Here is a 72089-nt window from a genome sequence, read left to right on the forward strand (position 1 = left end):
CAATGTGTATTTAATGTTTTCTTTTTGATCTATACCTGTTAACGATTTGATATTTTTGATTTAGATAAATAAATATCAAAGCCGAAGGGTTACACTGGGCTACAAAATAACAACCACCCAATCTACCCCACCACCACAGACAACAAACAACCCAACATACCTCCTCCTGCCTTTAGCACCTTAACAACACTTGCGTCTTTGTCCCGGTGTTCACAATTACTGCCCTAAATGTTTACAGTCACTTTTTAAACTGTACTTCATTCATATGTTTACATTCAAATCTATCTATGTATATCTATCAGTATACAGTACATATTTCATATTTAAACATTTTTTGTATATATGTATGTATATTATTTATGTATTTTTGTATATATGTATTCTTTGTATATGTATGTATATATGTACATATATATATATATATATATATATATATATATATATATATATATATATATATATATATATATATATATATCTATATCAGTATACAGTACATATTTCATATTTTAACATTTTTTGTGGTATATAAGATGTTTTGATTTCTTTTTTGTGATGTACAGTAGCTCAATTTCATTGTTACCCCCCACCCGCTCCCCTACAATAATTCATAATTCATTTTATTGTGTAAAATATTTGTATACATGATTGTATATAACGACACATCATAACAAATCATAACATAACAATAAAAACAGCTATTAACAATTTTAAAATCTGGTGGCATTCATTATACTGTATTACAGATCATAATTTGCTTTAAAAATAGCTGTACTTGAGGATAAGACCACTTCAGGTGACAAACTATTCCAGATCTTTACTGCTCAGTTACTAAAGAATTTTTTTCTCACATTAAGTCTAGATCTATTAACTTCCAAGCACAATTCACGACCTCTAAGGCCAGTATACCTTCTCATTTCAAAAAATACAGTGGGGTCAACATTCTCAAAGCCATGCAAAATTTTATATATTTCAATCAAATCACATCGGGTTTGTCTGTCTTCAAGACTTGTGAGACCCAGTTGCAAGAGCCTGTCCTCATAAGGCAAGTTTTTAAATTCTGGAACCAACTTAGTGGCCCTTCTCTGTACTTTCTCTAAAATATTTTTGTCTTTCTGCAAATATGGTGACCATGCCTGCACACAATATTCAAGGTGAGGACGAACGAACGTTTTGTATAAAAGAAGAAAGGAGTCGTCGTCAAACAAAAAGGCCCTTTTTATCATCCCAAGAATTCTATTGGCCTTAGCCACCGAAAGAGCAATGTGGTGGGCAAGGTTGGGTAGGATTACTTTGAAAGAATACATGTGGATTACATGTATGTATGTACATACATTTTGATTACTTGTAATCTGATTACTTTTGGATTACATTTCAAAGTAATCCTACCCAACCTTGGTGGCTGGAAAAGGAACACTCCTAGGTCTCTTTCTTCTGAAACTGCTTCTAATTGTTTTTCATTCATAAAATAATCGTAACGTGGATTTTTTTCTACCAATATGGAGAACTTTGCATTTTCCTTCATTAAATCCAAGTAACCATTCTTCAGACCAAGCCATGAGACTATCTATGTCTGACTGGAGGTCTTATAATAAAGACTGTTCTATTTATAGGCTGAGAAATTGAAAGTTAAAACGCCTACGTAAAATACTTCATAAAGACAAACGTGTGTCTTGATTAAAACAAATAAAAAAGAAATAAGTCTGTCACTGACACCCCCCCCCAAAAAAGCCTCCCCTCCCTCTCCGCCCCCCACCTTTCTGTGGTCGCAGTGCATTGTGGGGAGGGAAGTCGCTGCCATTCGACCTCTGCGGGGCCTGCGCGGACGCAGCGAGAACCCTGAAATTCATTATGCGTTTAAAACCTTTATTTATTTCCGCATAACCAACATACTCTCATCGGGAGGGCCACGGCGGACACAAGAACCGACGACGCTCCATCGGTTTCGTAAAACATAACAGCTTAGAAACAGACTTTTTGTCGGCGGGGATACTGTTGGAAGTGAAGATTGTACATTAAGAGGAAGAAAAAAAATGTCCGGTGAGAGAAACCGCAGGTCGCTGGCTTTCCGAGGAGGTGGATTAGCTGCGTTAACGGGTTCCAGCGGCATCGGAGGGGGGAATTGTAACAGCTGGGAGGCCCCGGCCTGTCAAGACCGACATTTTAACGGGAATAGGCCGGATCAGGAGGAGGACCGGGATCTGGGAGCGAAAGGACCGTCGCAGAAGCGAGTGGAGGGCGCTGGATCTGTCAGCGACAGCACGGAACCCGACGCGGAGGAAGAAGAGGACCCGGAAGGGAGTAGATGGACAGCCGTGGACGGCGACGATCGCGTCGTCGGTTCGCTGGAAGTGGAGAACGGATCTAGGCAAGGGAGTAGCCGTATATCGGGGAACGGTCTTAACGGCGGAGACGGTCCAGAGTCTTCGGGAGGCGAAGCCAAGAAATTCGGTGTCGAGATGAGACCCCAGACGTTGCTCCAGAAAGACTTGGTATTCCACGCGTCTTGGCTGCAGGAGTTTCCGTGGCTCAAGTTTTGCCAAGAGACGGGACTCATGTCGTGTTCTTGGTGTCACAACATTACCGCTAAAAACAGCAACGAGCTGGTCAAAGGGAGTCGCAACTACAAGCGGGCCTTGCTGTTGAGACATCACCTGTCGTCTGAGCACGGCAGGAACGACCCCACCAAACAGGTAAGGCTAGCTCCGTTCCGTCTCGCACGCGTACACAAAAATACATTCACCACACACAAAATGGCTTTGAAAGCGTTTTTTTTCGCACTACTTCCAAATCATCACGAATGTGAAAATGTGTTATCACCCAGCTTAATCCCTTTCTCTTCGCTTATTAGCCTGCTAACCCACCTTAGCTAACAACTAGCTTAGCCAACTAGCTTGGACACTAATGGAAAGCCCCTAGCTACGCTAATATCTGCTAATGCTAGCTGAGTTGTTGCAGATTGCTCGGATGCAGTTTGTTTTTTTAATATACTTTACCCCGGCCCACTGATTAAATGAGAATCTTGAGTGCCGTCTTAACTAGATGCGCTGAGGTATTCTGATGACACCTGCTAGCTAACAGACCTCACTGTAATCATCGTGAATAACACGAGGATAATCAACAAGTATTTGACATTTTGTGTTGTTACACATAGTGAGCTCTTTCCTCATAGTGTCAGCTGTCTTAGAGGTCACACAGTAGCAAGAAGTCGACCCAAGTAGCCTTTGGGGAACCGCACCCCTAACCCCCTCCCCCGCCGCCTGTTGGCCTCTGTAGGATCGCAGTTCCCAGTGACCTTTGGCGCGTTTCTCCCCCTCCTTCTCCTCCCTTTGGGGAGCTAAATTAGAGGCATTGTGCAAGAATGACCCCCCAAAATCCATAGACTGTGTCCTTTGCAAGACTGGACAAGAACAGAAGACTGTTGCCTGGTGCTTTACAGCTTACCTGAGACATATGAAACTGAATGGGTTTGATTGAGTGAAATACAACCCCTGGCAATAATTATGGAATCACCGGCCTCAGAGGATGTTCATTCAGTTGTTTAATTTTGTAGAAAAAAGCAGATCACAGACATGACACAAAACTAAAGTCATTTGAAATGGCGACTTTGTGGCTTTAACAAACACTATAAGAAATCAGGAAAAATAATTGTGGCAGTCAGTAGCGGTTACTTTTTTAGACCAAGCAGAGGGAAAAAAATGGACTCACTCAATTCTGAGGAATACATTATGGAATCACCCTGTAAATTTTCATCCCCAAAACTAACACCTGCATCAAATCAGATCTGCTCGTTAGTCTGCATCTAAAAAGGAGTGAACACACCTTGGAGAGCTGTTGCACCAAGTGGACTGACATGAATCATGGCTCCAACACGAGAGATGTCAATTGAAACAAAGGAGAGGATTATCAAACTCTTAAAAGAGGGTAAATCATCACGCAATGTTGCAAAAGATGTTGGTTGTTCACAGTCAGCTGTGTCTAAACTCTGGACCAAATACAAACAACATGGGAAGGTTGTTAAAGGCAAACATACTGGTAGACCAAGGAAGACATCAAAGCGTCAAGACAGAAAACTTAAAGCAATATGTCTCAAAAATCGAAAATGCACAACAAAACAAATGAGGAACGAATGGGAGGAAACTGGAGTCAACGTCTGTGACCGAACTGTAAGAAACCTCCTAAAGGAAATGGGATTTACATACAGAAAAGCTAAACGAAAGCCATCATTAACACCTAAACAGAAAAAAACAAGGTTACAATGGGCTAAGGAAAAGCAGTCGTGGACTGTGGATGACTGGATGAAAGTCATATTCAGCGATGAATCTCGAATCTGCATTGGGCAAGGTGATGATGCTGGAACTTTTGTTTGGTGCCGTTCCAGTGAGATTTGTAAAAATGACTGCCTCAAGAGAACATGTAAATTTCCACAGTCATTGATGATATGGGGCTGCATGTCAGGTACAGGCACTGGGGAGATGGCTGTCATTACATCATCAATAAATGCACAAGTTTACGTTGATATTTTGGACACTTATCCCATCAATTGAAAGGATGTTTGGGGATGATGAAATCATTTTTCAAGATGATAATGCATCTTGCCATAGAGCAAAAACTGTGAAAACATTCCTTGCAAAAAGACACATAGGGTCAATGTCATGGCCTGCAAATAGTCCAGATCTTAATCCAATTGAAAATCATTGGTGGAAGTTGAAGAAAATGGTCCATGACAAGGCTCCAACCTGCAAAGCTGATCTGGCAACAGCAATCAGAGAAAGTTGGAGCCAGATTGATGAAGAGTACTGTTTGTCACTCATTAAGTCCATGCCTCAGAGACTGCAAGCTGTTATAAAAGCCAGAGGTGGTGCAACAAAATACTAGTGATGTGTTGGAGCGTTCTTTTGTTTTTCATGATTCCATAATTTTTTCCTCAGAATTGAGTGATTCCATATTTTTTTTTTACCTCTGCTTGGTCTAAAAAAGTAACTAGGGCTGCAGCTATCGATTATTTTCGTAATCGGTATTCGATCGATTATTCTGGCGATTAATCGAGTAATCGGATAAAAGGTACTTTTGCTTTTTAAAACATTAACAGTCCAGGGCTCTCCCTAAGTAATGGCACGTCACTGCGTCATCACGGAGATTGTCAAATTTAGTGTATCCCTTTCTGTTTTCTTGGGTTATTATTTATTTTTTCACATCAAGTTTTGGATCTTTCCTGGTGTCAGGAGCTCAGCCAAAGTCTTGACATTTTGCTCAAATGGTGATGGGTTGTGGCTTTCTGTTTTTTGTTTTCCCAACTTGTAAAATGCAACCATTTTTATTGATTGATTGATTGATTGATTTATTAAGGTGGTGGACTGGGTCCCTGCATGAATTTCTTTTTAACACTGCGATTCAGCCAATGCATTTCATTTTCAGATGGAGGTTGAACATGCAGCCTCGCAGTCACTGTTTTTTATTATTATTATTTTGAGTTCCCGTTTTTGTGAAGCATTGTGTGTTGCCCTAAGCAAAACACAGAAGAAAGCGTGGACTTCTTCCAGAGACTGACTGTGGCCAGGACGGAGCTGTGTGAGGGCAGTGCTGAGCCGCTCACACCGGGCAGAGAGAGGCAGCAGCCGGCTGCCACGCGTAGAGCGGCCAGTGGACGAAACTGTTGTTTAAAAAAAAAAACAACAAAAAAAAACACATTGCTTTGCTTTAAATGCACAGTAAACTATTTCAGATGATCAGCGTGGACTGTCTTTTTCATAAAAGGTTTTATTTCATTCTGTTTGTCGCGATGGAAAGCTGTAGCTCTTGTGCTAATTTGATTAGCGCTTGCTCTAGTCTTCCGTTTGATTTTCTGGGGACGTTACAGCGCCACACACAGGCCTGGCATATGTACTACAACGTTAAACGAAGCTTCGAGGCACAGAATTTGCCTCGAACATTTTTTGTAATCGAATTATTCGAATTACTCGACTAATTGTTTCAGCTCTAAAAGTAACCATTACTGACTGCCACAATTTTTTTTTCCCTGATTTCTTATAGTGTTTCTTAAAGCCAGAAAGTTGCCATTTGAAATGACTATAGTTTTTTGTCATGTCTGTCATCTGCTTTTTTTCTACAAAATTAAACAACTGAATGAACATCCTCCGAGGCCGGTGATTCCATAATTTTTGCCAGGGGTTGTAGATGTCAATAATGCAATCATCTCAACCTGCCATGCATGTTTCTGCATAAATGCCCTGTAGTGTTTACCTTTTATTTCACAGTGTCATGCTGGTTAGTTATCACTTTTTAATGAAACGTGTCAAAGTGATCACATTTTGTCTGTGACACATATTTGCATCTCCTTTCTGGTAGTGTTCTTCACCACCTCTGTTTAAATGCCCCCGGACCCTTCTGGCTGGCACCCACAAGCACATTTAGTCCCTCATTCTACTTGGTCATTCAACACCCATTTCTCTTTCTGTAGGTAACACCCTGATGCAGATCTGTGCATGAATGCAGATTTATTGGGAGGGAGGACAAAATACATTTTTACTGAATAAAATTGCCTTAAGATGGATTGTTTACAAACACCCCCTCTCCAGGGTGAAGCACTCCAGTAAGATTGTCGTTCATTGCATCATATTATTGAACACTTCGCACTTGCCTTTATTTGTTCATTAAAATTCTGTGGAGAACTCTGTCACACATCAAACATTTTACTTTTGGCCCATGGTGCTCCATCCAGAATAATTTATCACCCTTAAAAGGAACACTGGATACTGGGTATCCCATCCGGAGGGAGGTTTGGACTCTCTACACTTCACGCTTCAGAATCTGGACATAAGCACCTGCCCCAGTGGATGTCTGGGCCTATATAGGACTTACTACTTCTGTAAAGGAACTGAACTTGGGTATAAAAACAGATCCACAAGATATTACAAAGCAAAAACAACAAATGCCTTGTTATATTTACTGCAGTTTTCTTAGTAAATGTTCTAAAATACATCTGCATTTGACTTCATCTGTAATGACTTGCCAAAGCAGTACATTACCCTTTTGAAAGTACTTTTGTAGAAATTGTAAGCGAAAAAATATGCTGTGATGTGTGTGTGTGTGTGTGTGTGTGTGTGTGTGTGTGTATATATATATATATATATATATATATATATATATATATATATATATATATATATATATATATATATATATATATATATATCCTGGGTTAGCCAGTACATGGCCCTCAGTGAGGCAGTTGGAGTCCGTGGACATTTTTAAGTCAAGACTTAAAACCTATTTTTATTCTCTTTCTTATGAGTAGTTTTTTATTTTATGCTTTATTCTTTTACTTCTGTTTTTAATTAGGTATTTGAATTTTTTTTTATTTTTATTTATTTAATTTTTTATGTTGAACTGTTCTGTGTGAGGCATCTTGAGACAGGTTTTATTGTAATTTGGCGCTTTATAAGCTGATTAAATTGAAATTGAACAATATTTTATTGAGTCTTAAAGTAAATAAATATGAAATTGATTACTGGATCCTTAAACTCTGGACATAATAAACTCTAAATGGTGGATCCTTGATCTCTGGACATAAAAATAAATAAAATGTTAGTTTTTGTCAAAAGCATTTTCTTTCAGACATTATTATTGGCATGCAGCGAGAAGGTCGTGGGTTCAGTTCCTGTGGCCTTTCTGTGTGGAGTTTGCATGTTCTCCCCGTGTGTGCGTGGGTTTCCTCCGGGTGCTCCGGTTTCCTCCCACATCCAAAGACATGCGGGTTAGGTGGATTGGAGTCTTTAAATTGTCCGTAGGTGTGTGTGTGGCTGTGTCTGTGCTTGTTTGTCCAGCCCCCCGCGACCCTTAATTGGACTAAGCGGTAGAAGATGAATGAATGAATGAATGAATGCATGCATTTCCATACCTATGAGCTGGGCTCTTGCAGCTGCACTGCAGGTCAGGTTTATAAAGAATGCAGGACGTCTCATTTTGGGAGGAAAAAAACGTTTTAGTCGATTGTAGTTTGTCTGTATTGCGACGTTTGTAAGAGGTGTCATTTTATTTAAAGCGGCGATTCGTTTTGAAGTTATTAATTCCAAGCAGACTCTATCTCAGCACTGAGCTGCGCAGCGTTTGAAGATGTGACAATGGAACAGAGGACGATTCTCGTTTCTCGACTGCAACAAGACAAGAGTCCCAGTTAGTGACTTTAATCCACACAAAAGTGACTCATGATATTTTAATGGCTTTCAGAGGGGTTAAGAAGCGGACTTACCGCTTGTGAAGAGCAGCGAATCAAAGAACCACGAGCCATTGAATCAAAGCATTGCTTCGATTCACGCTTCAAACTGGAGTTGCGCTGCAGAAACGGTTGATTACAGATGCTGTATTGAAAAGCGTAACGGTCCAAAATTATAGTGTAACGGGCCGTAACGCAAGTTTGCACTAGCTTTAACCCTGTATCCGTACAGTGACTGATCTCAAACAGAAATACCCTTGATGCTCATTAATTCTCATTTACTTATGGCTGGTGGATAATAACCTCTCATGGAGGTTGTCACCTTCCATTTTCAGCACTTTAGCTGAGGTTGATCCTCAAGCTAGGTTGTATGCATGTGTCACGAATAGCTTTTTTTGTTTGTGTGTTTGTTTGTTTTTAACACTGTATCACATATTCAGCAGTTTAATAATCTGCATTATACTCTACAATATGGTTTGGGTGCTAGAGCATCTGATACCTTTTGTGGTCAGTAATATTTTCCCAAGCAGCATGTTGTTGTCTTTGAAATAACTATCATGTTTTTTTTTTTCTGCTCTCCCACCCCCATTCTTTGTGCAGATTAAGAGCATTTCTGTAATTGCATTCATTTTCTATACCTGCTCATTCCAATTAAGGGTCACAGGGAGCTGAAGGCTATCAATGGGGAAGAGGTGGGGTACACCCTGGACAGGCTGCCAGTCTATTGCAGGGCCACATGTAGACAAACACATCCACACCTACGGCCAATTTTTAACTTTCTAATTCACACATAACCTGCATGTCTTTGCAACTGGGAGGACGAAGGAACCCACACAAACACAGTAAGAACATGCAAAATCCACACAGAAAGGACCAGGTGGGAATCAGTCCCAGGATCTTCTTGTTGTGAGGCAGCAGTGCTAACCACTAATTGACTTGACTTACAAAGAAATACTTGGTGATATTGCTGGTTTGAGTCATGCTGAAGTGCATCTTTGAAAGGAGATAAAGTTACTGACAATACAATCAGGTGTTCAACTGAAAAGTGATATTCTAAATGTATATTTGTGCCACCTGTCTTTTTTTTTGTCAGCAAGATGAAGTTTTAATTAGTTTGTTTCTATTGCATTGTATTCATCTACTCTGTACAGTGGCTTTATAAAACAAGGACTAACCAGGTTGACTTGGTGATCCACTGATTTCTGCAGATCTGTAAAGGCGCTTTTCTACTTCACAAAAGTAGCACTACTCAGCTCGACTCTACTCGGGTTTTTTTTGCTTTTCCATTATGGTTAGTACCTGGTACCTGGTGGAGCCAATACTAAAATGTGATGTCAACAGGCTGCCGGCCACTGATTGGTCAGAGAAGGTTGTCACTGGATGAGTCATGAGCGCGCCGTCTGAGACGAGATCAAGCCCATCCATCCATCCATCCATCCATTTTCTTCTGCTTTATCAGGAGTCGGGTCACGGGCCAGCAGCTTAAGCAAAGCCGCCCAGACCTCCCGATCCACACACACCTCCCCCAGCTCCTCCGGGGGAACCCCAAGGCATTCCCAAGCCAGCCGAGAGATGTCGTCCCTCCAGCGTGTCCTGGGTCTTCCCCGGGGCCTCCTCCCAATGGGACATGCCCGGAACACCTCTCCAGCGAGACATCCAGGGGGCATCCAGAAAAGATGCCCGAGCCACCTCAACGGACTCCTTTCGACATGGAGGAGCAGTGGCTCGACTCCGAGCTCCTCCTGAGTGACCGAGCTCCTCACCCTATCTCTAAGGGAGCGCCCAGCCACCCTGCGGAGGAAACTCATCTCGGCTGCTTGTACTCGCGATCTCGTTCTTTCAGTCATGAGCCAAACCTCATGACCATAGGTGAGGATTGGAACGGAATAGGGAGGATCTCCATATGGTATGGTATAGGGATCAAACCCGCCATTTTTAAATAGTCACAGCGGCGTTACAGCGACCGTCCTTTTCTTTTGTTTCACGGCAAGGTTTTTTGCTTGCAGAAAACCACACGTTTCTGCGTTTGGTGGCGGAGGAGAGAATGCAGAGAGGTGGATGAAGCGATCTGAAATGAGAAAATCTCCCAGTTTTTGGCCATGCGCAGCTCACCGGACATTACAGCAACGCAGAGAACAGCTGAAAAAACTTAAGTGATTACAGGACCACAATGGCTGGAGTAGGTCGGACCGTAAGGGCTGGAAACGGTTTGATCGCAGGAATGCTGTTTACAGACACTGGCCAGTGAGCAATGGGATGCAGGATGACCGCAACTCGGCCACAGCTTTGTTGGAAGCGACGGATGGTAAGTGTTTTTGTGATTGTCTGTAGTCTGCTTGAAAGCACCGTTTAACGTTACTTATCCCATTGGTGGGAAGCACACATTAAGATTTTGAGTCTAAACTTGTGTTAAAGTAACATCGTTGTCTCATGTATGTGGACACAGTGAGCTAGCTGATTGCTAACTAGCGAGCTAGCTAATTCCGTGCTCCGCTTTAAAGTATTAACTTCTGACAGAAAAACACCTAAAGTCAGCAAGACAACAAATGTGTACATTTGACTCATTTAGTGCCATTAGTGTGATGTGTTTTTTTTTTTTTTTTTTTTGACATGTCGCCATTTTGTGTTTTTGTTGAAGAATCCAGTTCCATAAGCGAGGAGGGTTCGAACACCAGCTTCAACATCTGTATCAACGTCCAGCACCACACAGCAGCGTGTTATCACTGGTAATAACGTGTCTCATATCACGTAACTTTCCCAAATACGATATATATACCCCCCCCCCCCCCCAAAAAAAAACAAAAAACAAAAAAAAAAACAGAACCCATAAATGTTGAAATAAATCCCACAAAGGTCCAGCAAAATTTGCTGGACCATCCCAAAGTTTCAGTTATCTTGGTCGCTTTGCATAAAGGTCATGTTCTTTCAAAATTATGCTCCAAATGGTCTGATTTGTTGGAGGATAATTTTGAAAGAACATAGTTTTTATGCAAAGTGACCAAGATAACTGAAACTTTGAGGAATGATCATACAGAGACTGAAGGTTTTTTTTTTTTTTTTTTTTTTTTTTTTGTAGGATTTTATTACAATTCTTGTGGGGGGGTTTTGGGGGGGGGTGTCACTCTGTGTGTGTGTGTGTGTGTGTGTGTGTGTGTGTGTGTGTGTATGTATGTATATGTATGTATATGTATATGTATGTATATATATATATATATATTTTTTTTTTTTTAAGCTTGCTTTTGTTAAGCACTTCCCATTTCTACCTTCATTATTGTCCAGGCAAGAGAAAAAGGCGCCTGTTCCAGCAAGAGAACCTGTCCATCTTGAGTGATGTTGAGGTGCTGTTGTGATGTGAGTGATGTTGTTGATGCTGAAGCTGAACTGGGTGTGTGACACATCCAACTGATTCTTGAAGAAGAAACGGTGGAGGAAGCTGCATTTAATCAGGCATATCTTGGCATGCTGGGTGACCTTGTGCACGTGATGCGTGACCGGGGCGTGTGACCTGCGCCCCCACCCCAGACTACAGCCACATGGAACTTCTGTATATTTTGTGTTTTTTTTTTTTTTTGGTATTTGCTTTTTTTGTTGCAGTAAACAATTTGAGTTATGTGATTGTATCATAATTTGTCTTTTCAGGCTGAGTCAACAGTAAAAAACATTTTGTCATTGATGTTTTGGTGCAATGAAGGTTCATTTCTAAGAATTTTTAATTTGGGATTTGCCACTCCAGAATACACTATACACTACACCTGGCTAAATCTTTACAAAGATGCTAGAATAACCATGTCTAAACTGAGATTGTACCAAATGGTATTTAACATAAACAAAAGGTTGAGTCACTTCAGTGACAGCACCATTACATCAAGGAATTTTGAACAACCAGTTTTACTGTCTACTGGATTATGCTTAAACAGCTTTTCAAACTGTTAGCCTTTAAATCAGTAAACCTTGGTAACTTTTACAAATCAAATTGTTACACAAAAGTGGAGACATTTTAGCAAAAAGTAAAAAATTTATTCAAAATTCACAGTGAAACATAAACTGTGTATAACATGTAGGCAAATGATGACAAAGGTGTCCCATTCCATGGCATGAGCTTTTGCAGTGGGGACTCTTGAGAAAACCATCTGAAACACACAGCATACATACGAGGTCTGTCTGTAAAGTATAGGTCCTTTTTATTTTTTTCAAAAACTATATGGATTTCATTCATATGTTTTTACGTCAGACATGCTTGAACCCTCGTGCGCATGCGTGAGTTTTTCCACGCCTGTCGGTGACGTCATTCGCCTGTGAGCACTCCTTGTGGGAGGAGTCGTCCAGCCCCTCGTCGGAATTCCTTTGTCTGAGAAGTTGCTGAGAGACTGGCGCTTTGTTTGATCAAAATTTTTTCTAAACCTGTGAGACACATCGAAGTGGACATGGTTCGAAAAATTAAGCTGGTCTTCAGTGAAAATTTTAACAGCTGATGAGAGATTTTGAGGTGATTCTGTTGCTTTAAGGACTTTTCACGGTGCGAGACGTCGCGCAGCACTCTCAGGCGGCGTCATCAGCCTGTTTCAAGCTTAAAACCTCCACATTTCAGGCTCTGTTGATCCAGGCCGTCGTGAGAGAACAGAGAAGTTTCAGAAGAAGTCAGTTTCAGCATTTTATCCGGATATTCCACTGTTAAAGGAGATTTTTTTAATGAAAGACGTGCGGGCGGATTGCAGCGTCGGCTCGCAGCCGCCGCGACGCTCCGCCACAGGAAAAACACCTCTGTTGGAAGCCTTAAGGACAAGTTGGAACATGTCCTGCCTGTTAAACAATTTCTCATATACTCACTCCACTGAAAGCCATCAAAAGCCAACTGGATTTTAACAAATGGTTATCAACACGGAGGTGTTTTTCCTGTGTCGCTGCGCCGCGTCGGCTGCGTCCCGACGCACGGACCCGTCCGCACGTCTTTCATTAAAAAATCTCCTTTAACAGTGGTATATCCGGGTAAAATGCTGAAACCGACTTCTTCTGAAACTTCTCTGTTCTCTCACGACGTCCTGGATCAATAGAGCCTGAAATGTGGAGGTTTTAAGCTTGAAACAGGCTGATGACGCTGCCTGAGCGCGCTGCACGATGTCTCGCACCGTGAAAAGTCCTTAAAGCGACAGAATCACCTCAAAATCTCTCATCAGCTGTTAAAATTTTCACTGAAAACCAGCTTAATTTTTCGAACCATGTGCACTTCGATGTGTCTCACAGGTTTAGAAAAAATTTTGATCAAACAAAGCGCCAGTCTCTCAGCAACTTCTCAGACAAAGGAATTCCGACGAGGGGCTGGACGACTCCTCCCACATGGAGTGCTCACAGACGAATGACGTCACCGACAGGCATGGAAAAACTCACGCATGCGCACAAGGGTGCAAGCATGTCTGACGTAAAAACATATGAATGAAATCCATATAGTTTTGGAAAAAATAAAAAGGACCTATACTTAACGGACAGACCTCGTATTTTAATTTGTGCTGTCAGGTTATTTAAAAAAAATAATGTCATTGATTACAGGGTTTATGATTAGTTAATCTAAATGAATCATTTAATTGTAGGTATATTAAAAAAACTCAGATCTGTGTGTGTTTGGGGCATTTAATAATCAGGTAAAACTGTAACCCTCGACTGTAATTTGGATGGGTTAAATGCAGGCAAATTTCATTGTATGTTTGTGTACAATGACAATAAAATGCTATATTATAAAGAATGTCTAAAACAGAATTGTGGGAGTTTGGAGGCTGATTCTTTCTGCACAATATGACTCCTTTAATAATTATCTTATTAGATTTCATATTTTAAATTTGTCCATTGAACATAAAATCTGGATGAAAAACAAATCAAATGTTTTTAATGTATTTTAAGCCTGTTCGAGGTCAGTGACGATGTTAATTAACGGTCATTAAAACTGAATCAACATTTTGTGCAGGAAAGTTAGTAAATGCACAAACTAGAAGCACTCAGAGTGCAAACCTCCGCCAAGGCTATGGGGTCACTGACGCCATAACATCTACACGCCGTGGAATCATTGAACCTAAAAAAGTCTAACAATGATGTTTTCTCAGTAGTAAAAAAGTTTTGTCTGCTGTGACTGGATAGCATGTATCCTTAGCGCTTGGCATCACGATTTATTGTAACTTGCACCTTTCCCTGAAGCTACTGTCATCTGAGCACTGATATTGATATTGCATGTGCTTATAGACAAAAACAAATAAGAGACAAAATTCAATTTATTATTCAACTAAACTGCAAATATATTAATTTTTTTTAACATTTATGAAACACTTCTCTAAACAAGGCCATAGGGTCACTGACCCTAAAGAGATTCCCTCCTTGGCACAGTGATCTATTTCTTTTTGTCTCTTTCTCTAAAATTGTATGTAGTAATTATTAGATTATTAATATATGAACAAAAATAAATTTAAGAAATATTACAATTTGAAAACGAATGCACCCGAATGTGATGACAGCTGCAACTGCTTAAAGCTAACTTTTAACATTGAAAATGCCATAGACATGCTAACGCGTTAGCATCAGGATCCGGATTGTGATCCGGATCACCAATAAAATTTAATCACTTGTTCCTCTTGTCATTTCCAACCACTCCACAAAATTTCATCAAAATCCGTTCAAAACTTTTTGAGTTATCCTGCTGACAAACAAACAAACGCGACCGAAAACATAACCTCCTTGGCGGAGGTAATAAATTATCAGAGCAAGTTACTTTGGTATAGAAAGTATTGACATCTAACAGGTTTATTGCTCTCAGAAACGCATCTTTATTTACAGACCAAGTCACTGATGTCAAAACAAAACAGAGCAAAGTGTGACTGAAGGCGTGATAGATGCTGCAATTAATTAATCTAAATTAACGCTTTATTTTGACAGTCACAATTTTAATAATAGCGACAGCCTGCAGTTATTACTTATTTACGAGCTACTTAGGAAGCTAACAATTAGCTTTCCGTCATGCTTCGTCACTAGCAGCTTGTATCTTCTCGTCTTCGTCTTCATATTGTATGAATTCCCAAAGTCTTCTGTACTTTTCAAGCGTGTTTTGTCTCGCTGCCAGCAGCTTTCTCTTAAAAACTCAGAGTAGTAAACACACAGAGTCCACCATTGTTTATGTTTGTCGCGTATAAAACGTCACTGCAGTTTGCTTTGCTGACCCCGCCCATGTTGAGGAAGTACTATTTGTAGTAGAAAAAGACGTGCCTGGAACCAAACCAAGTAGAGTAGAGTCAAGCTGAGTAGTGCTGGTTCTGTGTAGTAGAAAAGTGCCTTAATTGGTAAGGAGAGCAGTACGAGTGGATTAGGGGCTTTGTGTGCTTTTCCCTAGCAACAGGAGCCCCAGTCACTGTACAGAATGGCACTCTGTGTTTTCAATCATGCACAATAGACCAGAAAATTAACGTCTCTTTGCTGCTTTACAGGAAAATACTATATTATTATTATTATTATTGCATGTTACATTGGACAAATTATTTCATGCTTCCACATATCGCATACATAATAAATCCATGTACAGTGCAATAAATATTTTTCTCAAATATACAGCACTATCAGCGGTAAAAGAGCAGCAGTTCGTGATCAGTTCCACTGCAGTGTGAAACAATATTTTAAAGAACTACACTGGCTGAGGCAGGGCCTTGTTGTAGTCACCCATTCCTGCCATTAGTCAGGCTTCTGCTGCATTTGTTAAAATTAACTTGATTAGTCTAGTACACCAGGGAGGTTGTGGTAACAGTGGGTCTCCACAAAGAAGGGGACATTGTTCTTAATGCTAGCCAGTGTCTTGTGCTCCGTTTCTTTATGCTTGTTTGTAGACCACTGGTTGTCTCTCAGTGTTTGAGCGTCAGATAAGTGTACTTCTCCAGCAACTGATGTGTTAACAGTCTGTTGTTGTTTAATGTATTTTTGGCCTGTAAATTCCTGTAAAATCAATCAAAGGTAGGGATTGCACGATTTCAGATTTTTTTTTTTTTTTTTTTTTTTTTTTTTTTTTTTTTTTTTTTAGTCAGCATGTACTATGTCATGAAAGTTGAGTCAAGGTTGACTTAATAACAGCTGATGCAGTTGTTAATGGTACCATGTGAAAAGAGAATGCTTTATGGTAATAATCTATATCCATAAAAATTAGCGCATATGGTGATGACACTTTTTATAGGAACAAGTGGAAACAACACCTGTACACTACATGTTACATTTAAATGTGACTTATGAAAAGATTGAGATGCCTGTATTAGGGGTGGATTAACACCTGGGCCTGGCTTCATAAAGCAGTCTAATCTTTGTCTACAACCCCAATTCCAGTGAAGTTGGGACGTTGTGTAAAATGTAAATAAAAACAGAATACAATGATTTGCAAATCCTCTTCAACCTATATTCAATTGAATACACCACAAAGATAAGATATTTAATGTTCAAACTGATAAACTTGATTGTTTTTGTGCAAATATTTACTCATTTTGAAATGGATGCCTGCAACACATTTCAAAAAAGCTGAGACAGTGGTATGTTTACCACTGTGTTACATCACCTTTCCTTCTAACTACACTCAATAAGTGTTTGGGTACTGAGGACACTAATTGTTGAAGCTTTGTAGGTGGAATTCTTTCCCATTCTTGCTTGATGTACGACTTCAGTTGTTCAACAGTCCGGGGTCTCCGGTGTCATCTTTTGAGCTTCATAATGCGCCACACATTTTTAATGGGGGACAGGTCTGGACTGCAGGCAGGCCAGTCTAGTACCCGCACTCTTTTACTACGAAGCTATGCTGTTGTAACACGTGCAGAATGTGGCTTGGCATTGTCTTGCTGAACTAAGCGGGGACGTCCCTGAAAAAGACGTTGCTTGGATGGCAATATATGTTGCTCCAAAACCTGGATGTACTTTTCAGCATTGATGGTGCCATCACAGATGTGTAAGTTGCCCATGCCATGAGCACTAACACACCCCCATACCATCACAGATGCTGGCTTTTGAACCTTGTGCTGGTAATAATCTGGATGGTCTTTTTCCTCTTTTGTCTGGAGGACACGACATCCATGATTTCCAAAAACAATTTGAAATGTGGACTCATCAGACCACAGAACACTTTTCCACTTTGCACCTGTCCATTTCAAATGAGCTCGGGCCCAGAGAAGGTGGCGGTATTTCTGGATGCTGTTGATGTATGACTTTCGCTTTGCATGGTAGAGTTTTAACTTGCACTTGTAGATGTAGCGACAAACTGTTAACTGACAATGGTTTTCTGAAGTGTTCCTGACCCCACGCGGTAAGATCGTTTACACATTGATGTCTGTTTTTAATGTAGTGCCGCCTAAGCAATGGAAGGTCACGGGCATTCAGTGTTGGTTTTCGGCATTGCCACTTGCGTGTAAAAACTTCTCCAGATTCTCTGAATCTTCTGATTATCTTATGGACTGTAGATGATGGAATCCCTAAATTCCTTGTAATTGAACATTGATAAAGATTGTTCTTAAACTGTTGGACTATTATTTCACACAATTGTTCACAAAGTGGTGATCCTTACCCCATCTTTGCTTGTGAATGACTGAGCCTTTTGGGGATGCTCCTTTTATACCCAATCATGACACTCACAATTGTTGTCCTCAGTTCCCATATGCTTATTGAGTGTTGTTAGAAGGAAAGGTGATGTGAACACAGTGGTAAACATACCACCCTGCTTTTTTGAAACATGTTGCAGGCATCTATTTCAAAACTAGCTAATATTTTAACAAAAACAATAAGTCTATCCATTTGAACATTAAATATCTTGTCTTTGTGGTGTATTCAATTGAATATAGGTTGAAGAGGATTTGTAAATCATTGTATTCTGTTTTTATTTACATTTCGCACAATGTCCCAACTTCATTGGAATTGGGTTTGTACTAAAGTTAGTCGCCCAACATTATCCGTTTAATCTCCGTTTCACATTGACGGTTAAAGTTGTTGATTAGCCATTTTACATTAATCAACAATTTTCACGGTTATAGTGGCTTTGTGAGTGCCGTTGCCAAGAAACACCTTGAACAATGCGCAACAGTTTTGTTTACTTCCGGGTTGGTCCGTCTGCTACAAACATGGCCGAGTACGCGCAACAGAGGAGAAGCACTCCCATTCTCGGTGTCCGTAAACATCTCTAATGGAGTATTCCGGTCCCGGAACACCCGCTCCTGCTGCAAGTCTCTCCTTCCTCCATCAAGTGGTGGTACATGATAGCCACATTTTTTGGGGTAAGACACTGAAGTTTTGTTGACTAAAATAAGATTAGCCTCCTCTGTACCAGGCTAAACATTTTATTTGGGTAACATAACTTTAGCTGACTAAGCTCTTTGTGCAATGGCTAATGTCAAAAGATGAGTGTTGTCCACTAAACAAGATTAGACTGCTTTATGAAACCAGGTCCTGGTCTGTGTGACCATTTCTTGTTCCCGTTGCCCCCCATCCATGTGCTGATGACTCAAAACACAGCCATGTGCCAATTAAACATATAAAACTGTAAAAATCTTTGATTCATTGTGTTTTTCACCCAGATCAGAGTTTTCCTTTACAGGATCAGATTTGAAAATGAAAATGGTTCAGGTTAAACTTTGCTTAGAAGAGTAGAAATAATTATTGAAGGTGTCATATAGTGTAAAACCTGTGATACTGTGACATAATACCATCACCATCCAAAAGTGAAAAATACCACAGTATTAATTTTTGGTCATATAGCCCACCCCTACTCTGTATAAGATTGTGTGAGACTGAGCACGTATGTTGTGCAGAACTCATTGCAACCACAAGTTGTTTGTAAATGTCCAACATGATCCGATTCTGTACGTCTGGAAATTCTTGATCAACACACACATTTTTGTTGGCGTTGCGGTTTGTTCTGGTGGATTGCAGGAGCTGTTGATTGTTTATGGAGCAGGCGACAGCCACTGCAGTAACACTGCAGTGGTGTCCATGTAGTCTGCTGTTTCAGACACTTAAAAACCAGGTCATCATCTGTATCCAGATTGCATATTCCTTGCATACAACTGAAGCATGTAACGCGGATGGACACATCCTGATCCTGATCCTGGTGTGCGGTGTGCCAGCATATTTAAGCCTTTTCTCTTTTGTTGTGGTCCTTCTGGTCGCAGTTTTTGCATTTTATGTTCATAGTGTTGAAATCCACAAGGGGACTGTATACATGTGCAGTGTCAGGAAGTGGTATTACAATCAAACTTTTGAAGAGTGGCTGAAAGAGGAAATGGACTGCATGCTCCACAATCTTATGAATCTAAAAATATATATAAATAAATGAATTAATTTGGTGTCTCACTCAGGGCCATCACAGTGAGTCCGATTATGGATCCACAGGCTGCTTTAGCACAAGTTTTACACCGGGTGCCCAAACGATGCAGTTCCACGTTACATGGGGTACAGGCATAGGTGGTCTTACCAGGACCCTTCTGTTTTGAAAGCAGATAGACTAGCCACTTGCACAAAAACTCTTGCAACTCTTTGTCAAATTCGAGGTAACATTATTTTGAAATTAACATCAGGAACTAGGTAGGCAGCTGCTGTATTGGTGAAATAAATTCTCTAGCATTGATAATGATTTGCAAAAACCATATAATTTGCAAGCTAACGTCAGTGAATTTGCCCTCGATCCATGTCTGTTGCCCACTGTGGTTAGAATTCTGTGCAAAATGACACAGATTCAACAAGCTATTTATACAATGCAGTGCAATTTTGAATCATGAAAGGCTCTTCTACCCTGCCCAGGGTTCCTGAAATACCCACAGCTGTGCATATATATGCACTAATAATTGTTTTTCACCCTCTAAAATTCTGCACTGCCTGTGAAAATACCCTATACAATCTCTGAGAGTGTCATAAACCCTCCAACATTCAATCTCGTGCATACACCATTTGCCACAGTCATTAAGCCCCTCATCTGCTACTGCATCTTCACTTTGCTAGCAGTCACCTGGCTTCTACAGAACTTAGAAGTACCTGACATCTATTCTGCACAGGTCGGACAAACATTCATAACGATGGGCCGTGTGACATGTCAGACATGTCGGGACCCATTTGGTTTGATTTCCAGTGGAGGCCTAATCCACACCACTGTTATATGATTGGGGCACTAATTAAGGCAATATTGAAATTATAACAGAGGCTGAATTCTGACAAATATTTTGGATCAACATAAATACTTTTCAGGTACTGATTTTAGTCAAAATAAAAGCAGATAGTTGTAGAAAGTGGATGTGTCACTCCTGACTGATGAGAGGCCCTGGGAGGACCCACCCAGGGCCTGTGGTGTCCACAGATAGATGGGATGTTTATTGGGGGCCACAGGTCAGTGGAATGGGGTGGGGTGAAGCCAGAGGGGAAATTCTTCTAGTTTAATCTGTCAGTGACTCAACCCTCTCCTCTGTCTGCACCCCCCCGTCTGTGTCTTCTGTCAGAGCATTGTTAAGAGTTGGGAGACACTCGGTGCAGCCCTCCCACACCTTGGGCCAAACACACTGCGGTATTGTTGTAGCATCTAGGGATAGACGGGTTGGGTGAAGGGGGAGGTTGAGAGAAAGATACTGTACAGTTGAGTTGGAGAAGCACGGTTGGAAATGGCCACAGGGCTGGGCTGGTCATGGGATTGGATTGATGGTGGGTGGGGGGAACAAATGAAGGGATGGGGTTGAACAGTGCAAGAAAGGTAAACAAGAACTGGCTCCGGTGTGGAATTGTGTCATGCAGGGACAATGTTATTTCACGTGTTATAGGTGTGTCTTTGTGTTTGTTATGGATCCTCTGGCCTTGGGGCCACTTGACTTGTTTGGGTTTTATTTGGGGTCTATTCTCTAAGCTTCATTATATCTTGTATGTAGTTAGAGACCGGGTTATTGTGTTCATAGGTTGATTCATCATTCAGGAAATTGGCTTTTATTGGTCATCCAATGTTTTTGTGAAGCATCTGTGCTTTATGTGGCTCAAACAGCCTCTGCTTGTCTTTTCCTTGCACTTATCTCTGTGTTGTTCTTTAACTCTGCAATCAGAACCATGTCATTCCTGCAGAGGTCGATTGTTCTTCTTTGGCTTTAGTATCCACAGCCTGAGCTTAGACTGGTTTGGCCTGCGGCATCTGCTGTGTAGTGTTGGTCTGCTGGTTCTCTAAGCCCTCAACTCACACGTGGCACATCTGGAGAAAGGATGATGCTGCTGAAGCCAGTATGTAGCAACTCATCCAGTACCAGTCAGTCCTAGCCTGACTCCAATAAGCACACACACACACACACACACACACACACACACACACACACACACACCTCGTATCAAGGTTGCCAGAAAAGCCTTACCTCTCTGGCTTATTGCATTGCTCTGTGTAATGATTAAAAGCTGTGGGCAGCCATAGAGTTGTGTGGGGGTGGTTAGCTGGTTGAAATGATAAAGCTGCAACACAAATTCTTAGGTATTAGGAGACCGAATGCTGCATCTGAAACATTTAAAACATTTTCTTTTGTTATGTTCAACTTTTGATGTTCTCATTGTGTGTATTTTAGAAGGTAGTTGTAACTAGCACAGTAATTGGTTAAGTAATGACAATCAAGCTAGATTTTTGACTGTTGGTTGAACAAAATAAGATGTTTGAAGATGAATTGTGATCAGCAAATAATTATTTCTTAAAACAAACAAACAAAAAACAATCTTTGACAGATTGCTGGAAAAATCATGAGTTGCATCTCTGCAAAACAGTGAGCAGCATGATTTGTCTCCGACCTGTTTAGCCCATATATTGAAACACGTGCCAAGTTAACCTTGAGGCATATCAAGCTACCTTCCCTCCACTACACCATTATATTCCCCTCACAGTGCTCATGATGTCCATTCCCCTTCAGAACCTTTGATGTGTATATCATGGAATAATTTTTCTCCCTCTCCTCATCCTCTTGAATGCACCCTGACTCCTTTCTCTGCTTGCGAGTGGGAGCTGGTGTGTAACAAGAGAGCGAGTGCAGAGACTTTTCACAAAGGCCCACAGTGAGTGGACAATGAGCCTCGGGGAGAACGCGGCCCATTGTGTAGGTTAAAATGGGGTGACCCAAGTCGTTTATTCATTCGTTCCTTCTCTCTTTCTGTCCCCCTTGCTCCACATTTTGTCTTATGCCTTTTTTCTTGCATCTCAAGGTCTCTGTGTTTGCTTCATGCCCTCTCTCTCGCTCTCGCTCTCGCTCTCTCTCTATCTCGCTCTCTCTCTCTCTCTCTCTCTCTCTCTCTCTCTCTCTGCTCCAGCCTTGCAGTTACAGCCTGTTACCAGCAGGGGTGGTGGTCAAGTGGTTGGTGTGCTTGGTTTCAGTGCAGAAGGTTCCCGGTTCAAACCCCACCCCTGCCACATTTCTCCATGTAATGCAGAGTTGCATCAGGAAGGGCATCCAATGTCAAACCTGTGTCAATTAAACATGCAGATCCACCTCAGATCTGCTGTGGCGACCCCAAGTGCAAACAAGGGAGCAGCCGAAAGGACTTGCTTTTTTCCTACCAGTTTCTCCATCACAACTCTTCTACCCTGTTGGCACCCACTTTTTTTGTGGTAGCCTGCAAAGCACAGCCACTCTCACTCTTTCTCTTTTTGCCCCTCCTTTCATCCCATCTCTCTCCATCTTTCTCCCTCCAATGGTGGCAGAGGATGATAAGCCCCCCGATACTGTCTTGTGTGTTCAGGCTGCCCTGTACAAGAGTGTGTGTGTGTGTGTGTGAGAGTTGGGGGAGACCTCAGAGAAATGGATTTAATCTGAATTAAAGCTGAAACCCCAGCTGTGTGTATGTGTAGGCACTAGGCAACTTGGTTTCTGTGTGTGCTTGCTTGTGTATGTGGAATAGATTGTGGGAGGGGAAAATGCAAAGCTCGAGCAATGTGAGTTATTCTGGATTAGGACATCTGTTGTGTAATTCTAAAATGAGCTAGCAATGTATGTTGCTCCCTGTGTTAAAGCTTGTAACACTGTACACTATGGGGTTGTACTTGTTTAGTTTTTCTTCTGAAGGGATGGGTCTTTGTTTATATGTAAACAAGCATGCAACTCTGTCCACTATATGCATGATATTTAAAATTGTACATGCACATTTGCATACTTCCTGCTTTTCCAGTCTGTAGCAGGCTGGCTCTTTGCCCTGTTAAGAGGGAGCAAAGCTGCTCTAGGGTAGTTCACTGTTTCAGCCAGTTCTCCTCCCATTCTGTAATCTGTTAATGTTCAGTCCTTTTAGAGGACTGATAGATCTTTTCATTATTGCATCAGATGAAACATGTAAAGTTTATAATATTGGGAAGCTTCATATGATGAGAACCCTAAAGTTTACAAAGTCAGTATCTTGAAATGCTGCCTACAGGTGACCGTCAAAGCCAAATTAAAAAGAAATCTTTGATAAAATGACAATCTATAACTGGAGCTGTGATCAAAGTGAGAAGATTTCTTGTATTTGGAAACTACATACTTTTTTAAGTTATTTATATTTGAACATAAAATTAGGGATGCACTGATACACAATTTTTCACTTCTGATCCGATCCAGATACCCGAATTTGGATATCTGCCGATACTGATACTATTCCGATACCAGAGCTCTGTTTGCTTTAATATTATTATTATCGTTATTGTTGATTTTATATTAGGATTTTCTTAAAAAGAAGACCTGAAAGTTCAGCTACAATGTGCCAGAAGGTGTATCTAAGATGCAAGCCTAGGTTTGATGTTTTGGTGAAAGAATTAAGTACTTTTATTTTTTTATAGACTTTTATAGTCTTGTTTTTATCAACTTAAAGAGAAAAGTGCGCGCTCTCTCTCTCTGTCTCTCCTTCTCAATTTTCAATTTCAATGGAGCTTTATTGACATGGGAGACATGTTTACATTGTCAAAGCAGGTGTTAAGAGTAAAAATTAAGTCCTCTCTCTCTCTCCTCAATTTTCAATTTCAATGGAGCTTTATTGACATGGGAAACATATGTTTACATTGTCAAAGCAAGTGCTAAGAGTGAATATTAAAAATTAGGTCCTTGCTCACTCTCTGACAAATACTTTGTTTTCCTGCTGACCAAAGTTAGAACTTTTTGGAAGCACGAAGCCTTTCAACTGTAAAATAAACCGTAAATTTGTAAATGTATCACCAGCGATGCTCACATGAGAAACTCTGGATTAATACTGAAGGATTTTGATGGAAATTTTTTTTTCCCTTTCAGTGAACAGAATTAATGTTCGGCTACGCTTTGAGCTGGCATTTCATAGCGTTTCACAGCCTCGGGACACTGAACTTTTCAGCACACATTTTCAGCAACAATTAAGTTCATTTTTCTGAAAATCCATGCTCGGCGGCACAGACAGTTTGAACCCAAGAGCCAGTCAGAAATTTGCCACTACCCATGGCTTTGAACGCTGTGGAAGAGAGCTCTCTCAAACAGCTCGACTTCAGAAACCTCCCTCCTCACACCTGGCAGCAAACAAAGCAGAGAGCATGCAGCAGCAGAGAGGTTTAACAGTGGCTCCCGTCCGGTCTCGGAAAACGTCGCAGGTTTTATCTGTATTTTCCGATACTTGTATTACGTCAGTATCGGAAGTCGATCTAGATACTTGATTGAATCGGTCGCATCCTTACATAAAATAAAGACATTGGTTTTGGGCATCTGACCTGTCATCCTCTTTTGAGTACTGGGCAGTTTTATCAAGTGAGTTCTCAAATGGTATATGTACTGTGTTTATATAGCGCTTTTCCATCTGCATCAGACACTCAAAGTGCTTTACAAATAATGCCTCATATTCACCCCAATGTGAGGGTGCTGCCATACAAGGTACTCACTACACACCGAGAGCAACTAGGGGATTAAGGACCTTGTCCAAGGGCCCTTAGTGATTTTTCTGGTCAGGCTGGGATTTGAACCGAGGATCCTTAAGTGAGGTGTGAGTGATTCCTCCATGAGACATAGATGAGTACGAATATAGTACAAATTGATTCAGTTTATCATTATAGTTGTGTTACCTGATCTTGGATTTACTGAATGCAAGGAGTTTGGTCATGTTCTCTGTGGGTTGCCAAGAAGCATTTTGGAAAATAAAAAATATGATTAAAATGTAGCCATGTTAAGAGAAGGTGTACAATAAGGTGTAGTAATTCATTCCATACTGACCATTACTCATTATTAATGCAACTGTCTGTAGTATATGTTTACATCATGTCAAACTGTCATTGTGTGTGTGTGTGTGTGTGTGAGAGAGAGAGAGAGAGAGAGAGAGAAAGTGTGTGTGTAGGGATGGGTATTGATAAGGTTTTATCTATCGATGCCATTATCGATTCTGATTATCGATTCCCTTATCGATACCTCGTGAATTTTGTACTAAAAGTAGGCTTTACAGGTTTTCTATGTATTTCCTTGAGTCTTAAAGTAAATAAATATGAAATTAGTCACTGTATCCTTGATCTTTGGACGTAAATAAAAATAAACAAAACTGTGTTTTGCTTTGAAGTTATTAATTCAGACTGGACTCTATCATTCTATCTTGACTTGTCAGAGAGCCGCGCAACGTTTGGAGCTGTGTGAACAGAACGGAGGATGATTCTCATTTCTTTCTCGCAACAAGACAGGAGTCCCAGTTAGTAACTTTAATCTGCACAAAAGTGAATCACAACTCATATTCAGGGATGAAAGTGGTGAAAAACAAAAAAAGCTGAAACCCAAAATTACCCCCCAACACCACCTGCAGTGAGTGCTGAATCCATTTAGGTGAGAAAAAAAAAAAAAATACAACTTTCCTTATTCAAATTCATTCCAGTAGTATTCTGCTCTTACTAGGATGCAGCAGTTTTCTAGTTTGGCAGATAGTTCTGGAGGAAATCACTAAAGAAATTAACAAACTGAAAATATGGTTTGACCGAAACAAACTGTCATTAAACTTAAATAAGACAGGGATGAAATGGAGGTGTGAGAGTCACTAGGTGTTCACAGGAAACATTTATTTCTGTATGTATTTATTTATTTATTTATGTTAGTTGCGATTATATATTTTCTGTTGTGTTTCTATTCGGGTTCTTTTTGTCTCTTTCTCTAAAATTGTATATAATAATCATTAGATTATTAATATATAAGCAAAAATAAATTTAAGGAATATTACAATTTGAAAACAAATGCACCCGAACGTGATGACGGCTGCAATTGCTAAATGCTAACTTTTAACATTAAAAATGCCATAGACATGCTTACGCGTTAGCATCACTCCCGTTTTTAAGTTATAAAATACATCTATCAACTGTTTCAGAAGACCATAACAGGTCGGTTTAACATAGAAAAGGTAAATAATACTCACAGACGTATGCTCTTTAGGGTATTAGCGGGGGAAAGTTAAGCGAAAGAAAGAAAGAAACGAAGCAATTGACCGAAGCATTGCTTCAATCTGCGAACCACGCTTCGATTAGTTCAAGGTTCAAAGCAAAGCCGCGCTGCAGAAAAGTTGATTAAGGACCCGCTGCAGGGTCTGTAATCAGTGTAGAAAAATGATCATTTTCCTGACAAACACCTGCCAAAACAACGGCCACTCTGAAGGATCGATAACAGAATCGTTAAGCACAAAGCTTATTGATGTCGGTGGATCGAATCATTTCTTAACGATACCCGAAAGGAACCGGTTCTCGATACCCATCCCTGTGTGTGTGTGTGTGTGTGTGTGTGTGTGTGTGTGTGTGTGTGTGTGTGTGTGTGTGTGTGTGTGTGTGTGTGTGTGTGTGTGTGTGTGTGTGTGTGTGTGTGTGTGTGAGAGAGAGAGAGAGAAAGCGCGCGTGTGTGTGTGAGAGAAAGCGTGTGTGTGTGTTGGGTACTATGGAGATGAAAATGTGGTAAGGGAGACAAATTAATTCTCATGATGTGCTACTTGAGCCAAAATCATTTGTTTTTATTGCTTGATTCTCTCCCACCTGTCCCATAACAGTAGCCTGCCAGACCTGTTTCATCCTTAGGGCAGGTGTGTCTGTGTTTCACTCTGCACCACCAGGGTGTGTGTATTTGTGATTTGCATAGATTGAGCTACAGGGCACATTTGCAAACTTCAACTGTGTGTACAGCTTCTGCAATAATTTTTTTTCTCTCTCTTGCATCTTAAAGGAGATGGTGCGACCCTCAGACAATGCCAGTCTCTCCACAAACTCCTCAGAGGAAGACTACCGCAGCAAGCCCAATGAGAACTCCTACTGTTACCAGCTTCTCCAGGAGCTGGACAAGCAACGCAAAAGTGGCATCCTCTGCGATGTCAACATTGTCGTCTCCGGCCAAGTGTTCCGTGCACACAAGAATATCCTGGTGGCAGGCAGCAGATATTTCAAGACCCTCTACTGTCTGACCAAGAGTGAAGCTCAGGACCAGACCACCGTCACTCACCTGGATGTGGCCGCTGTACAAGGCTTCTCAGTTATACTCGACTTTCTGTACTCTGGGAATCTGCTGCTGACTAGCCAAAATGCCATTGAAGTGATGTCTGTTGCAAGTTACCTCCAGATGACAGAGGTTGTGCAGTCATGTCGCGCTTTCATAAAGGATGCCCTGAATATCAGCATCAAGCAGGAGGCTCCTGATTCAGTGGTCGTGGACTACAACAAAAGGCAGATGGTGGCCAAAGAAGGACAGAGAGGGTTGGATCGGAAGCCAAGCCACTTCTGGGCCACAAGTATCCTATCAAAGCTGTCGATCAAAGCCAGTAACAACCAAGGAAAGGAAGCAGAGGAAGAAGAAGGTGGACAGATAAAAGAGGAGACGAGTGATGTGGAAGTGACAGTGGTTGGGGGTGAGGCATGTGCCCACATGACAGCAGCCTCTGGCAACTGGTCACACCACAACGACAACTCATCGGATTCAGCAGAGACCAATGAAGCCCGAGCGATGAGTGGAAAGGGGCCGGTATTTGTCTGGAATGAGTCAGCCGCAGGTGGTGCTGTTGCAGCACCAGCAGCAGTTAAGCGACAGGCAACAGATTCTGCAGCTGGAAGCGGGCGCAGGAAAAAACAGACCACCACACGACGTTTTGTCTACAACTTCCCACCAGAACCCGAAGAGGGATTTGATGAGGGAATGTTCATCCAGCCATCTGCCTCATACCCTAGAGAGGACTTTTCATCCCTCTCTGAAAATGCTGGTATTTCTCTCTCTCTCTCTCACACACACACACACACACGTATCTTTATTCACAACTCTCCACTCTGTCCTTTTTCATTAATCATGTTTATTAGTGACCTTTATAATGTGTTAATGAGAGGAGTACAGCATTTACTTTGGGGAACAAAAATGGACAGGGTTGCTTTTTTTTTTAGGTGATTTTTGTTAACATTTGGCATCAACACTGGAATATGCTTTGTGAAACATGGTATATAACTGACTAAAACTTGACTGCAATTATGTTGGCTTCTTTCACGTGTTAATATACCTAAAGGGGTGAACCCACCTACTACGATTGTCAGTACAAAGGTAATTAAGACACATATGTGTTGGCAGTGGGTTTAGGTGTCCTAACACTTGCTCGACTTTGATGCACGCACTCTGCCGTGCACGAGAGTAAACTCGCCTCAAACTCATTGTAAACTGTGTGCAAAGGAAATTTTGAAATGTTGAAACTCTCCATCGCACATTAATTACGTGAACATTACGCAAACAAGTCAAAAACACTGCGTGTGAGTGATTGCGTCAGCACACCGCATCAGAGCACAGCTCATCTGAATGATCATAAGATGTTAAATCTACCATAAACATACTTTTACAGCTGCTCACAAGAATGAATGAACATGTAACTGTTTTACCAAGCCATTACAATATAAACATGACAAATAATTACCTTTTTAGATGGTTCCAAATGCTTTTTCACTACATTAAGTGCACTCTTGCGAGAGAAAAGCTGCAGCTGGAACAGCCCTCTGTGATTGCGTATGCCATTAGAGGTGCTTTCAACAGCCAACTCAGAGAGAGAAAATGAGTAATCTGCTACAAAATAATTATTTAATATACGCAGCAGCCAGCATATAATGCGAGGCAGCCAGTGGAATAAAGCACGGCATCCAGGTGGGAACACAGCAGGTGGGATCGTCGCAATGAAGTGCGCGCAAGTGCGCGGATCAAAGTCGTGCAACTGTTAGGGCACCTTTTGTCTTCTAGACACATAGATGATATGATGGAGTCACAGGAGGCATGTCGGCAGGGTGTCCACAGCATTTGGACATGTTTGGGGGTTGGTTCTTGCTCTGTGGTACTGCAAATTGGCTCAGTGATTACCTGTTCTCTGAGCACCTCTCATACTTTAAAAAACAATAAAACCACACATTTGGAAATATTTCTTCTTTCTTTTTTCAACTATATAGATAGCCGTGGACTGTTTTGCACACAAGTCATTGACCAAAACTACAAAGAACTACAAAGGAAATGGATGAAATGTTGTTCTGCTGCAGAGAGACGATTTAAAGTTAATCAGGAATAAATTCAAATCGGCTGGTTTGACCGAACGAACTAAAACGCTGACCCAGCTTTTTTAAATCAGCATTTATACAGAAAAGCTAACACCCCCGGTAAGCCTTTGATTTTTATTATGTCATGTTTTTTGACAAAATTCTTTGTCAGCTGACGTTATTCAAGTTATTTCACACAAATCAAACTCTGTCTGTGGGATGAATTTATCTCAGACTGTCTCCATGCAAACTCTAGCCTGCTAAATCTGCATTTTATGTTTTTTTTTCTGTTGAGAGTGTGTGTGAAATATTATTGTGGAGGAAATATGATAAATGTTTAACATACTCGTAGAAGTCAGATATTGATGTGAAAAACATTTGTGCATTGTTTTGCACAACACTTAAGTTGTGGGTATCCCAGAAACGCTGACGTCAGCACTGGATGGAGAAATCAGTTTTATTGTGTTTCCACTTATAGAAGTGAATAAGAATCTAATTTAAACCCAAATCAGTGTTCCTGAGAGCTAAACCTGATATAGGTGACTTAATGAACAGTATATGCAGCTTTACTTGTATCAAATTTTATTTTAGTTTATTTTAAGACATTTTTGTTTATTTTAAGACACTTATCAAATTTTATTTTAGTTTATTTTAAGACATTTTTGTTTATTTTAAGACACTATCAGTTGTTATAAAAGCACAAATTAAATGAAGTCAAATGTTTAGATAAATGTAGAGAGAGAACAGTAATAGTCTAATGCAAATATGCAGTCTTATCACATAGTAGTAACACCGTATTGTAATCCATGTCACAGACTGTATTATAGTTTTGTCATCTTGCCATTTTCACACAGCTTGTATTGTCATGATACAAGTATAAATTACACTTGGAGAGACATGAATTATACAGCCTTATAAACAATAACTCTCTGTATTAAATCCTCAATAGAATGACCTAAACCTATGCATAATGTGTTTGTGTTGCCACAAAACATTTCTGATGCACTGTGCCCCGGCTTCCCCTACTGATTGCTGCAAACAGAAATACACTCATCTGAGGTATTTTCAATTTTACTCATCAATGGCAAGCATCTGCAATAAATTATTTATGCTTTCCTTGTAAAGTCAACAAGGCCTGAGTGTGTTACTGTGGGCATCCATATTGTTTTCTCAGTTGACCAAATGAAGGTATTTTTTTTTTGTTTTTTTTTTAGAACTCTGAAGCTCCTCACTTGGATTTTGAGTTCACAGTCATCTTGACACAGCACAAAATCCATAACTTTTATTGACATTTTCAGTCAATTTTAAATGGAGAATGACATTGTTTCCTTGGTGTAACAATATCACATTCAGTGCCCGCTTGTTTAATTTGGGTTTTTATACATCTTCTTCCTCAGTTTTATTTATTTATTTTCATTTATACTCGTATAGCGCCAAATCACAACAAAGTTGCCTCAAGGCGCTTCACACAAGTAAGATCGAACCTTACTAACCCCAAGAGCAAGCACGCAGGTGACAATGTTAAGGAAAAACTCCCTCTGATGATTTGAGGAAGAAACCTCAAGCAGACCAGACTCAAAGGGGCGACCCTCTGCTTGGGCCATGCTACTGACACAATTGACAGAACAATTTACAAAACGAATATACAGGAAATTTTGCCAGTGCACAGGACAGGAGGGTTGCAGAAGTAGACACCACATCCATCTCTGGATGGAGCTGCACCTCAAACAGAGAGAAAAACAGAATCAGGCATCAGAAAGACAGCATGTAGTATAATTTGCCAGGATTAAGCAGCAAGAAAAACAGAAAAAATACTAAGGTGATCGCCAGCCACTAGCCCTAAGCTTCACTAAAAGACCCAGACTTTAGATAAAGTTGAGGCCGCGGTCCACTCCGTTTCATAATAAAATGAATTTAAAAAATAAAAAGCATAGTAACATGCTTGCCATACGAAAGGGTAAATAAGTGCGTCTTAAGTCTGGACTTGAAAGTCTCTACAAAATCTGTTTTATTGATGCAAGGAGATCATTCCACACAACGGGCAGGATAAGAGACAGCTCTGTGACCTGAAGAGTTTTTATTCACCCTAGGGACACAAAGTAGCCCTGCACCCTGTTAACGCACAGCCCAGGCCGGTACGTAGGGTTTAGGTTAGCTAAGTAGGAAGATGCAAGTCCATGAAAAATTTGATAGGCTAATAGCAGAACCTTAAAATCTGATCTCACAGGGACAAGAAGCCAGTGAAGACATGCCAAAATGGGTGTAATGTGGTCAAACTTTCTGCCTCCTGTCAAAGGTCTGGCAGCACCATTTTGAACCAATTGGAGAGCCCTAATGCTGGACTGTGGTAAACCAGAAAATGGCACATTGCAGTAGTCCAGTCGAGAAGAAACAAATGCATGAATCAAGGTCTCAGCATCAGCCACAGACAGAATGGGACGAATCTTTGCTATATTTTACAGGTGGAAGAAAGCAGTCCTCGTAATGTCTCTAATGTGGAGGTCAAAGGACAATGTAGGATCAAAAATTACCCCAAGGTTCCTCACTGTGATGTATGACACATGAGCCTAGGCTAAGCGTTAACTGGTCAAATTGATGCCGATGTCTCACTGGACCAAGAACCATCATTTTAGTATTATCAGAGTTTAAAAGTAGGAAATTGCTAGACATCCAGCTTTTCACTGATGCAAGGCAATCTTCTAAGGATTTTATGTGGATGAGATTACCAGCAGTTATCGGCATGTATAACAGGGGCATCATCATCATAGCAATGAAAGGTAATTCCAAAATTCCACAATATGTGCCCAAGGGGTGCTATACAGAGGGAGAAAAGCAGGGGGCCTAAGATGGATTCCTGTGGAACCCCAAATTTCATGTCACTAAGGTTAGAGGTAGTGTTATTGTACAAAACACAGTGAGAACGACTTGTCAGGTATGATGTCAACCACGTGAGGGCACTCCCAGTAATCCCAAAATGATTCTCCAGCCTATCGAGTAGAATATGATGATCCACGTATCAAAAGCACCACTAAGATCTAACAGCACCAGAACCGTAGTGGTGTCCGAATCCATTGCAAGCAGAAGATCATTCACCACTTTAGTGAGAGCCGTCTCTGTGGAATGATATTTTCTAAAAGCAGACTGCAGTAGCTCAAAAAGATTATTCTCAATAAGATAGTCCACGAGCTGCTGTGAAACCACCTTTTCCAGAATTTTAGAGCAAAATGATAGATTTGATTTCGGCCGATAGTTTTTCAATACACTAGGGTCAAGATTAGGTTTCTTAAGTAATGGTTTAATCACTGCAGATTTGAAACCTTTAGGAACAGTTTCCAGAAGTTAAAGAGAGAATAATTTCCAGCACAGTCAGCTCCAGAGTGGGCCACAGGTCCTTAAACAGTTTTGTTGGTATAGAATCAAATAAACAGGTTGTGCTTTTTTGTAGAGGTTATGAGTCAGTTCATTTAATTATATCACCTATGGGAATTTATTAGATAGTAATAATTGAAACTAAATTCTGTGCATTTTGATCGATGACTCTTTCCATCTTGACAAACACAAGCAAGAACCTAATACTTGCATTTTGAGTTTTTAGTCATTGTTCTGCTTTTGGTTTGTCAGGTGTTTCCTTGTCTAAAGTGTTAGCTGTCCATCTATGCTTCAATGCAGTAGCTGTAGAAAGTACTTCACGTTATTTCATCATATGTGTTTCCACACAGCTGTTATGACATGCTTTAAAGAGAAATAGTTTTGTAATTTTTTTGTGTGTGTGCTTTATGGACAACTCGTTAGTTATTATGGCTTACATATGTTGTCATAGAAAATGGAAAATGGCAGCAGATTACAGTTTTTCATCTTTTAGCCCCTCCACCCACACCCACTAAAAAATAAGTAGGGCAAGTACTTTAGTTACATTTACATGTTAATTACATTAAAGGTGAACTCAGGAATTTTTCAGTGTGGACCCTATTTTTTAGATCTTTGGACAAAAATGATTTTAATCAGTTCAGTATTAAGTTCACGGGCTAAGTAACTATACCTGTGGTGGTCAAAGACATTCCAGAAAGGGTCAAGAGGGTGCAGGTTTTCTTTGCAGCCACTGACTCCACTGGGTGATTTCACTGATTAACATCACTTTGAGCAGATAGGATGAGTTCAGCAGTGAAACCACCTGGTGGAGTCAGCAGTTGCAAAGAGAGCCCGCACCCTCTTGGCCCTTTCTGGAATGTTTTTGGACACTAGTGAAGTATAATGCAGTGTAAGATTATAGTACAAGCTTAAAACCTCACATTGAACTGCTCCTTGTCACCAGTGAATAGGCAAAAATATCATTAGAAGTATCTGGTCGCATGGAGAGGTTCCTGAGGGACTTACCCATATTGTAAACAAAATAGCGAGTATTTTGTAATGACTTAGTACAGAGTGACTTCACAGACTGAAGATAAGAAGTTAACTTTTATGGGCGGTTATTTCAAAATGTTTGTATTTACAGACATAAACAGACACATGGGCAATTCTACAGTAACAGAATTGAAATCAGAATTAATGTTTAATGAGAAGTTGAAATACGGCCAGACTTTGATGGCATTGTAATTCCATTGCCATAGAATTGTCCGGTTTTACATCCGTTGTCATCCTATCCATGTGATCTGACACTTCTAATGATATTTTTGCCTATTCACTGGTGATGAGAAGCAGTTTACGAAGAGATTTTTAGCTTGCCCCATAGCTTTACATTGTATAGCTGTTTAGCCTGTGCCGGTGTTCACATTCTAACTTGATACAGGAACATTTAAAATCACTTCATGTCTGAAGTGAAAGGTTTAACCCAAAAAGATTTAAAAAATAGGGTCCAAGTTGAAAAGTCCCAGAGTTCCCTATTTAATACACAGAAATGTAAACGTATAGATTTTTTTTCTGTAATATTTGACTGTGTATTGATTTTTTTTTTTTTTTTTTTTTTTTTCTGTCCTTTCCATGCTGCTTGATGGATCTTAAGCTCTCTTTTCTGTTTTTTCCCCAATATATTCTTCTCCTCAGCTTCTTCTCAGGTCCATTAAAATGCAGCACTGCGTGCAACCATAATATCATCACATGTTAAGTGATGTGGTGTGTTGGGAGGAGGGGGGGGTGTTAGACACAAAGTATGTGTGGAAAGAAGGATAAGAATATTTTGTTTGTGTGATTATGTCAGAGAGAAACACTCCATAATGCAGGATAGTGAAGAAAGCAGGGGAAACCTTCTCACCACAGGGCCCTCCCTAAATGTGTTGAATGCTCTTAGTGCCTTCAACTCCTCTTAGGGCTCTTTTAATGTGCACACTGAGTGATCCAGGGTGCTGTAATAGCTTGGAAGGAAGGTCACATTAGACTGAGCTTGTGTGCCAACATCAAACAGTCTCCTCCACTTCAATCTTTACAGTTAATGTATAGTACCCTTACAAATAAACATATGGTCGGTTAACACATCAAGTAGTTTGTTAATCATAGTAAAAGGTTTCAAGGCAGCTGTTTGCACCATATTAAAGTTCTGTGTTCACCAGGAGTGTCAATATTTGTCCTTGGAGATTTATTTGCGGCATTTCACAAGTGTGTTAGACAGTCTAACAACCCAACCCCCTGTTTATATTACAAAAACAAAAAAGGTTAACTTACCGACCTCTTTGTGTGCATATGAAGGATATATATATCACATCCAGAGATCCTGAGGCAAGAATGTGCAACAAATGATCTCACTGCTGTTTGATGTGAGGTTCAGTAGAGGGCTTTTGGCACTTTTGTTGAAACTTGAAAGTGGTTAAATATTAACTTCTGCATTTTCAATTATTTCTGTGATTAGATTGTTACTGATGTCATAGACTGACTGTATCTTACACATAAACTAAATAGAGTTTGGTGTCTTGTGCCTTTGATTTGCGTGGTCATGCTCCAAGGACTCACACAGGGATTTTTATTTATTGTTGTTCCAAAAACACAAATACGAAATAACAAGTACAAGTGCTGAGACAGCTGGCGAGTCGTATGAAGGCTGGCGTTGTGGGAAAATAAAAACTGAGGAGAGGTTTTAAGGCTGTAAGTGCTTTGCCACTGCTGTCTATTCTTACCATGCTGAGCCCTCGGCCAGCACTCGTGGCCAGTAAATTCTTGGGTCTTCTCCAACCAGGACTGTTGGACTGTTTAAAGGGTGGCTGCTGCACAGACACGAAGCAGATGAAACACATTTGCATGCACACGCGTCTGTTAAAGCGTTCACTCTTGTGCACACACACACACACACACACACACACACAATACCCCCCAATCCCTGAGAGGTGCAAAGCCGCCAGGGGCAATGCCTTCCCTCCCTAATCCACTCTAATGCACTGGGGCTGTCCTCACCATTCCAAATATTGACCCAGGAAGAATGGAAACACACACACAGTTAGAGGCGTGTCTGTAATGGCCTATAAGCGCTTATGCCTGGGTCTGTAAATGTGTACGGACACACACACACACACACACACACACACACACACACACACACACAGGTGCTTACAAAAGCTGGACATAAGCCGAGACAGTGTGAGGGCTTCGCTCTGTCGTTCTGTGATTAACCCCGTCCCTGCTGGAGCCTCAGTCATGTTATCTTCAGACCTGACGGCTCTGGCCTGACACTGCTTTGCATACAGTGGAGGTTTGCGTTTGCCTTTGTCGTTAAGTGAGGCCTCCATTGTTGCATACAGGGGGGTGGGTAGCTGTGTACACAAGGTGTTGTTAGGTGTGCACCCCTTGGCTGTCAACCACCTCTCACCTCTTTCTCCCTGTTGTCCCCTCCCCCCTTTCCCAGTGCTGGCCAATCAGATCCACTATAGCATCATCCAAGACGTACAGCAAGGGGAATTCTGGAAGAATTGTAAGATGCCACTCTCGCTGAAGTACAAGTACAGATTCGGCGCAGGTCTCTTTTGTTACTAAGATCGTTTGAAGTGGGCGTGGCCTGTACCTCCCATTTACCACACGGCAGACGAGCGCCACCTTTTTCATCCCTGCCTCATATCAAACCTATGTTTCCCAAAATGTGGCTGAACCAGTTTACAGTTTACCAGTTTACAGTTTACAACAAAAAAGTGTGAGCAGGGAAGTTGTCAACAAGTCAAGTGTGCGTAGTATGTCAGGCTGTGAGAATTGTTCTGAGTTTTTTTTGTGTGTGTGAAGTGAGTCTTAAGTCTCGAATGACTGGTTGTCTTAATTTTTTTTCCTTTTCAAAACCAAGTTCATGTAACATAGTGTGTGTGTGTGTCTATATATATATATATATATATATATAGAGAGAGAGAGAGAGAGAGAGAGAGAGAGAGAGAGAGAGAGAGAGAGAGAGAGAGAGAGAGAGAGAGAGAGATCTGTTAGAAAAGTATCCGACCTTTTTATTTTTTTCAAAAACCATATGGATTTGAATCATGTGTGATTGCATCAGCCAAGCTTGAACCTTCGTGCGCATGCGTGAGTTTTTTCATGCCTGTCGGTTGTGTCATTCGCCTGTGAGCAGTGGTCCACCCCTCTCGTCGGATTTTTATTGCGAATAAATGTCTGAACGATTTGGAGCTTTGCTGCATCAATTTTTTTCCAGAAACTGAGAGACCTCCAAGTGGACACCATTCGGAAAATTCAGATGGCTTTCAGGGATGATTTTATGGGGATTACACAGATTGAGTGCTCCAGCCGGTTTAAAGACCGCCCACTGCTGCTGAGAATGCACCGTGCTTCGAGCGCCGATCGACAGGCTGAATCAACCAGATCATTTCCAACGTGAAGGCTTTGTTGATCCGGGATGTCGTCTGACTTACACAAAAATGGCAGGAAATGTGGACATCGGTACTTTTGCGACACATTCCACTGTTACAGGAGTTTTTTTTTTCATGGAAAGAGAAGCGGAGGGATGCGCCACTGAGCCGTTCATGGCGCGGCACAAAACCACCTCCGTGTTGGTCTAACCGGACGGCTTTCAGATGGCTTTCAGACGGCTTTCGGTGGTTTTTCAGTCGTGTGACTATCCGAGAAATTGTGGATGAGCCTGTACATGCCAGAACATGTCCTGTGAGGCTTCATCACGGCGTTGCTTTGCGCCATGCGGCATCGCCGCAACACGCGGGATTCCTCCGCTTCTCTTTCCTTGACAAAAACTCCTGTAACAGTGGAATGTGCCGTTCATTTCCAAACTGGACGCTGTGTTTTATCCGGGACATCGTCTGACTAGCACAGGAATTGCGGAAGACGTAGACATCAGCACTTTTTCGGCACATTGAGACAGACGTGCGGAGGAATCCCGCACGTCGCGGCGGTGCCGCATGGCGCAAAGCAACGCCGTGATGAAGCCTCACAGGACATGTTCTGGCATGTCCAGGCTCATCCACAATTTCTCGGTTAGTCACACGACTGAAAAACCACCGAAAGCCGTCTGAAAGCCACCTGAAAGCCGTCCTGTGAGACCAACATGGAGGTGGCTTTGTGCCGCGCCATGAACGGCTCTGTGGCGCATCCCTCCGCTTCTCTTTCCATGAAAAAAACTCCTGTAACAGTGGAATGTGCCGATCTCTTTGATCGAAGCTATACACACGCACGCACACGGAGGAAACTTGGCTTTTATAATATAGACTTGAACTGAACACATTTCTAAACAAAACTATACTTCAAACGAGAAGAGCAAAGTTGTGTATTAAAATGTGCTCTTTTCCCCCCAAAATCTATAGTTTTGCTTTCAGCAGCACTGCACAGGTGCAGATGTTTTCTGAGGCTGCTGAATTTCGCAGTCTGGTAACAAGAATTTAAAACAAAGCTTATCATGTAGTCAAAGTAATGGTCATTGTTTTCCCAAATATTTACTTTCAAAAAGTTTGCATTGGAAAACAGAGAACATTCACTTCCATTTATGTTTTGAAGAATTATTCAGGGCTCTTTATTGGAAAATGGCATATAAACATCATGCTATATAAAATAATCATTTCATAGCTGATGACTTATTTGCTCACAGAACTTGGCTGATGAAACCATTCTCTCATCGCTCCCAGAATACAGAGAAATTATCTACAGCTCCAGGTTGTCTCGTGTGCATGATGTGGTGGAGAATGCAGTTGGAATCTTATCTCAAAGGTAATTATTTATAATTGATGTAAATTGTAATAGATTGATAAAATGGTTGCATTGTCATTCCTTCCTATGAGTTAGATAATGTATCTGTAAAGTTATGTCATTACAGATGTAACACCTTGTAACTGTTCAGATGCTTTGCGCGCAATGACACGCAGTGTTTTTGAATAGGTTGTGCAATGTTAAGACTAGTTCACTTAAGTGTCACGAAATTTATGCGTGCCAGAAATTTTGAACATTTCAAATTTTTCTTTGCGCACTGGCATGAAGCTGCACATAGTTTACAACTGTTTACGATGTGTTTACTCATTGGCATACACGATTGCGTGCCTGTGCAGGGATCAAATTTGTGTTAGTGTCAAGATGCTTTTACTCTGCTGTGTCTGGCAATTTAGTTTCATGCTCGGATTTACGACAGTACATCAATCTAGGTTACTTACTCTATTGAGAAAAAAACCCCAAATAAGCACAAAGTATAATAAATACATACCCTGAGAGATGCATTTACTTGTTTGTTCACACACAGCTGTGTAGAATTTTGCAAAAAAAAAAAAATCCACATTATAGGAATACATGACTATCAGTGGAGATCCAGTCGTATTGTTTGTGTTGCTTTCATGTGCATCTCATTGGTGCAGTGTATCTGAATGAAATATTACATCTATAGTAAACATAATTTTACAGATACATTATCTAACTCGTAAGAAGGAATGACAATGCAACTGTTTTACCAATCCATTACAATACAAATATTACAAATAATTAATTACCTTTGAGATGATTCCAAACGCGTCCCCCACTGCATGATGCACACAAGAAAAGCTGCAGCTGCAGATAATTTCTCTTTCATTCTGAGAGTGATGAGAAATGGTTTCATCAGCCAAGTCCTGAGAGCAAATGCGTCATCAGCTACGAAATTAATATATCATATAATGTGGTGGAAAATGGGACAAAGCATGGCGTTCAGCGGGAGAAAGCGATTCGTGCAAGTGTCAAGGTGGCTTAACTTAGCTACACTGAACTCAGCTTGAAATCACACTCAAAACTGTGAAGATCAAATATTCTAATTAAACCTTTACTGCTCACTCAGATCTCACTGAGTTTAAAAGCTGAATGGCATCCAAAGAACAGTAAAGTTTGTAAAATGTCTGAAATGTACTACATCAGAGAAGTAAATCATTAGTTTCTGAGCATTCTCATGCTCAAATAACACAGTTACAATTACACACAAAGGCATGAATTTGCATGAATTTAGCCAAACCAATGGTCACTTTGTATGATTTGTTTAGAGATCTGTAATTGAGAAGGCTGTGATAAAAGCTGGATACTGTTGTGCTCATAAGTTTACATACCTTGGCAGAATTTGTATAATGTGTACCGCTCTTTTACGAGAACACGAGTGATCATCAGGCAAAACATGCTACTTTTATTTTAACGTGGTTCATATTAAACCATAAGGCATCACAGAATAGTGCAGTCATTAAATAAAACATGGCAATAAAGAAATAGATTATCCCCTACATACACTTAGTTCTTAATACTCTGTATTGCCCCTTTAGCATCAATGACTGCTTGTAATCTTCTGTGTTAGTTATGGATGAGTGCCTTTATTGTCTCAGATAGTAGAGATATCCATTCTTCTTGACAGAACACCTCTAGGTCCTGTAAATTCTTGGGTTGTCTTGCATGAACTGCACATTGATCTCCTCAGAGTGACTCAAATACTATTGAGGTCAGGTGAGTGTGATGGCAACTCCAGAACCTTCACTTTTTTCTTTTTTTTTTTTTTGCTGTTGCCACTTATGGGTCGACTTGGCCTTGTGCCCCATTGTCATGGTAGAAAGTCAAAGTGTGTCCCCATGTGCAGCTTTTGGGCTGATGACTGCAAATTGTCCTCCAGTATTTTCTGATAATATGTTGCATCCCTCTTGCAATCAATTTTGACTAAATTCCCTGTGCCTTTGTAGCTCACACACCCCAGAACATCAGAGACCCACCTTCACGCTTTACAGTAGGGATGGTGCACTTGTTGTCATCAGCCTTATTGACTTTCCAAACATAGCATTTATGGTTGTGACCATAATGTTCAATTTTGGTCTCTTCACACCAAATGACTTTGTTCCATAAGCTCTGAAACTTGTCTAGGTGATGTTTGGCATATTGTAGATCTGCTGTTTTGTGGTGCTGTTGCAGTAATGGCTTTTTCTGACAAATGGACTGTGTAGCCCATTTTTATTCAAGTGTCTCCTTATTGTGGATCTTGAAACAGTCACATCACTTTCTTGCAATGAACCCTGTATTTCAGCTAAAGTATTTTGAGGGTTTTACTTTTCATCCTGGCAATTTTTTTGGAAGTGGAAGTCTTTGTTCGTCTACAAGACTCGTGGCTTTGTGTCACCAGAATTGCAAATTCTCCACTTCTTTATCAGAGTGTGAACACTACTGACCAACTTTTTCAAATCTTTGGACATATTCTCATACCCTTTTCTTAATTTATACAGTTTAACTACCTTTCCCCGCAGGTCGTTTGACAGCTCTTTTGCTTTTCCCATTGCTCAGTACCCAGGAAAGTCTGTGCAGTCCCGGGTGAAATGTGCCGAGATCTCACAAGAGCTCATGACTCTCATTTGCTAATTATACACAGGCACCAATTATAATCAAACGTCACAGGTGTAGAAACCCTTAATAGCCAGATAAACCTGTTTGTGTCAGCTTTTTAGGTTACGCCAATTAAAGCTATAGGAACTTTCAAATTTCACAAAACTGAGAAATTTTAGTTTCTGATGAAATCCAAGTACTATAATGTAGGTTTATTTTTGTAACATGTTGCAAAATTCCAGGTCATTTTAATGAAGAGGACAAATTTATCTGTGTGAAAATTCCATTGTAAATGTTGTCTTTTCCTTCATCGCCATTATGCAGAATAACAACAGGAGGAGGCGCGTGTGCGCATGTGATGTTTTGTGATTAACTGTGAGCCATCTTATGTTAACATCCATAAGCTTTCTTGTAAATCACTTTCACATATACCAAATATTGGTCGTAGCGTCTGATCCCTTGAATTTCTCCCCCTCAGGGGTTGAAATTCTAAATTGTTTCCAGACATCATGAATTTTGATCATATTGGCAATACAGTGCATCCGTAAAGTATGCCCATTCACTTTTTCTACATTTTATGTGACAGTCTTATTCCAAAATGGATGAAATTCCTTTTTACCTCAAAATTCTACACACGGCACCACCATAAGACCTCATTAAAACAAAAAAAATTATCATCCCCACCCACATGCTAAAATATGCAGGCATCAATTTATTTATTTATTTATTTTTAATTTTGGTAAATTTCATTGATGGCGATACATCTGGTGCAAGAACTTGCATGTCCACTAGGTGACAAGTATGTTTTAGCTGAAGATGACTGAACTTTGCCAGCTGGGCCCGGAACGTGCCATTTGTTGTCATTGACAACCACACACATGAAGACAACTGCCTATAAAGCCAAGATGCTGAAGCCATGGTATGGTGTGAGGCCCCCCCCCCCCCCCCCCCCCCCCCGAGGCAACCATGAGCGATATTTACAGCCAGTATGCATGTGGTATGCTGCACAATAGAGGTAGGGTAGTTTGGACGCTAAGTACAACAGTTGCAAGGTGAGTTTTTCCTCAGGGAGTTGTAGCTCTGTGCTGGCACATTCTATTCCATGTGCCTTCTGGAAAACTGTGCCTGAAATGTCACGTCTTCTTTTGAAGAGAATCCTTCTCTCTTGGTGTATCAGACAATACTTAGATAAATAAGAAAAAATAAAAAGCTGCCCTCCCTTTCTGATGTCAAGGATGATAAACTAATGTTTTGGGTGTTTTTAAATGGGGCCAAGTATTCACAGCCTTTGCCATGAAGCTCAGAATTGAGCTCTGATTCATCCTGTTTCCACTGATCATCCTTGATGTTTCTACAGCTTAATTGGAGTCCATCTGGAGTAAATTCAGTTGATTGGACATGATTTGGAAAGGCACACACCTGTCTGCATATAAGGTCCCACAGTTGACCATCAGAGCACAAACCAAGCATGAAGTCAAAGGAACTGTTTGTAGACCTCCGAGACAAGATCGTCTTGAGGCACAAATCTGGGGAAGGGTACAGAAACATTTCTGCTGCATTGAAGGTCCCAGTGAGTACAGTGGCCTCCATCATCCAAGAAGTTCGGATCCACCAGGACTCTTCTTAGAGCTGGCCGCCCGTTTAAACTGAACGATCGAGGGAGAAGGGCCTTAGTCAGGGAGGTGACCAAGAGCCCGATGGTCACTCTGTCAGAGCTGCAGCATTCCTCTGTGGAGAGAGGAGAACGTTCCAGAAGGACAACCATCTCTGCAGCAATCCAACAATGAGGCCTGTACGGTTGATTGGACAGATGGAAGCTGCTCCTTAGTAAAAGACACATGGCAGCCCACCTGGAGTTTGCCAAAATGCACCTGAAGGACTCTCAGACCATGAAAAACAAAAATTCTCTGGTCTGATGAGACAAAGATTGAACACTTTGGTGTGAATGCCAGGTGTCATGTTTGGAGGAAACCAGGCACCATCCCTACAGTGAAGCTTGGTGGTGGCAGCATCATGCTGTGAGGATGTTTTTCAGTGGCAGGAACTGGGAGACAAGTCAGGATTGAGGGAAAGATGAATGCAGCAACGTACAGAGACATCCTGGATGAAAACCTGCTCCAGAGCTCTCTTGACCTCAGACTGGAGTGAAAAGTCTTCTTTCAGCAGGACAATGACCATAAACATACAGTCAGGATATCAAAGGAGTGGCTTCAGGACAACTTTGTGAATGTGCTTGAGTGTCCCAGCCAGAGCCCAGACCTGAATCTGATTGAACATCTCTGGAGATATCTGAAAATGGCTGTGCACCAACACTCCCCATCCAACCTGATGGAGCTTGAGAGATGCTGCAAAGAGGAATGGACAAAACTATCCAAAGATAAGTGCACCAAGCTTGTGGCATTTTACAAAAGCTCAGTGGAACCATACCTTTAAGGGTCACAAGGGGCCGGAGCCTATCCTCGCAGTCATACGGTGTGAGGCCGGTGCACCCTTAACAGGATGACAGTCTCTTGTTGTATCAGTCGCAGGGGCAGTTTCCTCATGATCAGTTATACGAGGTCTGTCAATAAAGTATAGGTCCTTTTTATTTTTTTCAAAAACTATATGGATTTCATTCATATGTTTTTACGTCAGACATGCTTGAACCCTCGTGCGCATGCGTGAGTTTTTCCACGCCTGTCGGTGACGTCATTCGCCTGTGAGCACTCCTTGTGGGAGGAGTCGTCCAGCCCCTCGTCGGAATTCCTTTGTCTGAGAAGTTGCTGAGAGACTGGCGCTTTGTTTGATCAAAATTTTTTCTAAACCGGTGAGACACATCGAAGTGGACACGGTTCGAAAAATTAAGCTGGTTTTCAGTGAACATTTTAATGGCTGATGAGAGATTTTGAAGTGATACTGTCGCTTTAAGGACTTCCCACGGTGCGAGATGTCGCGCAGCGCTCTCAGGCGCCGTCGTCAGCCTGTTTCAAGCTGAAAACATCCACATTTCAGGCTCTATTGATCCAGGACGTCGTGAGAGAACAGAGAAGTTTCAGAAGAAGTCGGTTTCAGCATTTTATCCGGATATTCCACTGTTAAAGGAAATTTTTTTTAATAAAAGATGTGCGGACGGATTGCAGCGTCGGCTCGCAGCCGCTGCGACGCTCCGCCACAGGAAAAACACCTCTGTTGGAAGTCTTAAGGACAAGTTGGAACATGTCCAGCTGTTAAACAATTTCTCAGATACTCACTCCACTGAAAGCCATCAAAAGTCGCCTGGATTTTACAAATGGTTATCAATACGGAGGTGTTTTTCCTGTGCCGCCGCACTGCGCCAGCTGCGTCCCGACGCGCGGACCCGTCCGCACGTCTTTCATTAAAAAAATCTCCTTTAACAGTGGAATATCCGGATAAAATGCTGAAACCGACTTCTTCTGAAACTTCTCTGTTCTCTCACGACGTCCTGGATCAATAGAGCCTGAAATGTGGAGGTTTTCAGCTTGAAACAGGCTGACGACGGCGCCTGAGAGCGCTGCACAACGTCTCGCACCGTGGAAATTCCTTAAAGCGACAGTATCACCTCAAAATCTCTCATCAGCCATTAAAATTTTCATTGAAAACCAGCTTAATTTTTCGAACCGTGTCCACTTCGATGTGTCTCACAGGTTTAGAAAAAATTTTGATCAAACAAAGCGCCAGTCTCTCAGCAACTTCTCAGACAAAGGAATTCCGATGAGGGGCTGGACGACTCCTCCCACAAGGAGTGCTCACAGGCGAATGACGTCACCGACAGGCGTGGAAAAACTCACGCATGCAAGCATGTCTGACGTAAAAACATATGAATAAAATCCATATAGTTTTTGAAAAAAATAAAAAGGACCTATACTTTATTGACAGCCCTCGTATTTTCCCAAAAACTGGCATTTTCACAAATTCTGCCAGAGTATGTAAACTTATGACAATTATATGTTGCCATTTTGTATGTTGCCTTGTCAGCCGTATACACCAGCAACTCTGAAGTTGTTTGGAAAATTTGAACATTTGTTTACTGTAATGATTTAGCTACAAATTGTCTTGTAATTATAGTGTTTTTCCAGCTACTCTGCATGAAGACAGAGTGAAAATTACATTTTCTAAACCTCCGCTTCAATTAACAGCTTATTGTGCCACAAGGTGCTGCTCTGCTGTTTACAACATACACCCACACAGGGAATACACAGGTGACCTGCTTCTCATCAACCTTCTCCCGCCACCCTCCTCCCCCTAGCAACCTGGCCTTGACAATGCCTCTGTTGTTTTCCTTGTCTCAAACAAAAGGCCAGGCCGTGTTACCCCACTTTGTCTGCAATGAAAATGAGCACTCTAATTTGGGGCCTTTGATGAAAAAATTTTTTTTCCCCCATAAAAAATCCATTAGCATAAATATTCAGTCAGGCTCAGGTGTAAAGACAAACCTAAACAAACTTAAATGTTTTTAATGTGCCCTGACACTTGCATGACTTTGATCTGCGCACTTGCACTCACATCGTTGTGACGATCTCACCCACTGTGTTCCCAGCTGGACACTGTGCTTTGTTCCACCGGCTGCCATGTGCTGTGTGCTGGACGCTGTGTATATAAAATAATTATTTCATAGCAGATTAATCATTTTCTCTTCAAGTTGGCTGTTGAAAACACCTCTATTCCCTTCCCGAATCACAGTGCACTGCTCCAGCTGGAGCTTTTCTCGCATGCACGCGCTGAACGAGGTGGAGAAAGCATTTGGAGTGGTCATGTTTACATTGTCATGGATTGGTAAAACAGTTGCATGTCCTTTCCTTCTTGTGGGCAGCTGTAAAAGTATGTTTTTGATAGATTTAACATCTCATTATAATCGTTCAGAAGAGCTGCGCTGTGATGCGGTGCACTGACGCAATCACTCACACTGTTCACTTCTTTACGCAACTTGACGAGTTGCACTTGCCATCTCGCGCACCATCAGGCATCAGCGTGCATCAACACGTAGTGTTGGCGAGTAGATCGTGCAACATTCACAGCCATTTCACACTTCACGTTCAGTCTATACCGGTTCATAGCAAGTTTACTCACCAGTACGACACACTGCGTACGGGTGCGTGAATCAAAGTCATGGAAGTGTCGGGGCCTTTAGACTATATAGTAGTTATCAGGTAGGGATAATGGCAAATACTACCTTTTTTAATGTAAATTTATGATTCATTGTGGCAGTTTACCATGAGATTTTTAGATTTTTTTTTAATTTTTTTTATGACAGTTGACGTTTAGCTTGGTTAAGTGTCGTCTTTATTAAGTGTTCAATAGTCTTGCCTGAAATGGTTTTAGCATGAGGATTTTATGTAATTGTTTCAGTGCTAGTGGACAGTAGTAGTAGTAGTAGTAGTAGTTGTTGTTATTGTTATGAATACCCCTGTAAACAAAAGTTGAGGGATTGGTGGAAATCACCCTGTCCATCTGGCCATGAACCTTGTAAATGCAAGTCGTCTCAGTTTGGTGGATTTTGGTGAAACATCTCACAGTGGTAGTGCACCACGTGAAGATATGAGTGGAGGTAAATTATTCCATTCCAGTGTCTTCAACTGGAGATGCAGAGGTTGAAAGGTTAGCTTTAGCATCCCAAAAGATTTACTACCTCCAATATGCAATAAAAGGAACTAGTATGATGATGTTATAATTTTGTGACCTTGATCACGTCTCCAGGTTTGTTTGTTTTTGTTTTTGTTTTTTGTTTTTTCTTATTGTCTGTTGTTTTGTGTTTTGACTGGCAGCTGCAGTCAAAAACAACACACTGTATCAGTGAGTTATGACATGAATAGTTGGGCCCATAAATATTTCACCATTGCTGACATTTATTTTTGTGGTTTGTTAGTGCATATTAGAGGTGAAAGCAGTAATGACTGGGATTGATCTCAAAGTGCAGACTTGAAACTTTCATTTGAGGGTAACTGCATCCACCGCTTTGATGGCCTTCCCACTTATTGAGGTGAAAAGGTTTGTGTGTTCCAATGATCCTGAAAGCAATGCCATTGGGAGTTCACTCTCTCAGGGCCATCCATGACAGAAAGGTCGAGGGTGAGTTTCCAAGCTAAGAGCGGTTCACCACCAAGTCATCAGTGGCGAGTCATGTGGGCGGAAGATGTGGATTGATATGGAATCATGTGGCACAACGGCTGTGAAGGCAGCAGCAGGTCTTCAGGCTAAGATCTTCTTAGACTGGACTAAGCTTTCAGCACTGTCAAGACTCATGTGTCTGCTGCTGGAAAAAAAAAAAAAATCATACATTAAACTAACTCCGACATCCAAGACATCTCAGGATAAGTCTTTTAAAACTGATCTAATTCAATTCAATTTATTTTTTTTTTTTTTCAATTTATTTCCTTTATATAGTGCCAAATCACAACAGAGTTGCCTCAAGGCGCTTCACACAGGTAAGGTCTAACCTTACCAACCCCCAGAGCAACAGTGGTAAGGAAAAACTCCCTCTGAGGAAGAAACCTCAAGCAGACCAGACTCAAAGGGGTGACCCTCTGCTTGGACCATGCTACAAACATAAATTACAGAAACAATTCACAGAACACTTCACAGACGAATATACAAGAATTGCTGTTGCACAGGACAGGAGGGTCGCCAACACAAATATAACTCCCATCTCTGGATGGAGCTGCACCTTAAACAGAGGAAAAAATAGAATCAGGCATCAGAAAGACAAAAAATACTGTATAATTTGCCAGCATTAAACAACAAGAAAAACAGAAATACTAAGGTGATCGCCCGCCACTAGCCCTAAACTTCACTTAAAGACCCAGAATTTAGGTAAAGTTCAGGCCGCAGCCTGCTTCAATTACTAATAAATGAATTTAAAAGAGTAAAAAGCATAAAACAAAACTGTACCAGTATGCTAGCCATATGAAAGGGAAAATAAGTGCGTCTTAAATCTGGACTTGAAAATCTCCACAGACTCTGACTGTTTTATTGACGCAGGGAGATCCTTCCACAGAACAGGGGCACGATAAGAGAAAGCTCTGTGACCTGCAGACTTCTTATTCACCTTAGGGACACAAAGTAGTCCTGCACCCTGAGAACGTAAAGCCTGGGCCGGTACGTAAGGTTTAATTAGGTCAGCTAGGTAGGGAGGTGCCAGTCCATGAATAATTTTATAGGTTAGTAGCAGAACCTTAAAATCTAATCTCCCTGGGACAGGAAGCCAGTGAAGGGATGCCAAAATGGATGTAATGTGGTTGTACTTTCTGCTTCGTGTCAAAAGTCTGGCTGCAGTATTTTGAACCAATTGGAGACCCCTAATGCTAGACTGCGGTAAACCAGAAAATAGAACATTGCAGTAGTCCAATCTAGAAGAGATGAACGGATCAGGGTCTCAGCATCAGCCATAGACAGGATGGGATGAATCTTTGCTATATTTCGCAGGTGGAAGAAAGCAGTCCTCGTAATATTTCTAATATGGAGGCCAAAGGACAACGAAGGATCAAAAATTACCCCAAGGTTCCTCACTTTGTCAGTGTGATGTATGACACACAAGCCTAGGCTGAGTGTTAACTGGTCAAATTGATGCCGATGTCTCACTGGACCAAGAACCATCATTTCAGTCTTATCAGAGTTTAAAAGTAGGAAGTTTCTAGACATCCAACTTCTCACTGCTGCAAGGCAATCTTCTAAGGATTTTATGTGAATGAGATTACTAGCAGTTATCTAAAGAACAAAGTCAAAATTAGCATGTACAAGACGGCTGTCCTGCCCCATCTTTAACACAGATCAGAAACATGGGTCGTATACAGGAAGTACCTTAGCCAGCGGGAAGTCTTTTCTCACTGGTGTTTTTGTAGCATTGTGACAATTAGGTGGGAAGACAACAGAGCCAATTTCAGTGTCCATGATTAAGCCAAGTTCATCAGCATTGAAGTAAGCACCAACAGGAATAATTGGGCAGGAACATCTTAGAATGAACGTCTGTCTACTTCCAAAACAAAGCTTTTACAGTTGGCTCGAAGAAGGAAAACAAGGGATCCTCAAAGCAGCACTTCAAGGCAGCAACATTGACATGAACATATGGGAAACACTCATCCAGGGAAGAATTCCTGGTGATCCCTAGTTCGAGAATCAGATCACTTTGAACAGCACAGGAGGAAATGAGTGGAAGAAAGGCGCGAGCGCTCCTGTCTGACGACTCATGCATGCTCCACTTACGTACGTCACTGCCCTCCTTCTTCCAGACTTCATCTGTGTTGATGCAGATGTTGAGCAAAACATCCACTAGAGGGCACTGCAGACCCCTTCTAAAATGTGTCTGGCATCATCACGTGGCATCGGTCGAAGAAGTGGTAATAATGTTTCTACTGCAAACAAACAAACAAACAAAAAACCCTAAAGTGTAGGCAGCAGTGTCAGCGGAGGTGCTTTGTGTGGCCATGGTCGTGTGTGTATGTCGACCAAATACTACTTTTCACCCACTTCCTTTGGACTCAACAGTTTTGGTGTTGTCCTTGAGTTGTGTTTTTTCAGCCATATCCATTTTCATATCTAGCATTTGCTGCAGATATGCTACACTCTGTAAAGTTGCCACAGTGAAGTTGCAGGCGTAGTCATGTTGTACTGCAGACGAGCATCAGTTCCTAAGCAACGGTCTCCGAGCCAGATTGTGAAGCTTGTGTAGCAGCCACAGTGTGCTGTTCGTTTTCTAAACTTGTACGACAGCCTTCGACTTAATGTGCTTTTTGTGATAAAGCATGGTGTGTGGTTTGTATGCTTCCTAATGTTTACCACATCCTTAATCAGGGATTTGATAAACAGGATATTGGTTCCTGACACACCCTCTTTTATCAGGCGATATTCGGATGCAAATCCGAATATCGGTCACTGTCACTTTAGAGTCACTTCAAGGAGAAAGTTGTTTTTGTTTTGTTTTTTGGAAACACTTTTGTCTTCGCTCCTGCTGTGCTTTAGAAAGGTAATTTCTGGTCTCTTTAGAGTGGAGAAGAAAAATATGTACCTGAAAAGGGGAAAAATTTAGACTTTTTAAGTTTCTGGGGTGTGTCATGTCTTTGCATATTATGTCTTTGCCTCTGTGCCACTTTTCTCTCACTGTCTCTGAGTTATAAAAATAGTCAGCACCCATTACAGCTTTCTGAATAAATGGTGTGGTGGTTTATCATTTTTACCCAACACAATGCTGTCGCGATGGTTTCTAAGTGCCAGTTATGATTTCAGATCTCTTCTGCCTGCTCAGCTGTTAAAGATAAACATATGACTGCTTCAGGTGTAACTGCATCGCTAAACAGTGTTTTCCTCTCTTTAAGTAATGACAAAGTGAAATTGCTGCCAAGATTTTGGTGGTTTAGACTGCATGTTTGATTTCAGTTATCTTTCAATGCAAAGGAATCACATTTCAGACTTTCTCAGGTGGAAAATACTACAGAATGTAAACAAGTCGTGAGTTTGCTTGTCCTTATGTGCATGCATTTGTTTTTTGTCTTTTACCAGATGAATCCTCACACCTAGCCCTCAATAAGCTCAAGTGCCCCCACTGTAACTATATAGCCAAGCACCGTCGCACACTAAAGAGGCACCTGATCATCCACTCAGGCGTGCGTTCCTTCAGCTGCGACATCTGCGGCAAGCTCTTCACCCGCCGCGAGCACGTAAAGAGACATTCCCTGGTGAGTACAAGCATACGCAGGACTCTTCCGTTTTAAAGTTGTTTTCAGTTGGTTTCAGCAGTGTGTTTAAAAAGGGATTAAAGCTCAAATCCTTATAATAGCTTTTATTTCCATATAAGCAAAAGCATTGGGAACACTGCACATTCTATTCCAAATCAAAGCATGAACAAAAATTTATCAAAATTGTTGGTATTTTACAGAAAGTGAGGAAAAAAGAATATTAGGCGTAGCAGTGTCTGTATTTTTCTTTCTGTAAAAAAAATAAATAAACGACCACGTGTCAAACAGGTGGCCCTTACTTAATATAAGGACGAAGACAGCAAATGTACGTGCTGGTTGTCGTACATTTCTCTCTGAAAATCTGAGTAAAATGGGTCGTTCCAGACATTGTTCAGAAGAACAGTGTACTTTGATTAAAAAAATTATTGGGGAGTGAAAAACAAAGAACTGCAGAAAATGACAGGCTGCCCAATAAAATGATCTGAAATGCTTTAAAATGGCAACCAAAACCAGAAAGACTTGGTAGAAAACAGAAAACCACCATTCAAATGGAAGGAAGAATAGTCAGAATGGCAAAGACTCAGCCAGTGATCAGCTCCAGGGTGATCAGAGAAGGTCTAAAGTTACCTGTGAGTGCTGTAGTAAGAGGGCACCCCAGTCTCGTTTGAACCCTGTGTGATATTGCGGGATTTGACCACCTGTGCTCCGTTGTGCAATATATACACAGCATAACTTCACACAGATAAATGGTGTACTGTTTTGTTTTCAGCTGCCGAAGCAGTCGCAAAAAGGGGGGGTTCCCAGTGGAGAAAAGGTGAGGCAGATGGGAAACGTTGTGTCAATAAGTGTTAGCCTACACAGCTAATCACAGTAGCTCCGTTCTCTCACCTGCAAAACCGCCTAGACACGTTTGTGCTCCGGGTCATGTCCACTTTCCCACCTTATCGTCATTTTGTTTTTTTGTTTTTTTTTGCATTTTCACTTTGTGTATAATTTACCCAAAAATCCATTGAAAATGCTGTGGTTGGTCCCCCAGAAGTAGAGAAATTAGGTCATATGCGCCATATTTTACCCTTTTATTGCCTGCCCTCAAACAAGACTGTGGTGCACAATTAGAAGACACCTATGTAAAGCCAAGTTATGGGCAAGAAGCCCCCACAAAGCCCCACTGTTGAAAAAAAAAAACGACATGCTGAAGTGGTTACAATTTGACAAACAACACAATGACTGGCCTAAAAAGAAATGATGCATCATTTTGTCAACTGTTGAAAGCAAGATGATTCAGTTTTGGGGTCTAGGGTCTGCAGACAGTTTGTCAGATGACCCAGATATTTATTGCATACCAGGTATCATGGATCAGTTTGAATAAATCAGAATACTTGAAGAGGTCATGTTGCCTTATACCGAAAAAGAAATGCCCTTGAAATGGGGGTTACAAGAAGACAATGACCCCAAACACACCAGCAAGCGAGCAGCATCTTGGTTCCAGACCAACAAGATTAAAGTTATGGAGTGGCCAGCCCAATCCCCAGGCCTTAGTCCAATGGAAAACTTGTGGGGTGACATCAGAAATGCTGTTTCTCAGGCAAAACCAAGAAATGCAGAGGAATTGTGGACTGTAGTCCAGTTATCCTGGGCGAAAATTCCTGTTCAGTTACCAGAAGTTGCTTGACTCCATGCAACACAGATGTGAAGCAGTTCTCAGAAACAGTAGTTAGAGTGCAACTAAATATTAGTTTGATTCACAGTAAAGCTAAATCTTCAAGCATTTTTCAGTTTATACAGTACATATTCCTTTTCCTTCACTTTCTGTAAAGTATGAACACATTTTGATGCATTTTTCTTCATGTTTTGATGTGGAATAGAATGTGCAGTGTTCCCAGTGCATTTGCTTATAAGGAAATAAAAGCTGTTGTAAGGATTTTAAACTTTACTCACTTTTTATAAGCACACTGCTGTTATTTTGAACACAACTGTATTGTCATGTCATGAGGCCATAGAGCATTTTTTTTCTGTCCTTTAATGAGTTTGGTTCACTTCAGGTTGTGTGTCTGGATATATTTTATAACAAGACACAAGGTAGAATTTCCTAATGTACGGTGAACGGGTGGTGTCATTGGTGTGAAGGTGCACGAAATCAGTGCAAATAGAACCTTCCACCAGGCCAGAATTTTTATTTATTTTATGAAACAATGAAAAATATCAGAAATCTGTGATCATTTTGGACCATCTGCAGCTCACATCAGCACTACCGCACTGAGGCTGTGATGATCAAAGCTCAGGTTTTTTCTCATGTTTTTGAGATTTTTTCCCACCTTTTCTGCTGAACTCCACACATGAATCCTGAAGCACCTGTTAGGTACTTTTCTTGTAGCTGTAACTGGCTATAAATTTATTTTCACATAAAGGCATAACAACAGTCAGGGAAATGATTAAACTGTGATTCTGTTGAGTGAACCAGTGGACAGCTGCTCTGCACATGCTCATTTAAGCCTTTATGATCTTTAATTAAACACAGTTACAGATTTGTGGAATGTAAAACTCTTTTGTTTATGTAACGTTTCTTCCAGAGTTTAACTCTTTAAAGAGCAGGTTTGCAAAAAGAAAATAGTTCAGGTTAAACTGTAGCTGAAATAAGATCATTATTGAAGGAGTCATATCATGCAAAACCAGCAATACTGTGATGTAATTCAAAAGTTGAAAAATGCCGTGATATTAATTTCAGCTCATACTGTCCTCCCCTAGTAGCAGTGACCTTGGTGTCATTTTTGTTTCTTTGTTGTTTGTTTTTTGTGACATGTTTTCTTTTTTGTAAAAGAAAACATGGTTTTTGGAAACTGCCCCACTGTTTGTTAAAAAAAGCTTCTGAATACCTCCTGAAATTATTTTTATATTTTTAGTTCTCCATACTATTTTGAGTAATGTTTATGAAGCCTTACAAGCTTGCAAATTTGATTGCGTGTATGTGGACATTGAGTGAATTCAAACTTGCGACTCTCCTTTTCATTGCTCTACATGCTGACAGGTGCACAAGAAGGACAAAAAGTACAAGTGCATGGTGTGCAAGAAGATCTTTATGCTTGCCGCCAGCGTCGGCATAAGGCACGGCTCGCGGCGCTACGGCGTGTGTGCAGACTGCGCCGACTCACACCAGGCCACTCAGGGGAGCCTGGAGGGCATGGAATTCGCTCGCGAGGATGACTTTGAAGGCGAAGAAGTGGAGGACCTAGAGGGGGAGGAGCCTACTGACAACGACCAATCAAATTGGGGTGAGGGCAACCCTGGTGTTGCCTTAGATGAGGACTAAAATACATAAATTAAACAAGCTTGAGAAACAAATAAGTTGATGTTTAATATATATGTGCATACAAAACAACTAGCTGGTAAACAATCAACTCCAAAGTGCTATCAAACCTTGAGCTTACTTAATTGTGCAAATATATGACAAAGCGATGAGAAGAGGCTTGGATGGAGTGAAAACTCCAAGATGTACAGAATTTATTATTGTGAAAATGTGTCCAACGTGGGCCACAGCGCCCACTAGAGAAAGATTCTAACAATGAATATTATGGTAAATCAGGTTGTTTAGTGATGTATTTTTGTTTTGGGGGGGATAAGTCAGGCACGGTGATGATGTAGGGTTTTTTTTTTTGTTGTTTGTTCTTAATTTGGTTAGTCCAATCATCTAAAAAGAAATGTTAATTATTTAATTTATAAAGAGGTTATTATGGTCTTATCAAATGGTCTAATTTTATTTTTGTTTTTGTCTGCAAGCAGAAGCTCGGCAACGGCTGCTGCATCTGCTCTTAAAGTGTATCGCTTGGTGCTTGTAGAAGTACATGAAAGAAGAGCATTATTGCAGGCAGGAAGATTTAATTTTCTCTGTAGATCATCTTTAGTTGTGCAAAATATATAATATTCTGTTCTTGTTTTTTTTTGGTTTGTTTTTTAACCCTTTCCCTGCACAAATCTTGGAACCAAAAACTCTGTTTTGTGACTCTAATGTATCACAGCCATATTTATAATTAATTTATGAGGGCTGTGATATTGTGCCAAGCAGACCGCACACCAAGATTTTGCAGGAAACAGAAACTACTGAATATGCTTTAAAAGAAAAAAGAATAATAAAAAAAAAATTCACAGTGTGAGGCTTTTGTTTTTGTTTTTTTAAACAATGAAAAAAGACAAAAAAAGCAAAGGTGGAAACCGTTATTGCTAGCTTTATACAAATCACGGCATCACAGAAACACTTTATTATTATATTATTAAACAAAAGCATTTGACTTTCACTTAAAGCTTGAATTTTGCCAAATGACAGAAACGTTTGGTGCTGTAATGCTTGTCGCAGAATACTGGACCTACAGGCTATGTATGATGTTTATAATCATAAAGCTTAAACTGACTCAGTTATAAATGTAATCAGCTTAATCTACGTATAGAACACTGTTGTGCTACGGCGACTATCAGGTATGCTTTGCCATTGTTTATAAGCTTTTATTTAATGCGCACACACACCTTTTTTCTTTTTTTTTCTTCTTTTTGTTTTAAAGAGAACTACTACAGGCAGTACTTATAATTGACTTTATGAGGACCTAAGTGGACATGAATACCTGAACACATTTGTTTATATTTGGTACTGACTTATGTAGTAAGTGTGTGTGTGTATTTTGAATCACTTGAATGGTTGCAAAAGGGGGGAAGTGTGCTTAAAGATCTGCGTGATTACATCTGAAAACAACTCCTTTTTTATTTTATTTTTTTTTGTTCAGTAGAAGGTATGAAGAAAAAGTCATTGGTTTTATTTGATGTTAAGGTCTGCCAGGTAGGAAAACACTTTGTTCCACAAAAAGTGAAGCTCTATGGCGACTCATAGACATGCACTTATGTTTAAATTTTTTTTTCACTTCCCCATAAGGGAGTCTGAATGAAACTAGAAAGCTTTTTTTTTTTTTCCTTCCAATGCGCAACCTCTATTTTTTTTGACATTTTATTTAATATTATATTCGTATATATATATATATATATATATATATATATGGACTCCAAATGCAATCAAGACTGTTGATTTCTGTTTTGTCCAAGCAAAATTGTTTTAATTAATGTTGAAATATAATGTGTGAGAAGCCAGGTGAAAACTTGCTTAGTGTAGAGGGGAAAAAGTCCTTGCTCATGTCTAATTGTTGAGATTTCTTTTATGTTCTTTATGCTACAGTCGTTCACTTTACCTTGGATACATGTTTTAATTTGTCCTTTTCCACAGATGTTTCCTTTCTTTGTTGCTTTTTCATCGAGCACGTTTTCTAAAGAGATATGGAGTGTTTGCGGGTCAAAACCTTGGAACAGCAGTATCTGTTCATTTGCAGTGGAATACACAGTATGTAGTCAAGTGCTAATGATATATCATACAGACGATGTGTAATTTCCCTTTAGTCTCAGTGGAAGAAGATATATTTTAAGTCATAGGTCATCCTCTTCATGTCACTTTTACCTTCAAATCATTGTGGGAGGGGCGATATATATGTTAAGAATACGAGATAAAATATATATATATAAAAGTTCTATTATTTAATTAGTGGATTTAGTTAGCCACATTGACCTGTCAGCGCTACAAACCTCCAGATGTGGTGGTTTATTTCCGTGAAATTTAAACTTTCCGCTTTGTGTTCACACTGTGTGCTTGTCCATCACGCCATCCTGTTGTTTGTTCTTTTGATACTATTTTACCATCCTACTGATTTTACTGTAATGAATGAAACGCAAAACTATGATGTATCATTTTAGATTTTATGCTGTATTTGTTATATGGACATAAAAAAAAGAAGAGGAAAAAAAAAAGGCAAAAACACTACAGATGTAAAGCAGAGGTTTTTTCGTTCCCCGGCTGTATTTTTTTATGCTGTTGCAAAAGGTTGTATTTTTCAATTTCTCTCGAACTTTAACAGTGATGCAAAACTCGGGGCCACACCTCTGTGCCCTCCGAACACAAAGCAGATTCAGGTTAATCTTTTTACGTTTTTATCAAAGGTTTTCAAAGATGGAAATACATTCTCCTTTTTTCTGTCTGAATTGTACTACTGTTCCTCTCTATACTACATTTTACGAATAAAACTTTGATATTGCTTTAATATGTTTGTTGGTTTGTTTTCCTGCAGTAACAAATTAAACTCATTCCTGTTTTCTAAAATGACTGGAGGCTTTTTGTGCAGCTTTTTGGTGATGATTTTCAATGCAACAATATTTTTGGACCAGGGGAAAGAAAAGTCTGCAGTGCCTTTTTTTTTTTTTTTAAATAATCAATAAATTCACTTATGCAGACACAAGCTACTGACATCAGCATATTCCTTTTGCCTAAACCGACACTAGGTGGCAGCACCTGCCTTTGCATTTGTCACAATTATGTTTTGACACGTAAATACTGACAAAATAGTGACGTACAGTGTATAAACCTCAACCTACATTTGTAAGAAAACATTAAATATTGTCACGCTGTTTATACTTACTATAGTTCCGAAATTTAAAACAAGTTTTAAAACATGTTAAAACGAGTATTTGAGCTGTAGCACATTTTTCACTTTTCACACTTTTGTGCCACAGCTCTCAAACTGCAGTAAATTACATTTATGTCAACACATTGTAAATTAAATAATTGATGCCAAATATAAGGAGCTTAACTGGCAAACATTAAAAAAAAAATCAGCAAAATTAAAGCATACATCCTTAAAATTTATTATAAACGAGTTTATGATAAAAGTAATGTTGCAACTGAAACTAGTGACTGGTTTCAAAAGCAAGTCATTACATTTTTTAAGATTAACAATCCGATGGTTTACTGTAGAAAATGTAAAAATTGGATTAGATTTGCTATAATGATCTTGTGTGGGGAGTAAAAGGTTGTAGTGAAACCAGAGTACAGAAACTTTTATGAAGGCCCACAAAATTCCCTTCAAAAATTCTCCAAAAAAAAAAACAAAAAACTTCAACTTATATTAATGTAGTTGTAAAAATCTGCACGGCTGTGAAACATGCATGATCTCAAGACTGGGCACCTAAGTGGCTCTACTCTACTCTTATAATCAATAAATTCACTTCTGCAGACACAAGCTACTGACATCAGCATATTCCTTTTGCCTAAACCGACACTAGGTGGCAGCACCTGCCTTTGCATTTGTCACAAATTATGTTTTGACACGTAAATACTGACAAAATAGTGACGTACAGTGTATAAACCTCAACCTACATTTGTAAGAAAACATTAAATATTGTCACGCTGTTTATATTTACTATAGTTCCAAAATTTAAAACAAGTTTTAAAACATGTTAAAACGAGTATTCGAGCTGTAGCACATTTTTCACTTTTCACGCTTTTGTGCCACAGCTCTCAAACTGCAGTAAATTACATTTATGTCAACACATTGTAAATTAAATAACTGATGCCAAATATAAGGAGCTTAACTGGCAAACATTAAAAAAAAAATCAGCAAAATTAAAGCATACATCCTTAAAATTTATTATAAACGAGTTTATGATAAAAGTAATGTTGCAACTGAAACTAGTGACTGGTTTCAAAAGCAAGTCATTACATTTTTTAAGATTAACAATCCGATGGTTTACTGTAGAAAATGTAGAAATTGGATTAGATTTGCTATAATGATCTTGTGTGGAGAGTAAAAGGTTGTAGTGAAACCAGAGTACAGAAACTTTTATGAAGGCCCACAAAATTCCCTTCAAAAATTCTCCAAAAAAAAAACAAAAAACTTCAACTTATATTAATGTAGTTGTAAAAATCTGCACGGCTGTGAAACATGCATGATCTCAAGACCATGTTCTCAAGACTGGGCACCTAAGTGGCTCTACTTTTTTTTTTTTTAGATATTTAGATATACCTTAGTATATACTAGTATAGTTCTACCTTAGAACCGGAATATATTATAGAAGACATACCTTACTGAATTTTCATGAATCTCCTGATGAGGGGATGCATGCCTTTTACGCTCCCCTGTGAACTGTGTGACTTACATGCGGCCACATACGCTATCAGTCATCATCTGATGGTTATTTTAGATCCATATTCCCTCACAGTTTTGACACTTGGGCTGCAACAATCCCAAAGAATGCATTAAAACTGCAATTACCCTGGTGTGTGTTTTTGGTGTGCTGTAAACAGTGTGAGTGTATTTAGTTTATTATGGTGTGTTTGTTTCCTTGTGGGCATGAGCACTGTTGTATGAATTTTGTGCACGCCCACAGAGGCAGTCATCAAACATGGGTCTCACGGGTTACACTGGTCTATTCTTTTCTGTACATGGCTGTGTGTGTTGGCTGTACACGTGCATGAGTGTGCATGAGTCTCCTTCCCATTCACAGGGGCTTTTGTGTGGGTGTCTGTCAGCACTGTTGTCCACAAGCAGGCCCTCATTGTGTGGAACCACTGTTCCTTATTGACACAGGGCCTCTGGCACGTCGTGTTCCCATGGCCTCCCAGCCACAGCGGACGGAAGGCTGAAACCGGAGCTCCGAACCTGGGGAGAGTTTGTTTGCACTCCCCTTTCTCTCCAGTGGTGCTTCTGGAGCTCTTGTGCACAGGGACGGGGATAAAGGGGCGGCAGCTTCATCCAGCCGTGTGCATGCATGCTGGATGTTTAGGAAGGTGGAAGCAGGTAATAATTATGTGGTTTCAACTGGTAACGGAACAGATTTAATCCTCATCTCATGTTGGTCCCTAATGGCTCCATAGCAAGACATGCAAAGGTCAAAGTGAGTGCATACAATAATGGAGATTATTTGCTCATCGTTATTCTGTATGACCTCCCGTGACCCGACACTGGTGTTGGTCCAAATCTGTTTTTGTAATTCCCCCAGCAGAACGTCTTAAAACCTATGCAGGCAGACTACACTGTCAGTGCATCTTTTAACTAAATTTTTTAGTAATCGAGTCTGAGTGATTGATTCACTCTTTAAAATTAATTTGGACGGCGCTAAGCCTCAATATGCTAAAAATAGCAACAAAATAATGTGGGCAGTACTGTTTACTTCGTTGGTATGTTAATGGTACAAGAAAATCTGATGATAATAGGGTGATTCTTTAACTACGGGCACTATTGGCCTTGTAAATGTAATTTCCTACCACACCATTGCCTTACAATATAAAGCGCCTTGGGGCAACTATTTGTTGTGATTTGGCACTATATACATGTGCGCTGATGTCACTGTTTATCTCCATAGAAACTACCCAAACAATCTTTCACACAAACTGTTTAAAGGGACATTACAGTGTTGTGGTGGAAATTACGGCAATAGTGTGGGACAACTATATTTTGTTTAAAAAAATCACAACAGTTGTATGACACTGAATACCACAATTATGTTTTGATTATTTTACTGATATTTTATTCAGAGATATTTTAAAACATTAGAAAAAACGTTTCTTTACCATTCATTTTTATCAATGAAGATCAAAAGTCTGGGTGTGGGACAAGCACAAAACGGCAATATTTGCATATAATGATGCTGAAAAAAGGTGAAAAAGTCATCATAGACTACTAGAACACATTTCTTAACACACTTTCATTGTAAAGATAACTATAAAAGTGTGAAATTTCCCCTTTTTTCTGTTTTTCATACAATATGATCAAAGGACATAAGTGCCCGTAGTCTAAGAATCACCCAATAATATAACCAGCTTTGTAAAATTGTGGAAGTGGAATTTGTGATACCCACAGACATGATTAGGCTAGGCTACCTAATTTGGTAATTAGCTTGATTGCTATCAAGATAATATGCTCAGAATTACTTTTACTTATGGCTTACAACACACTACAAGCTACACTGAAACAATTTTGTACTTTGCTGTAACAAAGCATTGTAAAATTGGATTATGTGATACCCACAACCATGATTAGGCTAGGCTACCTAGTTTGCTAATTAGCTTGATTGCTACCAAGCTAATGTGTTCAGAATGACTTAAAGTGAATGCCTTTTTATGATTATTTATGTCTTCTTACAGCTGGTTACAATCTACACCAATCTACTGCAACAGTTTTGTATTTTAAATCGGGCACTGCAAAATTGGATTATGTGATACATGGCTAGCTCATATGCTAGCCACCTCAGGCGGATAAAAGAAAATGGTTGTTTTCAACTTGTGCTCTATTTTTAGATGTTTCATTTTAATCAGTGCAGGATTGATTTCGAACATTGTCAAGGGCTGAACAGGTAGGAATATAAATAAGCCCCTCATCAGCAAAACGGACACCCAGCGGACTGGAGACGAAGGTAAGTGGCTAACTGCATAACCAGTTGTTTTAAAGTTTGAGGTAAATATGCACATTTACCTTTTTAGGAACCCTCTCCATGCTAACAAACACTTCTAATGACCATTTCACTTCTTCAGTGGTGACAGAAGTGGTTTACTCTGACTGATTTTAGCTTGTCCAATACCATTATGTAGCTGTTTAGCCTGTAACGATGTTTGCGTACAAACTAATTAGCACACCGATTACCTTTTTAATGTAATGTAAAACATTTGCACAGATTATTCACAAAAGTATTTCACTTTGCATCGTACACTGAGTTTGATGTATTTTTTTTTAAATCATTATTTTCCCTGAGAATTTGTTGTTAATAAATGTTAGCGGCTAACATACTGAAGCTTCTCTCTCTGTGAGGTCTATTTCCGCACTGTCATGCTAACAGATGAGTGGATGGTTGGGATTTATTTGTGGATTTCCAGTTTCTTTTTTTGTCACTGTTGTTGATACCATGTTCACTTGCATCCATTCATGACTGCATGTTTGTTTATGAGCATCTGCCAGTGCATGTGTTTGAGAATGTGCACACATACTGTGTCATCTCAGCGTGTGTCCCCAAGTGTCTATAGGTGTCGACAAGGGACAACACGTGTGCGTGTGCGTGTGTCTAAGGGAAGGTGCTGGTTCCCACAGCTCAGATCTTATTCAGCTGTAACTCTATCTCCGTGTGAGTGCCGCTCCTCCGGTGCTCTCCTCTCCCTGTGGAGTGTGTTTGTGTGCGTGTCTGTGTGTGTGTTCGGGTGGGGGGGGTGCATTTCACCCCACGGATCAGTTTACTGTGTCAACGCCAAGCACTTGCGCACGCACACATGCATACAAGTTGGACATCCTATACCTGCTGCTCAGACATCTGGGCGGCCACTGTGGGGATGTGTGTGTTTGCATATGCATGTGTGTGGTTTTGAGAAGCACTGAGATGTGACGAAAAGTGAGAGCTGAGCAGAATTGAGAGAAAAAAAAAGGTGTTAAACTGACATTTTGACTCAAGAAAACGCTTTCAGACAGAACCCATATACGTATCCTTACATCAGCTGTGTTGTTGGCATTGAAAGTCAAGTCCAGTCCAGTCTGAGACCACGCGCTGTTACTGCATCCACCACAGTCCTGAACCGCTTTGGGTCCTGGATGGCAACCTCCCAGGCAGATAATTATTGCACCTCTCAAAAGTTACCATCTATATGTCACAGTCAGGTGAAACATGAATGTTCCCTTGGCCTCCTTCGCCTTGCAGCCAACTGCCTCAGCAGGTGGTTTCACTGATGAGCTCCTCCCTGTGACTTAAAGTCTTGATCATCTGTGAAGTCTGCTGAGGTGTTTAGTAGTGAAGAAAACCTGCTTGGCCCTTCATGGCACAGAGTTGCACACCCCTGGTCTTACATTTTTCATGGTATGGAGTCTATGGACAAGGTTTCAGACAGTGACCTTCCAGGATGCATATCTGTGTAAGTGAGACTGTTGCCGTATTTTGTGTTCCTCAAGTTGAGACAGTACTTTATGAAACAGGCTGCTTGTGGACTTTAGATCATCCTATTGAATCGTTTGATGTCAAGTCTGGGAGCATGCTCTGATATCTCACGTTTCTGGATCCATCACACCATGAAGTCCTGTCATCACACCATGAAAACTTCCTGGGGCCTGAAGACACCCAGAAGACAACTAATCCATCCCAACCTCTCAAAACTAACCATTATATCTACCATGGTCATTTTCTATCCCTTCTTATGCTATTTAAGGATCACAGCAGTCAAAGGGCATGAGGTGGGGTAGTCTGACCGCTAGTCTGTCGCAGGGCCACATATACCTATCACACCGAACTTGCACGTCTTTGGATGTGAAGCCAGAGCACCCGGAGGGAACCCATGCAAAAATGGGGAGAACATGCAATCTCCACACAGAAAGGTGGGAAACGACCCCATGACCTTCTTGTTGTTAGGTAACAGTGCTTACCACTAATCCACCGTGCTGCCCACATCAGATCTCAGTGGGAAAAAAATCGTGGTGGATATCTTTCCTGATATGGACTGGGTGATGTGTTTGGAATGAAAGGATGCCACATCATCAATGTACAGAGAGTTGAATTCAAAGCCACCTCGAAAATCAAAGTGAAAAAAAAAAAGTTGTTTGTCCATTTTGCCTGAATTTGATTGCAATAACTCAGAATGTTACTCAGTAGTTGGCATGACTCCGTGTTTTTATGCATGCCTGACATCGGGCCATGCTCCTAATGAGACAATGGCTGGTGTCCTGGGGGATCTCCTCCTAGATCTGGACCATGACATCACTTAGCTCCTGGACAGTCTGAGGTGCAGCCCAGCGGCATCAGATGGACCAAAACATAATGTCCCAGAGGTGTTCTACTGGATTTAGGTCGGGTGAGCATGGCCTAAATCAAGGATGGTATCAATTCCTTCATCCTCTAGGAACTGTCTGCATACTCTCGCCACATGAAAGAGGAACTGCACCAGTGTAGGGTCTGACAGTGTGTCCAAGGATTTCATCCCAATACCTGATAGCACTCAGGGAACTGTTGTCTTGTCTGTAGAGGTCTGTGTGTTCTTCCAGGAACATACCTTCCATCACTGACCCACCACCAAACCGGTCATGGTAAATGATGTTGCAGCAGGCAGCATAACATTCTCCACAGCATCTCCAGACCCTTTCACATTGAACCTGCTGTCAACTGAGAAAAGCACAAGGTGCCAGTGGCGCACTTACCAATTCTGGTGTTCTATGGCAAATGCCACTTGAGCTCCACGGTGCCGACCACCACTACTAGGGCTCACTACAGGATGTCAGGCCCTCAAGCCCCCCCTCATGAAATCTCTTTCTGACAGTTTGCTCAGAGACATTAACACCAGTGGCCTGCTGGAGGTCATTTTGTTGGGCTCTGGCAGTGCTCATCCTGTTCCTTCTTGCATAAATGAGTAGATACTGGTCCTCCTGATAGGATAAGGACCTTCTACGGTCCTGTCCAGCTCTCCTAGAGTAACTGCATGTCTCCTGGTATCTCCTTCATGCTCTTGAGACTGTGCTGGGAGTCACAGCAAAACCTTCTGGCAATGGCACATAGTAATGTGCCATCCTGGAGGTGTTGGACTACCTGTGCAGTGGTGGGCACACTTCCGATAACAGATAATTATCGAAGATAATGTTTTCATTATCAGGTTATCTTTGTAGATAACTTTAAAAACCATTATCGGACCAATTATCTTCCGATTAATTTTTGTCCGATAACGTTTAGACCGATAAAGTAAACAGCGACCAGCATTTTTAAAATTTAAAATCAGTTCAGCACCTACCTGTTAAAAGTTTTGTAACAGATGGACAGTTATACCCTCTGCTAACAGAAGAGAGCTGCTTCTATGAAAAGCATCTCTATCCTCTGTAGACAAAGGAGAAATGGCAAAAAAAAAAAAAAAAATCCTTTAACACCATACCGATATGCTGGCAATATCGCCTAAGTCATCCAATTTTGGACAAGTTATTTAACATTACTGTCATGTCTGAAGTTTTATAAAGTGAAAATATCAGATATATGTTTTAGTTTTAAAGTAATGTGCTAATTTTTAAGGTTTTGTGAGCACATGCTGTGCCCAGCAGTGCATTATGGGTAGGATGATGTAATCTCAGTACGTTCACGACAGGACAATTGCATTTCAGACACTCTGTTCAGGCTCCACGGACAACAACATTAAACTCTAGTGCCTAAAATTCTCGTGAATATATTCTCTGGGTTTATAGATGTTGTTATTGTATTTGCGTTTGTTAAATTCCACGCATTTTAAATGTAGCAGACAGGGATTATCTGTAATTTTGTTTTCAAGGCCTCTACTGCCATCTACTGGCCAGTAGTGTTCATGGCAGTATTCGCCCTAAGTACTAAGCGTCTGGGCACCAGTAGATGGCAGTGTTCTATTTATTTTGACCCCGGTTATATCAGATGATTGTCAAATCAACTTTTGGCTTTGCAAATGGCTTTTTCTTTTTTTTCTTTTTCTTTTTTTTTTACAAATGAAGTTTTAAAACAAAACAGCAAAAATAAATAAATAAATAAAAAACATTACAAGACAGCTCTGCGGTGTTTGCACAGGCACAGTGCGAGCAGTTAGATGCTTGTAGCTTTTCAGCAGCAGGATACCCTCATGACGGCTGACCAAGAATAATATCAAACAGGTTTGATTTTCATTGGACCATACGATCAGCGATCAGGAGGTGGTCCTGAGATGTTAAACGCAGCTTGTTACTCCATGTACACTACACGATGCAGGACGCGTGATTAACCTGAAACTCGGTCCAAAAAATTCCTGCATGAAAAATCATCTCACACAGTGTAAAGCACGTTTTACAACATCATAAAACGTGCGCACATTCTCTCCACATGCAAAACATTTTGCGATGACACTTCCAGGGCTCCGTAAAAATGCCTGTTTTTACAAATAAAAAAAATGGAATATTTTACAAAAGCACATTTATCTGTAAACACCAACACACGACAGACATCACATTAACGTGTTGGTTTACATAATGAATGACTGAACCAATCAGTGTTTAGCAGAGGCACTTTTACCCAGAATCCTTTGCGATCTGTCTGTGTTTGTTACAAAACCTCAGAATTAGTGCATTATTCAACATTAAAAGATATATGCTATATTTTAACTTTGTACAAATGACAGAACTGACATTTAATGGAGTTATTCTATCGGTATTAATGTTATTTATAAATCAAAACCATAAGTCAGCATGACTTTATTTTTCAAGACCTCCGCCTGACCGGAGTATTGTGATTGATAGAGAGTTGGCTTTATGGCTGCTCTCAGAGTGCCTCTGTGCTGGGAGCTCTGTAGTAAACAAGCGCTTCCAGCAGGGGCAGAATGTTCAAAGACGAAAGTGTGGTCTCATTGTTTGGGTCTATTGTTACTTTTAATATTACTAGAAGCTATTGTGGCATTAAAACTTAAATTTGTTTTATTAGTAGTTGTAAATGTACCAGAGACAATATTGGAATTTCTGTTATTGGTTATCTGTAACTTCTGATACATTTTTGGGTGGTTTATTGTTTTATCTTTATTGAAGATAACTTTTTAGTTATCTGATTATCTGTTATCAAAGTTAATTTTTGGTTATCTGTGCCCACCACTGAACCTGTGTAGGGTCCAGGTACCATACCATGCTACCAGTGACTCTAACCAAATGGAAACCTATTGAAAAATCAGTCAGAAAAGATGATGTTTAACACTGCGTATAGTCTCTGTTTTGTTTAGGGCTGAAAAAGTAAACTGTTCTAGCAATTGCTACATATAGCAATGGTGGTTCTATTTTCTGTTTAATTTGCTCAATACAAATGTCAAAATACTGCTGCATATGTAGGAGTTCAACATTTTCCACGTTTTGATTGTAACTGTGGCCAGTAAGGAGCTGCATCTCTCAAACCTTGTGTATGCAGTATCTTGAAACATACTTTGAATATTGAGGTGAAATGTGGTACACAAGGTCACCACATTAAGACCTTGGACATGTTCAACATAGAGAACCTATGCTCTGTGGCCGCCAGGCGTTTGAGTCTCTGAAACTGTACACGATAATGCCATGAGTTTTATGGATCTTGGTGAAACTTATGTTGCTATTGGCAACACAGTTTTTGGTGAGTATTGGCCTTGCTCGGATAATTGCTGAATTTTCCAGAGCATAATTCGTACCATTTTACAAGTCGCACGTTTTATTCCATATTAACAGCTCTTTAATTTGGGATTTTTGTGAATTATTGTTGTATACTTTTTATTGTTGGCATTTATTCTTTTAATATTTGAGTTCAATTTCTTTAGTGTTTTGATTCCTTGGAAAGCCCTATATCAATTCAGTTTCAAGTTATTTCATTTACACAGCACCAAATAACAGCAAAGCTGACTCGAGGCGCTTCACACAAGTAAGGTCTAACCTTATCAACTCGCACAGGTGACAGTGGTAAGGGAAAAACTCCCTCTGATTTGAGGAAGAAACCTCAAGCAGACCAGACTCAAAGGGGTGACCCTCTGCTTAGGCCATTATGTATAAATAGTGACTGTAAATATTATTATTAGCCTAATAAGTAACATGTGATTGTTGTGTTTATAGGTTGCAGTGGCGTATAAGTCGGAAGACCTCCCACACTAAAAAAAAAAAAAAAAAAAAAAGGGACTTACTTGCGAATATGTCAACGGGGCAGAAATTTATAAAAATTACATCATGTTTTATGGGACAGCTAATACGGCAGCTAACATTTTGGACATTTGACAAGGTGTTTTTGCTTGTTAACCTGTGGCGCCCATAGGAAAGGAAGGTTGGCATGTAAAAAGACACATGGCAGGCACACGTATCAACCTCCCAAACCTGTGCTGTGCTGAGGCTAAATCTCTGTGGTGTGTGCATTTTTCACTGCTACCTGACAGCAGACAGTCCAACATCTGAAGTTCCCCATTTGTGGTTTTTGGCCTCGTGCAGCGGCTACTGAGAAGAAGGAGACTAGGAGCGAGGGAGAAAGTGAGGGATGGAAGGTTGCAGCTTCAGACAGAAAACAAATCCAAACAGATGTGTGTGTGGGAGCGCTGTGTGTAAGAGTGTGCCTGTGTTTGTGCGCATTTAGAGGGAAAAAAATATCACCAGGGATGAGACAGGGAGGGTGTGCGGGTGTGTGAGTCGCCAAGAGCTTGTGAGGAGTATTTGTGTGAAAATAACTCTGTGTGCGTGTGTCTACATTTTTTATGCATATGCTGGTGTTGCACAAATTTTAATCGTCAAGATTTTATACAATCAATAGCGTGCATTCCGAAGTTTGTTGTTGTGTTCATGAATCTGTCTTTGAGTAGGTGTATATCATGCACGAACTGAATAGTGTGTCACCAGGCTGGAGGAAGTATCATTTGAGCCCAGGATGTTCAAATGATACCTTTTATTAAATGTGCTGTTATTGTTGCTCTTGCTAACTGTTGGTCTGGTATCATCCAGCCTTCTGTGCAACCGTACGACTGACTATTATCACTTTCATAGTTGTGCAGCTGTTTGCGTGTCCACTAGGTGGAGGTGTGTTCTTTTAATGTACACAAAATCATAGAAGAAATACAGAAAGGGAGCTTTCAAGGCAGTGAAATTGTTCATTTTTTTGTTGTTGTTTTTTTGTCTATCATGACATCTCAAAGTTGCAGACACTCGTAGTTCGAGCTCCTGGCATAAAAATGCACATTCAACCCCTTTGACCTTGAACTTTATAGTGACCTTTAAAAAAAAAAATACAATAGCCTATTTTTACATGAACTCTCAAATATCAAAGTAAAATTTCTACCTTGGACCCAAGACCTTTTTGCATTGCTTTGAGGCAAGAGTGCCGATTACCGTTCTACCCTTAACACACACACAACCCTTCCACCATTTTTAAAATTTCATTTAATTTATATAGCGCCAAATCACAACAAAGTTGCCTCAAGGTGCTTCACACAAGTAAGGTCTAACCTTACCAACCTCCAGAGCAACCACACAGGTGACAGTGGTAAGGAAGAACTCCCTCTGAGGAAGAAACCTCAAGCAGACCAGACTCAAAGCTTGGGCCATGCTACTGACACAAATTACAAAACAATTCACAAAATGAATATACAGGAAATGTTGCCAGTGCACAGGTCAGGAGGGTTTCAGAAACAGACACCACACCCATCTCTGGATGGAGCTGCACTTCAAATAGAGAGAGAGAAAAAACAGAATAGGCATCAGAAAGACAACAAATACAGTATAATTTGTCAGCATTAAGCAACAAGAAGAACAAAAGAAATGCTAAGGTGATCGCCGGCCACTAGCCCTAAGCTTCACTAAAAGACCCAGAGTTTAGATAAAGTTGAGGCCGCGGCATGCTCCATTTACTAATAAAATGAATTAAAAAAGTAAAAAGCATAATAACATACTATGCCAGTATGAGAGCCATACGAAAGGGAAAAATAAGTGCATCTTAAGTCTGGACTTGAAAGTCTCTACAGAATCTGACTGTTTTATTGATGTAAGGAGATCATTCCACAGAACAGCGGCACGATAAGAGAAAGCTCTGTGACCTGCAGACTTTTTATTCACCCTAGGGACACTAAGTAGTCCTGCACCCTGAGAACGCAAAGCCCAGGCCGGTACGTAGGGTTTAAGTAGGTCAGCTAAGTCGGAAGGTGTCAGTCCATGAACAGTTTTATAAGGGTTAGTAGCAGAACTTTAAAATCTGATTTCACCATGTTGAATATATATTGGCTTCAAACTCAGAGTTAAACAGTTATGACCTGGACCTTGAATTTGATCTTTCAAGGCCACCCACGTTCAAAGATCATGTGACCAATAGAAAGGTGATAAATGACTTCATATTTTCATTTATTAGCAACTGTAGGTGTCTCTTTAACCAATTCCTAAAAGTAGCCATTCTAAACATCACGAATGTGTAAGAAGAATAAGTCCTTTACAGGTCCTGAGGCCCACCAGGACAGTCCTACTGCTTATCCTCGGGTCCTGTAGTGTGATTGGACACCAGTCCATCACAGGTTCCTTCCCTAGCTAAAGGCTGGCACTTACAACTGGGCGAGCTGAGAAGTGTCTTGTCCAAGGACTTGGACAGGTAGTGTAATGCAGTCCAACTCATAGCCCACTCAGTTACCTCCTCTGCTCTGTAAGCATTTTGCAGAAAGTTTAACCTTTGTCTGTGGTCTCAACATTTAACTCATTTTTCGCTATCATATTGCTTTGCCTTCTTATCTGAGCATCAGTCATTCCATCACTTTTGGTCCAAATTGGATCAAAAACCTTTGAGGTATTTTTCAGACATGGACACGCAGGACTGAAAATACTTCTGTTTGCTCTACTACGCAAGGGCATGAAAATTGGCCCAACAACATTTCTAAATATAACTAATCTACATCCTCAGAAAATGCTGGTCTCTCTTTGGAAGGTTACAAATGAGAAAATATATACTCAACAAAAATATAAACGCAACACTTTTGGTTTTGCTCCCATTTTGTATGAGATGAACTCAAAGATCTAAATCTTTTTCCACATACACAATATCACCATTTCTCTCAAATATTGTTCACAAACCAGTCTAAATCTGTGATAGTGAGCACTTCTCCTTTGCTGAGATAATCCATCCCACCTCACAGGTGTGCCATATCAAGATGCTGATTAGACACCATGATTAGTGCAGAGGTGTGCCTTAGACTGCCCACAATAAAAGGCCACTCTGAAAGGTGCAGTTTTATCACACAGCACAATGCCACAGATGTCGCAAGATTTGAGGGAGCGTGCAATTGGCATGCTGACAGCAGGAATGTCAACCAGAGCTGTTGCTCGTGTATTGAATGTTCATGTCTCTACCATAAGCCGTCTCCAAAGTCGTTTCAGAGAATTTGGCAGTACATCCAACCAGCCTCACAACCGCAGACCACGTGTAACCACACCAGCCCAGGACCTCCACATCCAGCATGTTCACCTCCAAGATCGTCTGAGACCAGCCACTCGGACAGCTGCTGAAACAATCGGTTTGCAAAACCAAAGAATTTCTGCACAAACTGTCAGAAACCATCTCAGGGAAGCTCATCTGCATGCTCCTCGTCCTCATCGGGGTCTCGACCTGACTCCAGTTTGTCATCGTAACCGACTTGAGTGGGCAAATGCTCACATTCGCTGGCATTTGGCACGTTGGAGAGGTGTTCTCTTCACAGATGATGTGAAGGAGATGTGTTGCACTGCATGAGGCAAATGGTGGTCACACCAGATACTGACTGGTATCCCCCCCCCAAGAAAACAAAACTGCACCTTTCAGAGTGGCCTTTTATTGTGGGCAGTCTAAGGCACACCTGTGCACTAATCATGGTGTCTAATCAGCATCTTGATATGGCACACCTGTGATGTGGGATGGATTATCTCAGCAAAGGAGAAGTGCTCACTATCACAGATTTAGACTGGTTTGTGAACAATATTTGAGGGAAATGGTGATATTGTGTATGTGGAAAAAGTTTTAGATCTTTGAGTTCATCTCATACAAAATGGGAGCAAAACCAAAAGTGTTGCGTTTATATTTTTGTTGAGTATATATACACACACAGCCTATGACTAGAACATGCTAGCTAGCTAGACCTAGCACCAAAGATTGATAGAATACTTCATGCAGTTAGTTTGACGTACAGGATAAAAAAATATTTGTGGGGTTTGGGACGTCCACACAGGCACATTTAGTAGCACATGTGCAGATATATTTACCCATAATCCCCTGTTATGTATAGCCGCATGTTTCCATGAGCCAGATGTTAGAATCGGCCAGAAGGGTTTCTCTCATTTGCAAACACATCGAGGTGTCTGTTTTTGAGCGGACACACAAAATCTTACATAAGCTCGCTGTCTTCATTTGAGTTGGGTTCAGTGTCTGTGTGTCACTTTTTATATGTTGTACTTATTTATTTGTTGTTGTATTTGGTTAGAAACGAGTCTCTACTGCAACACCCAACAATGACAAGAGCCAAGATGTCTGTGAGACTGGTTTTTAAGGGACACTCCCAAGGGTCTGTTGTCCAGCCATTATCGACTGGCCACTGTCACTGGCCACACATTCAGAACACTGTTATCCTGTGTGGCAACGTGCACTAACTATAGGGTCAAATACACCTTTATTTATTTAATGTGAGACCAGTCTTTCCCATAATGCATTTGTGACTGAAGGTTTTGTTCTT

General features: G+C 40.6%; 1 protein-coding gene across 2 annotated transcripts; it reads left to right on the forward strand.

Annotated features, from left to right (window-relative positions):
* The first annotated feature begins 1770 nt into the window (after positions 1-1770).
* On the forward strand, positions 1771-57190 carry zbtb10 (zinc finger and BTB domain containing 10). Of its 2 annotated transcripts, XM_034160319.1 has the most exons (5): positions 1771-2693; positions 27361-28384; positions 50892-51067; positions 54093-54420; positions 56083-57190. In XM_034160319.1, exons 1-4 carry the CDS (start codon positions 2034-2036, stop codon positions 54372-54374), a joined length of 2142 nt encoding a protein of 713 aa, XP_034016210.1. In that variant the 5' UTR covers positions 1771-2033; the 3' UTR covers positions 54375-54420; positions 56083-57190. The 2 variants fall into 2 exon arrangements, with proteins under 2 accessions (XP_034016210.1, XP_034016209.1); XM_034160318.1 differs by having other exon boundaries at positions 54093-57190.
* Positions 57191-72089: the final 14899 nt, after the last annotated feature.

Source organism: Thalassophryne amazonica, chromosome 20, assembly GCF_902500255.1.
Source record: "Thalassophryne amazonica chromosome 20, fThaAma1.1, whole genome shotgun sequence".
NCBI lineage: Eukaryota > Metazoa > Chordata > Actinopteri > Batrachoidiformes > Batrachoididae > Thalassophryne > Thalassophryne amazonica.

Excerpts from the sequence above, each read along its gene's own strand:
- zbtb10 (XM_034160318.1), top strand. The coding sequence starts at position 2,034 with ATGTCCGGTGAGAGAAACCGCAGGTCGCTGGCTTTCCGAGGAGGTGGA. Across the intron at positions 28,385-50,891 it reads ATCCCTCTCTGAAAATGCTG|ATGAATCCTCACACCTAGCC; the intron begins GTATTTCTCTCT and ends GTCTTTTACCAG. Across the intron at positions 51,068-54,092 it reads ACGTAAAGAGACATTCCCTG|GTGCACAAGAAGGACAAAAA; the intron begins GTGAGTACAAGC and ends ACATGCTGACAG.